The sequence below is a fragment of the Neovison vison genome, chromosome 2, assembly GCF_020171115.1.
Source record: "Neovison vison isolate M4711 chromosome 2, ASM_NN_V1, whole genome shotgun sequence".
Classification (NCBI taxonomy): domain Eukaryota; kingdom Metazoa; phylum Chordata; class Mammalia; order Carnivora; family Mustelidae; genus Neogale; species Neogale vison.
Window position 1 is genome coordinate 44,383,038 of NC_058092.1, and position 61,335 is coordinate 44,444,372.

General features: G+C 51.6%; 2 protein-coding genes across 5 annotated transcripts; one reads left to right on the forward strand and one right to left on the reverse strand.

Annotated features, from left to right (window-relative positions):
- Positions 1 to 6,954: 6,954 nt before the first annotated feature.
- On the reverse strand, positions 6,955 to 26,691 carry TTC22 (tetratricopeptide repeat domain 22). The gene is made up of 7 exons (XM_044238315.1): positions 26,125 to 26,691; positions 13,686 to 13,741; positions 13,373 to 13,488; positions 12,968 to 13,086; positions 11,516 to 11,677; positions 9,780 to 9,932; positions 6,955 to 9,237 (listed from the first exon to the last, which is right to left on the reverse strand). Exons 1-7 carry the CDS (start codon positions 26,689 to 26,691, stop codon positions 8,701 to 8,703), a joined length of 1,710 nt encoding a protein of 569 aa, XP_044094250.1. The 3' UTR covers positions 6,955 to 8,700.
- Positions 26,692 to 29,992: 3,301 nt separating this feature from the next.
- Positions 29,993 to 55,745, forward strand: LEXM (lymphocyte expansion molecule). 4 transcript variants are annotated; one of them, XM_044238316.1, is made up of 10 exons: positions 29,993 to 30,221; positions 32,553 to 32,640; positions 33,121 to 33,285; positions 33,409 to 33,531; positions 38,387 to 38,524; positions 38,705 to 38,860; positions 40,316 to 40,477; positions 41,498 to 41,623; positions 43,175 to 43,308; positions 54,589 to 55,745. In XM_044238316.1, the coding sequence occupies exons 1-10, from the start codon at positions 30,151 to 30,153 to the stop codon at positions 54,659 to 54,661; spliced, it is 1,236 nt and encodes a 411-aa protein (XP_044094251.1). In that variant the 5' UTR covers positions 29,993 to 30,150; the 3' UTR covers positions 54,662 to 55,745. The 4 variants fall into 4 exon arrangements, with proteins under 4 accessions (XP_044094251.1, XP_044094253.1, XP_044094254.1 ...); XM_044238318.1 differs by having other exon boundaries at positions 38,705 to 38,848; XM_044238319.1 differs by lacking the exon at positions 29,993 to 30,221 and adding an exon at positions 31,624 to 31,797.
- The last annotated feature ends 5,590 nt before the right edge of the window (positions 55,746 to 61,335 follow it).

Genomic DNA, 61,335 nt, shown 5'->3' on the forward strand with positions numbered 1-61,335 from the left:
ATTTATACACCATTTGCTCTGAGCCAGGGGCAATATTGAATGCTTTACACCGTATCTGATTAAATCTCATGATAGTCCCGTGAGGTATAAGTACCACTGTTATGTCCATGTTACAGATGAGGCAACCAAGGCTTGGAAAGATTGGTTAGTTTGTCCACGTTCAACACAACTAGTGAAAGGGGGAGAAAGGATCATTTCCAGGTCTTTTTGGCGTAAAACCTGATTTCCACACTCACAGCCTCCAGTGTCAGCTTATTTGTATCAGACATGCCTCGACTCCTAACCAGATTTGGAGGAGCGATCACCCAAACAGACCGTTTCTGTTCTGCTGGGGCCCCTCTGTCTGGGCACCTGCTCTTCAGGGCTTGGCTCAAGGGATGTTACGTTAGGGATGTAACATAACATTAGGGATGTTTCCTTGAAGCCCCCACCGGCCGGGACTCTCCCTCTCTTAAGACCCCCTCAAAATTGTGTCTGTTCCCTCTCTAAGGTTACTGCTGAGTGTGCACACACAGTGAGGCAAACAGACCTGAGTTCCAATCCTCACTTTGCTGCCTTCTTACCATGTCCCTGTGGGGGATACTCAACCTCCCTGAGGCTCACATGCCACAGCCTTCAAATTGCAGTGACAGCTTTCCCTAGGAGTCTGATGAAGATGTAAAGGACTCAGCACAGTGCCCGGTGCAGAGTCAGGGTTCAGGAGGGCTTGCTATTATTATTCTTATTATTGACGAGGAAGGTGCCCTGGCTGGCACAGTGCCAGACACACAACTAGGTCAGTAGCTAGGTCAGATACAAAAAATGCATCTCTTCCCCCCACACACCCCCAACTAGCCCATGAGCTCCCAAAGGGTGGAGGGACATGTCATGTCCATTTCTAGCCCTGCTGCAGTAAATCCGCTTACTATGTTGAAAGGTTTTTCTCTTTCCTGCACACAGTAAATCTCAATACCTATTTGCCAAATTCATGTCTTTCTAAATAATTCCATCAATTCATAGAAATGCCTTGTTAAACTTGCAACAAGAAATACCAGCAATTGTTAATCTGTCACCCAGTAAGTCCCTCTCGAGTACCTGCTCACAGTGACCTCTGGAGAGCACGGGCACACAGGCTCGAGACTGTGGCATAGTGTAATTGTCCTGGGACAGTGTGAACCATCATCACACGTCTGTGAGTGTGGCTGTGATTCCAGCAGGCTCTCTGGTCACTGTCATCTGGGAGGGTGAGGGAACTGAGTTCCTTCCAACAGCCCCCCCCCCACTTTCTTTTGGTGCACTGTTTGGGTTAGGGGTGAGTGGGATGAGTTGGAGTTTGTGCCTTCTGAAGCCGTTGGCTCAGAGCGAGGGAGACGGCGTCTGGATCTAAATACGCCTGTTTGTTTTCCAGTTCTGGAACTTACTGGCTGTGTGATCTGGATCAAAGGACTTGACCTTTCTGGTCTTTGAGTATAATAGAATGGGGTCAGTAAACTCTTTGAAATGTTATGAAAAGCAAGTTAACAACATTACAAAACAACTTTGTAAGCTGAAAGTCCCATATGAACACTAGTAACAAAAATATATTCAGGGGCGCCGGGGTGGCTCAGTCCGTTGAGTATCTGCCTTCGGCTCAGGTCATGGTCCCAGGGTCCTGGAATTGAGCCCTGAACCCCATGTCGGGCTCCCTGCTCAGCTGGGAGCCTGCTTCTCCCTCTGCCTCCCCCGCCCAACACCGCCTCCACTCCCTACTGACACTCACGCTCTTCCTCTCTCTCAGATAAATAAAATCTTAAAAAAAGAAATACATCCAGACCATTCTTTTGCAAGATTAAATGTGTAATGAGATGATGACTTTTAAGTAATTAAATGAGATTATGTATGTGAAGTGCTGCAAGGGTGTCTGGTACACAGCACTCAGTGTAGGATTAGCTATTGTTAATAGCTCAGTGTGGCTCGCCGCTGCTGTGAGCTCCTCCAGCCAGCAGCGTTTTCCCTCCACATCCACGCGGCTCCCTCCTTCCCCTCCTCTAGGTCTTTGGTCCAATGTCACCTTCACAGCCAGGACGTCCTGACACCCTCATTTACATCGCAATCCCCACCCCTGCCCCCATCACTCCTGATCCGCTCTTTCTCCCTGCTTTTTTTCTTTCACAGCATTGATCACCATTTTACACAGTAAATGCCTTACCTAGTTCTTTTATTTGCCTAGACCACTGGGCACCAAAATTTCTGTAAAGGCCCAGGCAGTAAATATTTTATGCTTTGAAGGCCCGATGGTCTCTGTCACAACTACTCAGCTCTGTTGTTTGAACATGAAAGCAGCCATAGAGACTTGCGAACAATGAGCATGGCAGTGTTCCAATAAAACTTTATTTATAAAAACAGGCCGCTGACTGAATCTGGCCTGTGGGCCATGGTTTGCCAGCCTTTCGCCTAGATAATTGCCTGACACATTGCAAATGCTTAAGAAATATTTGTCGAATGAATTAATTAGTGAATAAATGAATGAATGGAGGAGCACCAAACATCTGGTGCTGTGACTGGTACACATCTGGTTCTCAATAAGTGCACATCCCTTCCTATTTCATACTTAATACAACAAGATGGGACATGATGTGCTGCAGCAGAGGTGTGAAGAAAGTGCCCTGGGAATATTGCTGTGGTAAAGTCTTCCTCTTGGGACGAGGGAGGACTTTAAAGGTGTCTAAAGCCAGACTCCCCCAGAAGATGACTCGAGGCAAGAATGCTAGGTCAAGTAGATTATTTGGGAGGTGATCCCAGGAAGCACTGGTGGGGTGCGGAGAGTGCGGAGAGCAGAGGGCGCTGGATGTGAATCCAGGTTATGGCAACTGACTAGCAGTTTTCTGCTGTGGGCAGTGGGGCATCAGTCCCAACAGGACCACAGGGAGACTGTGGAATATGCTTCAGATTTATCCTGTCCTCCCACCCCAACCCAGCTTATGAGGCTGGGGGTTTTATCCCCGTTTCCACTCCTCACTGATTCAAGGTTTCTCCCTGAGGCTTCTAGCCCCGAGCTTCTAGCCAGGTGGAAAGCGGCAGATGCATGCTGTAGGGGGGTCTTAATGGGTGGGTACCTAGTGGGTGAGGGGAGCAGGAAACATGGGCAGGCACTGAGGTGTTGCTTGAGCTGGCCTTGCAAGATAAATGCACGCCAGCTGGTAAAAGGGTACTGTTTTCACGTCTTTGATGACCAGGCTAAGCCTAATCCTAACGGGAACACTTGTTAATAGCTGTTCCAGCAGACAGAGAGTGTCTTCTGTCCCGTTGCACCCAGAAGGAAAACTCTGTGGGAAGGACTCTGATTGGCCCAACTTGGGGGGAGGGCGGGATATGATGACTGGCAGCCCTCTGCACCTCTCCGAGTGGGGGAGGACCCCTAAGCAGCCCAGATAGGAGAGGAGAGATGTCCCCAGCAAGGCAGGGCACTGGGCAGACGAAACAATAGATCTCCACCACAGTAGGGGTGGTTCTGTTTGTTTCTTTTACTTCCTGGATTACAAATAAAACTTATAGAGGAGCTGCAGTTTAATGACACAATTTACACACCAAAATAGAACAAGCCCCGTCACAGAGCTATTGACTATTTTTGGAAACACAAACATGAAAAACACATTCAGATTTTTTAAGTGTTCAGTTTATAGAGCAACATATGTGATAGAGGAGAGAGTAGTCTAGACCCCAAATAGTTAAAGAACCATTTGTTAGTACTCTTCACCCTGCCTACATTCCAAGGAGTATGGAGGGACCTCAGGAAAGTCATCTCGCCTCCCGGAGCCTCAGTTTCCTCATCTGTAAAATGGAGACAGTGCTGATACACGGCTAATGGGCTTGTGGGGATTAAATGGGGCGAGGTGTGTGAGATGTGTGCCAGAATGGCCCATGACAAGTTCTCATTAAGTCGTTTCGATGGCGATGATGACAAGGACTTTCTTTGACTTGCAGGTGGAACTTCCCCAGCTCAGTCAAATTGTTCTTCTGTGGCCGCCTAGAGGCCGGGTGGAGCATTTCCACCTCTCCAGAGGAGTTTTTGCTCACCTCTGTGCCCTCCCCTCCTCCTCGAAACACTGGGGAGATGGGAAATGTGCCCTGAGTAGGTAGAACAGGGTGAGCCTGCCATGGCTCACCTATGGGCAGCCTGAGTAGGGAGGAGCGGGGGTAGGAAGGAGCTGGCTGTTCGGGTACATGCTCGGTCCATCAGCAAGCCTTGCCGCTGAATTGGCCCCACGGAGCCTAGCCCAAGACGGAGCGGGGAGGGTTTCTCCCTGGAAGCACGCCCGCAATGCTGGGGATCTGTTTCCATCTGCTCATTTTACTGCTGAGTTGTAAAGTGCTAAATGTCATTATCCTCCCCTTCCTTAAACAAGAAAAAAAGTTAACAGCCTGAGAAAAGGAGATATTTCACTTCATTTGGCATCTAGCCACCACCATCCACACAGGGTGCTCCCTTGGGGCCTGATTAAGGATGAGGAGGAGCCCAGTTCTGCTCAGCTTTCAGCTGCCAACACCCACTCTGTGCAGGCTCTCGGATGGGGGCCAGCAGTTGAGGGCTGGGTCACAGCTCACCCGCCCACTGGCAGAGTAGTCAGACCAAAGTGAGTTGTTCAAGTTCACCTTCCTTATTAGGGTATGTTCATTGTGGCCCTGAAGATGAATTTGATAGTGGCAGTAGTAATAAAAGAAAAGTTTTTTTCTTTTCCTTCCTTCCTTTTTCTTTCTAAAGATTTTGTTTATTTGAGAGAGACGGACAAGATACAGCAAGAGAGAGCATGATTGGTCGGGGCAGGGTGGAGAGAGGCATAGGGAGAAGCAGACTCCAGCTGAGCAGGGAGCCTGAAGTGGGACTCGATCCCTGGACCCCAGGATCATGACCTGAGCTGAAGGCAGATGCTTAACAGGCTGAGCCACCCAGGTGCCCCAGAAAAGAACATCTCAACTCAATAGCAGGACATACATCGCAGACTAAAGATCTGCTGAAAAATGGAATGATTCCCTCAATAGACAGTGAGTTGCCTGTCTTCCAGGGGCATGCACACGGTTTAAACACTCCTTCGAGAACGCTCACTGGTGAGAGGAGTTCTGATCTAGAAGGAGAGGCTGGAAGAAGTGATGGCTAATGTTCTTTCCAACATGAGATTCTAGAAACCCATCATTGAAAAATCTTATCTGTTTTCACGATCTTTAACGTGCTTTCCTCACGCAGGCTAAGCGGGAGTTTCCAGCTGCCTGATGTTGCCTGCTGGACCCAGAGGAAGGAGTGGGCAAGCAGCACCAGTGGGATTCATCTTCATTACTCCGATGATGGGGTCATTAAGGCTCTTAGTCTCCAACACTCCCCCTTAAGGATCTCCTGCCTCTTCAGCGATATGACAGATAGTTGTTCTCATGGCCACCTAGTGGACAGAGGTGTTCTGCAGGGCTCAAAGCTGTAGTCAAATCAAGATCAGCCTCCCGTTAGCTTCCTCCTGGGGGCTTCCACACCTGGCAGTGACTTGCTGATCAGGTGGAGCCAAGGGCCAGGGAATCCAACAGCCAGGGAAGTGGGGAAAGGCCACTAACACAGGATGAGTATGACTGGTGTGGTGGGGGATGGGCAGCCAGTGCTGCCAGCTAAAACCTTTGATAGCTTTCCATTTGTCTTCCAATGTCCCCAATGTGGCCCACAAGGCCACCTGCTCTGCCTGGCTGAGACTGTGAGCTCCCTGAAAGCAAGGGCCTATTTTGGTCTCCACTGTAGCCCCTGAGCTTGGCACTATTCTTGGCGTTTGGCCAGTGCCTGGTAAGTATTTGCTGAGTGAATGAAGAGAAAGCCTGTAGTCTTCCTGGATTTACCACAAGTAAACTTGGCGGAGGATACAGCGCTGAAAGGAGAGAGAGCACTGGCCAATGGGTCTGGGGCTGGGGTTCAAATGTGCATCTGTCATCAGTTTGTTGCTCTACCATGCCCAAGTCCTGCTCTCTTGCCTCGGTTTCCCTGTCGCAGAACTGGGGATTGGGAGAAGGTGGAGAGGAGGTGGAGAGACAGCTGAAGCTTTCTGGTTGAGCTCCAAGCCTCCCAGGTCTTTGAGCTGCAGACCTGGCCCCAATCTCAGCCCTTGTGCCCCTGGTGGTAATGGAGTCACCCATTTGGGACTGAGGTAGTCATATCACTGCTGTGAGTTTACTCAGCTCAACAAAAACCTGAGCGTATCTTGTGTGCCAAGCTCAGAGCAGGGCCATAGGGCTGAATTAGATGTGGTTCCTGCTGTAAAAATTCCAGAGCTGACTTATGACCCAGGGAGCGGAGAATAAATGTAACACAGCGGGTCGCAATGCCCTGAGAGCTCTCCTTGCATAGAAGAGAGCGAAAAATGACAGTTGGAAGGATTTGACAAGATTCCCTGGAGGAGACACTTTTGAGGCAAGCACTTGGGACAGAAATTACAGGAAAAAGAGCCAGCAGAGGAATAGCACATACAAAGGCACAGAGGTAAGGCCCTTTGGGCAGGGAGACCAGTACCCGGTGGGGAGGGAACAGGGGTAAAGTGTTGGGAGGAGTTGATCACAGGCCTACCTCTAGACCACAGATGATGGGTCTTCGAGGAAGGGCTTTGTCCCAGAAGGCAGAACACAACAACGGCAGGTCTGGTCCAAATCCTGGCCCTTCCCATATTTATCTGTGACCTTGTTCAGTGGCTCAGTGTCCTCATCCGGAAAGTTGAGGATAATAGTGCCTACTCTTCAGGGCTCATGAGGAATTTAGTGAGCTTACATGTATGAATTGCCTTGCACATAGGAGATGGTCCTGAAAATGGGGTTTCCTTTCTCTCTTTGTCTTTTGGCCAGTATGCAGATACCCCTGAAAGAAACTCTAGCGTGTGTATGTTGGTTAATTATACAGTTAGTTATGGATGAGAATGTCAGAAAGAGTTTACAGGAAAGGTTCAACAGGAGTAGGAGGCAATGGAGGGAGAAATACACAAACTGGCGGACAGGTAAAGTAAGGCAAAGCAGCACACTGGGGAGCCTGGGGACATAGACAAACTTCACCAGCTTCCCAATTTTGCCAGCAGACTGCCTTGAATTCAGTTTGTTTGGGGAAGTGTGAGGAGAAAGAGTTGCTTTTCTGGCCTAGGGAAGGGTAAAGGTCACAGTTGTGGGGTTTGAAGGACATGGGGGAGGAAGGGACAGGGCTGTGGAGTCAGCTGCGGCACTCTGCTGCAGTGGGGTAAGAGGAAGGAAGGAGAGAGAGGTCACCACCCACAGCAGTGAGCCATGGTGAGCCATGAGATGGAATTTGGGGGCTTTGGCGTGGTCTCACTGCCCAGATGTCATAGATTTCACTTTTGGTGTTAGAGCATTATCCTGATGGATATCACTGTGCCCCCACGAGTTGTGTGGGACACAAAAACCCTTAACATATAAACCCTTAATGCTTTAGCATTAATCAGTTTATTAGTATTTTTCCAAACCTGTAAAATGCTGACAGTAAGTCTGAAGTACAGGGGTGGGAGGCTGGGCGGTGGGACTTTGGGCAAGCCATCCCCTTCTAGGAGGCCTCAGTATTCTCATCTAATGGGATTGGAGTGCATGATCTCTAAGGACTTCACTTCTCAGTCTGTTCTCCATCTGTCACTGGAGACATGAGAAGCAATGCAGGGGTGCTGGCCTTTCCCTGGTAACGTCTGAGGGTCAGGGATAGGAGCAAAGCAATCGGTATTAACTCTCCAAAGAAAGGGAAAAAAATGAAAAATAAATCATAAACCATTATGGGGGTCCTGCCATCGCAGGTATGAACAACGAGCATTCCCAGAGTCTGGCAAGGTCTTCATCTGGAATTTTAGGTTAAAATGGCTCTTGTAGGTAGGGCGGCAAGAATCCAACTTGGTGTTTCTAAGATTTACTGACGATTAGAGCCTAAGTCTTTGACCATAAAGTTCCATATCGAGGACTCTATGACTACGAGTTCACGAGTGTAAAATTCCAAAACTTTCTTCACTCTTTTGTGGAAGGATCACGACCAGGTGCAGGTAGCACTTGCTGATAGGTGGGGAGGGGGCCCCTAGGTTCTCCTAAGAACGGAGAAATGAAGCAAAGATTCTACTGGATGGGCTTTAGGTCAGGGACTTTGGGGGCCTTTCAGACCCAGCTGGCCAAAGATGAGGACTGCTGGAAGACTGCTAGGCAGGTGGGCAAAAGGCCTGCGCGGCCACGTGTAGGCTGTCTTGCCCTTACCTGCTCACTGTTCAGCTTTCCCTCTGCTCTTGAATGGCTTTTCTGGCTGTGGGACCTGGAGACCCACTACAATCAATTTATGTAAAGGTGGCTTTTTATAAGGGTAGAATGTGGCTCACGGCAATCCCAAGACAGGATCTCAGGCCTCAAGGATGGCACAGCGGGACTAAAAAGCCGCCAAAACGGAGACAGTTACCTTCTGTATCTTGCATCCATCTAACTTTTTCTGGGTATTTGTACAATTCAGTGCTTCATATGGCAGCTTCTCAGTGGCCTCTCGCGTCTGCCCCAGCCTTACCTGGTCGCCTGAATCATGCCTTTGTAGCTCGGTGGGCATGCTACCCGACCCTCGCGTCTCAATCGCCGGGTCCCAACGTCCCAACTCCCGCAAGAGGATCTAATTGGCTCTGCTCACCAGCCAGCCTATGGCAGGGCAGGTCCGTTTTGAGCGCCCAGTCAGCTGTAGGTGGGGCGGGGCTTCGTCCCGCCTTAGAGGGAGAAGGTGCGGCGGCCCCGCGGCCCACTCCCGACGTCGCCGTCCTGCTCCATGGTCTCGAAGAGCAGCCGCACCAGCGCTGGCCGTCCCTGGGCCACCAAGGCCCGGGCCAGCCCGAGCACCTCGCCCGTGTGGCCGCGCCACACGCGCTGCAGCTCCTGGCGCAGGCGCGCCGCGGGGTACTTGCCCTGGGCGCGGCGCAGCCACGCGTCCACGTCGCGGCCCAGCTCGGCGTCGCTCAGCTGTGCCTGCCTCCACTGCGCCAGCAGCGCCTCGAGCAGGCAACCGAAACCCTCGGTGTGGCTGGAGCCCGCGTCGTCCAGCTCCACGGCACGCTTGAAGCAGGCCGCCGCGTTGGCCTCCTCGCCCTTGATGCGCAGGCACTTGCCGCGCAGCAGCTGCAGCTCGGGCAGCGTGGCGCCCAGCTCTGACTCTCCGGCCTTGGCCAGGAAGACCAGTGCCTGGTTCAGCGCCGCCTCGTCCACCGCCAGCAGCTCCTGCACAGCATCCACACCCATGTAGTAGTAGACCTGGGCGGGGAGTGGGGCGGGGAGCGGTGAGCCTTTCTTCCTGGGCATTCCGCCCGCATACTTGCTTTCAGAAAAAATTCCACTTGGACATTCCCACCCTCCCTCCAACAGTTGTCGACAAATGTTGGTCCCACCCTGGGAAAAGGAGAAGACATAGCGATTCCAGTGCCAGCCTCGCCACTCTTGGCGGTATAATCTTGAGCCAGGTACTCTCTATCAGGCCTCAGTCTTATCGCATGTAAAATTATGATATTGTCACCTCCTGGTAATCATTTCCTTGCGCCCAGAAGGCACTTTTGGATAAAGACTAATAGCCCTTACTTCCCGAGTGCTTTAGAAAGAGCCTGGCCCTGTTCTAAATGCTGTATGTGCATCTTCTCCTATAATCTGCACCACGGCTGTAGGAGGTGGGCAGGGTATTGGGTGGGGAGGGGTGGACAGCTATATTTCTCCCTGTGTCCTCAGTGCCCAGGCCTGCCTTGGTAGAGAGTAAATAGGTTTTTAGTAAGTCTTTGGGTACTCAAGCCAAGAGGCTGCCTTACCTGGCCGATGTCCAGGTAGGTGTTGAGGCTTGGGCACACCTTGACCACTTCCTCCAGGTCGGCCTTGGCACGGGACAGGTGGTCCCTGTCAGGCATGCCCCCGAGCCCCATCTTGGCTCGCTCCAGGTCGTGAAGGTAGGCTCTGAGGTGGATCTGCCATAGAGAGTTAGTTCAGGGTTGATGCTCCAAGCAAGGGCTTCTGCCCTCCCTTCTACCTTAAATGATGCCGGTCTTTTTCTCGACAGCAACTCAGGGAAGTTCTGTGGTGGAGAAGGCCCCTGAGACTGGGACCCCAGAGTCCTAGGTCCTAGCTCTGTGCCAGCTAATGACATCTTTTCTGGGCCTTAGTTTCCCTGTCTGTATAATGAGGGGACTGGATGAAGTTAAGAGCCCCTCATTCATTTAGCAAATATGTACTGAGTACCCATCCTATGCCAGGCCCAGTGCTAGATACTGGGCATGCAGTGGTGACAAGTGGCTATGCAAAAATAAACAGGGTGGTGGGCTAGAGGGGACTGGGGGAGGGGGCTATTCTAGATAGGATGGCAGCACCGATTTTGTGAGAGTCCACATAAGCAATTTGGAAGGAATGGAAGGTGGCCCCAACGTACAAGCATCAGATTATAAATGATTCCAGACTCTTACCATCATCCCCACCCCTGCTTTGGGGAGCATTAAAAAAAATCTAGAGGTTCAGAAGGGGAGGCATAAGAAGGAGGAAATAGGTAAAAAGGGTCATTGTTGCTGAAGGTCTTAATGCTCTATAGCCAACTGGGTGGGCTCTGGTTCCAAGAGAGTATCATAAGGTTGGGGAGGGGAGAGCTCTGGCTTTGGAGCCAGTTGGACTTGGCGGAATTCCAGCCCCTCTCTGCTCCCCTTAATAGCATATGCTGTTCAACCTCTGTGAGCCTTATTTTCCACATTTGAAAAATTAGAACGCTGCTCTCTTCCTTGGAGAGTGCCCATGATGACTGAGAGAACATACTCTAGCCAAGATCTAACCTATGCTAGGTGCTCAGTTCATGCCCTCATTCATTCCACAAATATTGATCGAGAGCCTGTTATGTGCTAGCACTGTTCCAGGCACCCAGGATGCAGTAGAGAGCAAAACGACAACATCCCCTGCCCCCACGGAGTATATATTTTAGTGTGGGAGTGAGAAAGACAATATGCATGGTAAATGAATAGTATATTGGGGAGTAATAAGCACTAAGAAGAAAAAGTAAACCAAGAAAAGAGGACATAAAATGTTGGTGAGAAGTTGACATTTTCGGTAAGATGGTGCTAGAAGCTTCCTTTCTTCAAGACCTCCAGGAATCGAGGAAGGAAGCCAATCAGGGAGAAGAGCATTCCAGCCAGAAGTCATGACCCATACCTTACAGTTCAGGGAATGGGGTTTTAGAGAAGTGACTTGTCCCCAGTCCCAGAGTAATAGCTTGAGGGGCCAGATTTCAACCAAGGTCAGTTAGCCTGTACAGAGTGCTGACCGAGTAGAGGCTGGACGTCATTGACCAGGTGGTTGTAGCACGGTGCCTGTGGCAGGTGGGAGCCTCCTTCATTCTTTCATTCAATAACCTTACAGAACACAAAACTTGTGTCTCGATGACTCCTAAGTTCCTTTCTGCCATGAAGGCTCACTCTGTGACCTTTGGGCTCTGGTAACATAGTCTTAACCCCTGGCCTGTGTTCTCTGATTCCTGGTGGCAGGGTGAGGCAGAGCCTGCAGGCTGACTCACCTTGGCCCTAGTGCAGTATGCCTGCCAGTTGAGCTCTGGATCCCGTAGGCTATCCAGAGCCATGTTGCAGGTTCCAATGGCCATATCCTGCTTTCCTAGGAAGTGGAAGATTTTGGCCAGGCGATTCAGGATGGTGGGGTGGTCCTTGGCTATCTCAATGGCCTAAGGAAGGGAGAAAGGGTAAGAGCAAACTATTTGGGTTATTTGCCTGACCTGTAGGTCTCCCATCTCTGGATAGGGCCATGTCACTGCAATGCTCTGATTCCCTAAATCCACCTGCCAGTAAGATTGGACATACTATGGAACCCAACACTTTAGAGGACAACTCATTGGCACTCAACTCCCAAGAGCCCGACTCCCATGCTCTCTGCCATGTTCATGTGTCCTGTCCAGTGAATCCCTGCATACCCCAGGCAAACCTCTCTTCCTCGGACACATCCAGTGTATGCTCCCCTGTTTCCCAGGGCTGTTGGAAGGAGGGTCAGAATCAGTCTTTTACCTCCCCCATACTTCTATAGCAGTGTTTCTATCGGGGCCGTAGCACCTCCTCTCCACTGTTACTGTCTGCTGCCTGTCCTATGTGTTTCTGCCTCCAGGATAGTGAACTCCTGCAGGGACTCATCTCTGTGCCAGAGCATGGGATAGGATCTTAAGGAGGGGTGAAGGCATCGTGTTTGTCAAATTAGACACAACTCTCAGAATCCTCATGAACCAGAGCTTCTATTCTGTTTTAAGATCTCTCATCAAGGACCTGCTCATTAATCTACCCACCAGCAAATATGAGGGATGGGCCCCATGCAGGGCACTGTGCTGAGTGCACAGGTCAATGGATATCACAGGGTGCCTGGCCTTCAGGAAAGACTTCAAAACGGAGCTAAGTGTGGGAACTACCACATAAGCAAGGTGCCCAAGAATGAGGCTTGAACAGCACTTTACAGTTTACAGTGAACTCTTTCAAGCACTACTTCCTCTGAGTCTCTCAATGACCTAGAAGGTAGACGACATCATTAACACATAATGAGGTGCAGAGATGGAAGTGACTTGCATAGGGTCCCATGGCCCGTGGGCAGTGCTGGCACAAGACCCCAACTCAGCCCATCTACTTTCCACTATGTTACTGGGGGTGGGGAGGGACAGTGAGAACCATGGCCCGAAAGGGAGAAGTCTGGGTATGTCTGAGACATGGTGAAGAGCTTAGAAGACGGCTGGAGAAGCAGGATCGGGGACTGGGTGTGGAGAGGGTCTGGTTCTTTAGCAAAGAGGAACGGTGACAAATATCACTGTTGTTTTAAATGAAGAGAGGAGGGAGAGCCAGGTCACGGACTTGGGGGAGGGCACGCAGTGGGGGATGGAGATGGGACACTACCCAGAGAAGCAGCGGGTTCCCTGAGCAGAGGCTGGGGAATCACGCTCCATCCCAGTTTGGAGAGTGGGTGTGGCCAGGGAACATACCTTGCCAAAGCAGTCCAGGGGGTCCGTTCCCGAGTACCCGCAGTCGTGGACACCCATGGGGGTGGTGGAGAAGGTGTCCTTCCTCTCCAGCAGCATCCCGAGGTAGCACCAGGCTAGAGCTGGGGGTGAAGTGTGGGAGAGGGTGTCTAGGAAGCAGCGGGGTGGAGAAAGGGAGGAGGCCTACAAAGAGGAAGGGTCTGTGGCATGAAATCACTGAGCAAGGTGCAAGGTGCCTGTGTTCGGTGGGAAGGTGCCTGCATTCTGTGAGATGAACGAATGAGTATATGGGACAGAGGGTGAGAGAGAGACAGGATGTCCCAAAAAGGAAGACGATGCTAGAGGTGGGGACAATGACAGTGACAGGCAAGGCTGATGACAGGTAAAGGGGGAGCCAGGAAGCCCTACCTTGGTGGTAGGGGTCCGAGGACTTGAGCACCTGCCGGAGCAGGGCCAGGGTGCGGTTGAAGGCGGGCAGCCTCTTCTGCTCCTCGCTGCCCAGTTCCAGGAAGATGCCGTCTAGTCTGTGGCCAAGAAGGGGATGTGGGTGGCTGGCACCCATCCCAGCTGTCCCCAGGGTGCTGTGAGCATTCCCCAGGCCAGTGGCATGGAGGGGAACTTGGGGAGCCCTTGCCACAGACATGGACTCAGCTACCTCTTCCCCGGATCCCAGGCCACACCTTACCCTCCCGCTGTTCAGTCCCTGGCTCCCCAGCCTGACCTGATGAAGAGCGTTGTCATGGTGAAGTACCAGCCCCTTTTCTCCTCCGTGGGGATCTAGGAAAGCAGAGCATGGCCCGTGGGGCTGTTACTGAGGCCCACAGGCCATTGTTCACAGATTCCCACACTTGTCCTGAACCCCAAGAAGCAGGAGGTTCGCCTCTGTTGTGGTCCTGGATCTGCCACTGGTGGCCGGGCAACCTGGGGCGAATCACCTCACTTCTCTGACTGTACAGGTTTTGATGAGATAATCCGTGTGAATGCCCTCTGTAAGGTGCCCATCACGAGGCAGGAGGGGAATACACTTCTGCCCTCCATCTTGCTTTCCAAGTTAGGCTCCCCTCTCCCTGGGTCCCTGACCTGTTCCCTGGGATCCCCCCCATTCCAGTGCCTGCCCATCACTGGTGACCTTCTCTCTCCCACACTGTCCACTGACTTCTCCCCCCTTTGGCGCCACCCCTCAGCTTCCTTCCTTCCCGAGAAAGCCCTTTTGGGCTTGTTGATGGAGTTCAGCTGCAGCCCAGGACCCCCCTGCACGGTTTTCCCACTGTTATTCTTGCCAACCTCGCCAGGCATTTAGACTGACTTGGGCACCAGATAAAATATTTATGCTGTTATTTATGGGAGTAGCTGCTGCTGCCTCGGGAAGGAATTTTAATGAAAACCAATAAAACCCCTAGTGCATATCGTCAGCTCTGTTTCAGGCTTTGGTCCCTCCCTCCACATTCGTCTCCTGGCATGGATCTCCAGGCTGGATTCTGCACTCACCGCCCCACCCCCCAACACCCACCATGGCCTCCTTAGCTCAGGATCTCATCATTCCTTCACCCCTACTCCCAGCACCTGGGTAAATGCATTCCAGCCAGTATTCCTGGGCATCTGTAGTGTGAGGCCCTGTGCTGAGTGCTATAAGGACACAGCACCGAATTGGACCTGCATCCTGGCCCAAATGGGGTCACAACTTAGCTAGGAAAACAGGTCCAGGCATAAATAATAGAGCTTGACTGGGTGACCGTCATGTGCAAGGATCCTGACACCCACCCTCTCAATCTCTCAACTACTTATTGGGTAGGTATCGTCTGCCTTTTACAGATGAACAGATTGAGGCTCAGAGGGGTTAAGGGACTTGCCTAAGGTCACACAGCACATAAGTGTCAGAGCTGGAACTTGAGCTCCCTTTGTAAGGGTCCAAAGCCCGATGCTCTGCTTACCACACCAGGTTTCCTGTAACACTAGTAAGAGGCCAAGTCTGAACAAGGCCATGAGAGAGATGTGGGAAGATGCACTAGGTTGGGGAAGCCACTCCCAGCCAAAAGACTCTAAGAAGGTCTTGCAGAGGAAGGTCCTGCTGTCAGGTGAGTCTTGAAGAGCAGTGGTATTTCAGAGGGTGGGGTGGGGGCCAAGGGCATTCCGGATGGAGGGCTTAGTGTGGAGACACGGGGGGCACCTGGTGAGCATGAAGCATGGAATGTGTGAGTGGGGCGTGGTGGGGAGCAAATGTCCGTAAGTTATGCCGCAGGTGGTCTGGGGAGGCTGTGGATGAGCTTGGAGGGAGAAGAGAGAAAGGGGGTCCTGTGAGTCCAGTCCCACTGGTCCAGTCCCACATGGTCAGAGGTGTGACTGACCATCGAGGCAGGGTCTTGACCCAGGGCTCAGGCCAGAGTCCCCAGAGGAGTCCCCGCTAAGCACATTTCTTAGCCACTATTCACCCAGTACCTTCTCTGTTTGGCCCAGGCTGGGCACAATGGGGACAGGAGAGGAAAGGCCGGTCCCACCTTTAGGAGCTCCCGGTCTGGGGCGAAAACCTGATCATATCACAGTGCGAGCGGAAGGAAAGCCAGGGGTTATGGGAGGAAGTACCCTGCACGATACAGGAGTGCCCACAGAGCTTCTAGAGGAGGGCTTGCTGGAGCAGGCTTCTCCAGGACAAAGAGGAACCGTCCAGGTGGACACCATGAGAGAAGAGAGCAGATGGAGGAATATCGTGTGCCTAAGCTCAGTTGGAGGAGAGGGAGCATGACGTGTTGTAAGGGGAGGGAAAATGAGCCAGGTGGGGGACATCAAGAGGGGACCCCGAGTGCCTGGCTCAGGCCCAGGGATTCTTATGCAGGGCAGTGGGAAGCCATAGAAAGGGCAGTGCCCAGATCCAGTGTGTTTTACATTCATACCACCTTGGATAGTCCTCCTGTCACATAGGTGGGAATACACACATGGGGCTTTGGCTGGGGACAGGGCTGTCCAGAGTGGAGGGCGGCAGTTGCCAACGGCATCCTCAAGGCTTCAGTGAGGAACATTTGCTATAGCAAAAGCCTAGGACGAGCTGCTGGGTAACCGTACCTGCTCTACCTACACGGCACCTGGGACATAGGAAGGGGGACTCAGAGTCATGGGGCCACTGCCGTGGGCCACACTGGCCAAAGACCGGGTCGTAATATCAGTGTGTGATCGTGTGAAGTGCCTCGGGCTTCCTGGCTGTCTAGAGGGATGATCTCGTGACCTCTGGCCACATGCCAGATTGGCTAAGCTGAGTCCTGGTGGGGAGAAACGGAACCTGCTGCCTCATTCAGCCTTCCGACAAGGAGGTATGGCCATGAGTGCGAGCAGAGGCTCAGGCGGCCGACAGACCTGGCCATGTGAGGCGGGTGACCCCAGACAGATGAGTTAACTCTCGGAGGCTGTGTCCTTATCTGCAAAGGGGATAATAATATGGAATTCGCAGGCATTGTGAGGGCAGTGTCCAGCCCAGAGTACATGCTCCTTAAGTGTCTGATCCCTTTCTCCTGGCTTAGGTTAGAGCTGAGCAGGCTTGGGGGAGTCCAGGAGGCTGCACTGTCCATTGGGCTCATTTCATAACCCTCTGGGGCAATGACCTCTCAGGATCCCAGAGGGGTCCTGGCTCACCCCGCTCTCCACCGTACCCCCCCACCTGCCCACTGTGCTACTACGGCCTCGGATTCCCTGTGGGGGTCCCATGCACCTTTCTCCCCTTCACAGACCCCGTGTTGGAGAGTCACGTGGTATCCTCAGGGATCTCCCTGTTCCTCTTGTTTGGCATGTAAGCCACAAGAAAGTAAGTTATGTGCCCAAATCACAGCTAGTACCAGAGAGAGCTGACGCCCCAATCATTCCTTCATCATCCTAACCCCAAGCTTTGTCCTCAGCACTGTTTCCTTGATCACTCTCATTCTCCCTCTGAGAACACCGAGACCACAGAGGTGAAAGCAACTTACCCAGTAACACGCTAGTTAGTATCAGGGCTAAAAACCCATTGGTATCCTTGAGTAATTCAAGAGGCTGGTTGTGATTTGCACTACGCGGGCAATACTACCACCTGGTGGCGATATGCCTGAATTGCAGGGGTAACTCCAATCTGGTTCCCTTCAACTTGAAGGCTAAGACAGATTTTCAGAAAAGTTGCTAGCTGAGCAAGCGCTCTGTGACAAATCCCAAACGTAGTCCCTCCTCAGATTCTGCCAAAGAGTGACATTTGCAAGAGGGCTTATGAGGTTGCAGATTCGGACTGGAGTGAGTGGCCCAAACAGATCTAGCCTGAGGCCTCTCCTGCCATGAGCTTTAATCCTCTAACCCCATGATGAAGCTGGTGGGCGCCATGCCCTCTGCCATAGGCTCCTGGCCGGAAAATGGGCTGTCTCTTTAAAAATCCTTCCGGTTGTAACTAAAGCAGCAGCTGAGGCTGTTACCAGGGGCAACCTGGCAAGCTACAGTGCGTTAAATTAAATTAAACAGGCCTCTGGTTCCCCTCTTCCCTCCTAGAGAAGGGAGGGGCTGTTCCACCTCTCTCCTAGAGAATAAAATTGTCCTGAAACCTCTTAGAGCTGCAAGGCTCTCACTTCCAGAGTTGATAGCTCCCAGAGGCAAGGTGGTGGAGGCAGCCTGGGAGGCCCGGAGAGGGCTTCTAACAGAGAAGGCGTGTTCCCCAAGGGGCTGCTGGGTGTGGGCTCTGGGCAGCACACCACCCTTTCTCTTGTTGGGTCCTTCATAAGCCTGCGAACTGGGGGTTCCGGGGTCTGGAGAGGGAGCCTGCCCAGGCTGCAGGCTGGAAGGGGTCTCACATTAGGTCACCACTCCATGGCAGATCGGGGGGAGGGAGCTGGGCAAGGCCCAGGCACCAGCGCTGACCCTCAAGTGAAGTCCTCAAACCCTGGGACTCACTGAGTAAGGTGTAGCCCTCAGGCAAGGGGTTCTCAGGACATTTCCCTGCTCCCCTGGTCGGGGCCGCGTTGTTATCTCCCTCACATGAGAGAGCGGGAAGGCTTGAAGAGGCAGAGGCTTGCCCACTTAATCTGACACTTCAGGCCAGGTTTCTCTGACTTCGAGTTTGTGTTCTTCCCACAACATCCAGCTGCAAGGGTTTGCACAGCGTTTACCCTTTACAGAGTGGATGCACACAGATGCCATTTGGTCCTCAGACCATCCTGTGTGGAATGTAAAGTTACTCTCTTAGCACAGATGGGAAAACTGAGATGTGACCATGTCAGGGCCTGTGTAAGCCCAGACTGAAACCTGGAAATTGGCTCTTTTCAAGAATTTCAGGAGAAGATCTTTTAGTATACCAATGAGCAATGAATTTTTATGCATCTGTACAGGCTATAGAGAGACCTTGCTGGAAAATAATTGCCTTGCAATTTGAATGTTGCTCCTGATGATGTTGTACCCTCCATTTCTGATTCCTGAGAGTGGAACAGTTCTCCTTCGGGAGAGGGAGGATTTGAAGGAGCAAAGAGCATGAACTCTCCATTGGGCGTTAGCACATCCGGGGAATGGATCCTCCCAGCAGCCTGAGAAGGTGAAATGTACCTGCCTCCTTTCCTGGGTGAGGAAACAGCCCAATAAAAAAAAAAAAAAAAAAAAGCCACCACCCCGCCTCGTAGCCCTGGGTGGGAGTGCCAGGATTCAAGTTCACATCTGCTTCCCTCCAACGCCCCTGTTCTTTCCACCTCATCACGCTGACCCTGTGAGGGCTGAGGCTGCAGAAATCAAAGTCACGAGGTGGCAGGCCTCGGGAGTGTGTTCTTCCTGCACGACTGGAATGTCCTCCGTGATGACAGGCAGCAGCCTCCTGGCTCTGCACACAGAGCCCCGCCCCCACCCCACCTGTGGGACATGCACCAGAAAGGGCAGGATTTTCCCTCCCCTCACCCAGCTCCTGTCACAGGGGTTGCGGAGATAAACAGGGATGGGATTGCCCATTCCTGCCTCTGCCTCCCCCAGGGCTCCTGGAAAGGCCCCCAGCCCAGTCTGGGCCTCAGTTTCTGCATCCACAAATGGGATGATCCCACTTCGCCCTCCTGTGTCACAGGCAGGTTGGTGGGGGCGGTCAAGGTGACTGCTGGGAGGAGTTTGAAGGGGCGGCGCTGTGCCATGGTAGTAAGCCACTCTGCCTCCCTGTCCTGGCTTCTCTGGAGGGTCTTCATGGAATTTAAGATTTGAGCAGACTGACCACAGCTTCCCATTCTCACTGCCCTTCTGATCCTAGGTCTGTCATGTCACCGAGGAGAGTCATCTTTCCCTGCTCTGGTTGCCTAGACTTGCAGAACTGTATGGTGCCACTTCTCTACCCCACTATCCTTAGGGAAGAGGGACCCTTTCTAGCCCTGGGTCCAAACCCAGCCCTGGAACCAGTAGAGATGGGTGGGTCAGAAGAAGTCTCTTGCCTTCTGTAGTAATAACAGTGATGCCCGAATGTTCTCAGTTCCTCTGTGCTGTGTGTGCCCTTAATATTCTTTCCTCCTATAAAAGAAATGGCTGGGCCAGGTGAGGCTAAAGGCAGGCTGGACTCTGGGATCCTACATCAATGAGGAGGGGAAACCCAGTTCTCAAAGTTGCTAGGTACAGAGGGAGAGAAGCCAGCCTCAAACTCAGAAATGTGAGAGGTTCCAAGGGCTCAGAAGGCTGGAGCCAGAGCTCAGGAAAACTGTCCCCCAGCCGGGGCTTTAAGTCCAAGAGACCTGAGTTCAGTTCCTGCCAACCCCTCCTGGCTGTGTGCCCTTGGGCAAGTCACTACTCCTCTCTAGCCTCAGTTTGCTCATCAGTAGAATGGGCTGATACTGGTTCTGGTTTCCCAGCATTTCTGAGAGGACCCGATGAGGTCATCTATGAAAAGCACATGAGTGCACAGTACCCAGTTCACTGTCTAGGGTTATCCATCTCTTTTTTCTCACTGAACCCAATCAAATCACTCAGATTTGTGGGGCACCGTGCGTGTGTCTCTTTGCAAGCACTATGGGAGGTAAAACCCTGCCGCGATCTCCAACTCTTCAGACCTCAAGATACTGTCCTCCATGTTCCCCAAGCTGTGGTTTCCCAGGAGGTTCATTTCTTCCCCCACTTCTCTGCTTCTCAAAGTCCTTCCTGTCCCTGAGTCACTCTGGCCGCCACCTTAGCCCAGTGCTCTCACTTGACAGGGGAGGAAACAGAGACCGGGGCGGTGGGACTTGCCCACTAACCCACAGTGAGTTGGGGCAGGGCTGGGGCAGGAACCCCATCCTGGCCCCCGACTTGGGAGTGGGGTCCTCCCCAGTGCCATTGTTTCCTTCCCAAGCCTGGCTGGGGGCTAGGCGAGGGAGACCACAGGAAGGGCTGGAGGAAACAGAGTGGGATCTCTCTGGGAAGGAGAGACCTGGGGCTCCCTTGCATCCTGGCTCCTGGCAGCCCCATCGGGGGATGAGGATAGGAGGCCCGTGACCATCGATGTCTCCCCCAAGCCCGTCAGGCAGGCAGGCACCACTGTCTCCATTTCACAGACACGGACACGCAGAAAGGCTAGGCAGCTGGCCCAGGGCACCCTGGACATTGCCAGCAGAGCAGGGATCCCCTCCAGGTTGTGGACTCCCACGCAGACCCCCTGACCACACTCACATCAGTGCATCTGCCCAGCACTGTGCACACTGCGCCCCCCCACCCCCAGGCCCTGGGGGGTCTCATGGCAGCTGTGGTGCTGGAGGAGATGGGGAGAGGGAGGAAAGGAAGGCTGAGGGAGGGGGGGGCCACGTGGGAGGCCGAAACGCTGTAAGGAGGGTAGTTCTTTACTCCTGGCCCTGGAGCTGCCCTTCCCCGTGGCTGCAGCGGTGCAGAGGATGTGTCTGTGTGTGTGTGTGTATGCTCGCGTGCATGCGCGTGCATACCCAAGTGTGCGCAGGGGGCCCTGGGGCTTCTGACCAATGGTGCCCTCGATGCCCTCTCTGAGCCTATCATGTCCTTGGTGTGATGGCAAATCACACTTCTCAATGGGCAGTGTGTCTGTGAGTCTGAACAATGATCAAATGCACTAATGAATATAAAATTCTAAACTCTGGGCCTGGCACCCCTTGTGCTATCCCCCCACACCATAAGCAGGGGGACAGGCCTGAGGGAGTGCACGCGTACATGGGCAGGTGTGTGTCAAGTCACCGGTATCGGCAAAGGGGAGACAATCAAATATACCGGAGCTAGCTTGGGACAAGGGTATTTTTTAGAGAAACAGAGGTTCAAGTTACCTTATTTTAAAAAAAAAAAATAGGGATTTGAAGACTCAAAGTCCAGTGACTCAGTGAAATGGAATTTAGTAACAGTTACAAAGACTCCTTGGATGTCCCACCCTATGCTGGACACTGGATGGTGGGGGGCTAGAGAGAGGCCCAGGGCACAGGGAGAAGGCTGGGCCTTGACACAGCCTTCCACGTTCTCTCAGTCCTCAGGGCCACCCAGTGAGATGGACGTTAGAATCCCATTTTGCCGATAAGGAAACAGAGCTTCTGGGAAGTAAAATGACTTACCTGTACTACCGTGATGGAGAAAAAATTTTAACCCAGTCTGTCTACCTCCAAAACTCCTAACACCCCCACCACCACCACTTTGAGATTTGTCACCAGGAAACCCCCCCATGACTCTTTGCGTGTGCAAGCCCGCACTTGCGGGAAGGGGGTGATGGCAGGACGACAGAAATGACAGGTAAGAGCAACCTGCCTTCTCACATTGTTGTGACTTGAAGAAAAACAGGACGGAGTGAAGAGCCAAGAACAGGAGTAACAAACACCCCCTTACACACACGCGTGCACATGCATACACGCTGGGCTTATTTTTGGGTTACGGGCGGAATTATTAACTGTACAAGGTTTTCTCTGGTCATTTCAGTTCGCAGACGAGTCCTGGTTCTCTAGTCCTTCTTCAGCTTTGAGTACCAGGGGCTCCTCCTTGCCTGAGACAGTCCCAGCCCCAGGCAGATAGAAAAATCTCTCCTAGCGACAGCGCAGGATGGGGCCAGACCACGAGTTGCCCACCCCTGGCTGTGCCCCCACGGGTCAGACCCTCTCAGCAGGAGTCCCACACCTCCTTCCCTGGCCCCCTTCCTTCCCACCCTCTCCCTCCCACACATAGCAACCCACCTCCTGTTGCCCGAAGCTTCTTCTGCCCTAGATCTCCAGGACACGGTCTGTGCACAAAATCCCTCACCACCCACCAGCCGTCTACACTTAGTGTGCCGCCCCCCCTTCTCTGACCTCCACAGAGACAGCAAAGGCTTTGTTGTCAGAAAGGGTGTGGTGGATTCCACTGCCACTTACTAGCTCTGTGACCCTGGGCCAGTTACTGAGCCCAACTATGCCTCAGTTCCCGCTTCTGTGACACAGGATCAGAAGGTTCTTGTGGGGACTGAGATGGAGTCTGGAAGACATGCACAGAAGACGTTCACAGGTATTATGGTGTGTGAAGGTGTGTGCTGTGTGAAGGAAGGCTTCAAGGCAGAGGTGACATCTGAGCGGAGTTTTGAGGGATGGAGTCTATTTTCCAGGCAGGGAGGTACGAGAGAGCATAGCATGTTGGGAGGAGCAGAGGTGGTTTCTGTTTCCTGGGAGGTCAGACGCAGCTGAAGAAGAGGGCGGGAAGCAGATTTCAGAGACCGAGTCAGCAGTTCCTGGGCCAGCTTGGGCTCTTCCACGGGAAGCTTCTAGCTGCCCTCTTCCTTAGCCATTCAGCCTTCACTAACACCAGCTCTGCAGGTCCTTGCCCCAGGACCTTCACACACACCACGCCCCTGCTGGGAGTGCCCTCACCTCGTTCCTGCCAGTACACTCCGGCTTCTTCCGGAAGCCTCTGTCACTCACTTGTGCTGAAAGGAAGTGTTCCTTCTCTGAAACTCAGTCATTGTCATTCTACCTACGGAACTTGGACTGCAAACTCCAATATCTGGAGCGCTCACGCAAGGGTAAATAAAAGAACAAATGTTTGCTCCTCCCTTTGTCCATGAGATTCTTAACGACAAGGCCTGGCACACAGTAGGTGTCCCATAAATGTAAAGGTGCCGAGCACCTGCCTCTCAGACATGCCCAGGATTTGCCAGCTTATGGGCACTTTCATCCCGTGATTTGATCGAAGGCAGAGATCACTATGGTTAACGTTCATGAAGCAGACGCCAAGACCAGAGACGAAAAGTGACTTGTCCAAAGCCACACTGCAAAAGCGTGAGAGCTGGATGATTGAGCCCAAGCCTCCTGCTCTAACGACAATGGAATCATCATTTTTATCCCAACGTGGCCATTTCTTGAGCATCTACTCTGTGCCAGGTGCTTTGCAGTCATGATCTCTTCCAAGTCTCAGATGAAAAATTGGAGCTCCAAATCCCCAACTTTCTCCTCTGACGCAGGCACTGACCAAGGTTGCGTTGACCAGAGACCTGAGGACAGAGCATGGAGCTCGGTGCTGGGCCACTGCCCACCTGAAGCAGTCAGTTCCCTCCCTGAAGCCCTGGGCAGCGCTCTGCTTGACATTCCATCCTCTGGGGGTTGCTCATGGTGAGGGTAAGCCGGTGGGGAGGCCGGGGTGGGGGGTGGCCCCCACCATGGCTAGGCTGACCGGTGTTAGGGAGAGAGATGCTGGACCCTGTCTGATCCCTAAGCCTAAACCTCTGCCTCCATGCTCACCTCCTCCAGGAAGCCTTCCCCCAGCCTTCCTGAGAGCAGGAAGGGGCTTTGTGGACCATCCAGTTCCCCCTCTCTCTGCCCCCATTTCACATAGGGGGAAACCACAGCCCAGAAGGGAAGGCCTGGGAGGCCTCCTGGCTCCTAGCTTAGGGCCCTTTATGCCCTCTTCTGTGGCTGGGACCGCAGTCAGTACACACTACACTGTCCGTGCCTCCTGCTGATGGCAGCAGGTATTCAGGGCCTCAGGCTCAGGCTTTTAAACAAAGCCTGGGTCCCTATGGGCTCCACGGGATGGTCATAGCTAAACCCCCCTCCCTGAGGCAGAGAAGACTCCCTGGGCCTGCCCAGGAGCGGCGGGCGTCATGTCCTATTTGCTGGCTCTGTTCACACTCTTTTCCTAGTGCTTTCCAAATGTCAGCGCTTTATTATGAAGCCTACCAACTAAGAATGCCCTCCTCTGATGGAGGAGGGAGCCCAGGACATGGGGACCATTATTATCCCAATTTTACAGGGAGGGAAATAGAAGCTCCCTGATGCTGAGGATGGGCTGGAGGGGAGAGAGCGTGGGGGAGTTGGGATTTGATCTGGAGTGTCTGACCCGCAGTCTCCCGTTTTAACCTCTACCCTGTGCTGCTCTCTTGAACTCAAGTCAGTGCCCTCCACCCAGCATCCCCTGAGGCCTGCACTCCACATTTCCTCTCTGAAGCTGGAAGGGGTTTTGGGTGGAAAAGGCTCCAAGGGAGTGTGCAGCAGTTTTGTGAATGGGGTCCTGTGTGAAGGCTTGTTGTTATCTATTTATCGCCAATCTAAGCCATTATAAAACATCGAGGTTATCAGCTAAACCCTGCCTTCACGGAAAAGTCATGGTATTTCTCTGAACCGTGGTTTCCTTTTCTGTAACAGGAGGAAAACACCCTCCGTCATCCAATGCAGTTAACCTTTGAGATGGCTCCCAGGGATCTCCATCTGGTGTTCGTGTCCTTGGATGATCTGTCCATTTCGGTGAGGGGAGTGTTAAAGTCCCCTACTTGGTGTTCGTGTCCTTGTGTAGTGCCATCTCTTTGAGTGTGAGCTAGAACTAGTGACTGACTCCCTTCTAGGGAACAGACCATAGCAAAAGTGATAGGATGTCCACAGGGCAAGGACCTCAGGGGGGCTTCTGGCCAACAGCCAGTGAGGAACTGAAATCCTGCCAACAGCCACACGAGGGAACTTGGAAGCACGTGTTCCCCGCAACTGAGCAAGCCTTCAGATGAGAACACAGACCAGAGGCACCCAGCTCAGCCATGCCTGGATTCTTGGTCCACAAAAACTACAAGGCAATAAATGTTTTTTGTTTTAAGCCGGTAAGTTTTGGAGGGTATCTGTTATGCAGCTATAGGTAACCAATACACCTGGAGTTTTTCTACTCAGTGCAAGGCCCTATTCTGCCCATACAAGTATTCAAGATATATTTATTGAGCACCACTGTGTGCCAGACACTGTGCCTGGTATAGGGTTTGCAGTGATTAAACCAGACATGTTATCCCCGCTCTCAAAGACCTCAAGGCTGAACTAAGGACATAGATTTGTGAACGGACAGGGTAAGCAGTGCTGTGGGAGCCCAGGGCAGGCACCTGACCCCCCCTGCAGAAGTTAGGGGAGGCTTCCTGGAGGAGGGGATGCCTGAGACAAACCCAAGACTGGGGAGAACCTTCCGGTCGAAGATGGAGCAGAAGGGCATCATAGAAGGAGGCCAAGGGAGTGGCAAGGTGAGCTGTAAGGAGACTTGCCCACTGAGGGGACACAGGGAAGAAGGCTGTGGCAAAGCATGGCTGGAAGGGAGTGCATGGGAGAGAGAAAGCAGAGCGGAAGAGCATGGAGGGTCTCAGGTGCCCACTGGAGAGCCTCGGACTTATCTGCCAGGCAGTGGGGAGCGGCCAGGGGTGGAAGCAGCTAACATGGCCGGTAAGACTGAGCAAGGTGAAGAAAAGGCAGAAGGGTCAGGCAGGAGGGCAGGGACTCATGCAGGATGATGGCAACTACACCAGTCAGGCAGGAAAGGATGAGGCTGAGCTGGCAGAGGGAGGTTGGGGAGGCGTGGCTAGATCTTAGAGATATGAGCAGGCCCAATGGACAGGGATTTGGGGTCTAAGCAAATGGGGAAGGTGGGGTAAGGGGAAGAGAGAGGAGCTAAGAATGCTACCCAAGTTGTGTTGTGGGGTTGGGTGTGTCATTTACTTGGGTGGTGTGCGCAGGCGCATGGGCATGTGTTTGCTGGGAGAATCAGGACGAGAAGGATGAGTTGGCCAACTCAGATTTTGCAGCGTTGCCAGAAAAGAAACTTAGGCAGACTGTCCCGCTAGGAAGCAGGTCTCCGCCCTAGCAGAGAAAAGCTACAGGCCGGTCTGGGAGAGGCGCCCTGGCAGGGCATTCCGGAAGCCAAAGGGCCAGGGTTTGGGGACAGTCTGGGTTGTGGGCACATCCCTGAAGACGCTGGGGGCCACGACACCAGCCCTCCCGACCTGGGGACGGGTCACCCACCTGCTGCGCGTAGCCCAGCGCCTTGTCGTACAGCGCGATGCCGGCGGCCAGCACCTGCGCTCGCTCCTCCGGGCTGGTGCAGCCCACGTCGAAGCCGTGTGCATAGCCCTGCTCTGCCAGACAGCGCGCCGCACGGAGCTGGGGGTCCCCAGCCGCCTCGCGCTCCGCCGCCAGGCCCATGAGGTCCGCCAGACGCCCGGCGCACGCCTCCTCCTCTTCCTCCTGGCCCAGCCGCCCGTACACGTGCGCCAGGTTGGCCCAAGCGTTGAGGTTGCCCGGGTCCTCGCGGGCCACCTCGAGGAAGCGCTCGCGGGCCTCGCCCAGTTCGTCGAGGTAGAAGGCAAAGGCGCCTAGGAGGTGGCGCACGGCGGGGCGCTGCGGGGCGGCCGCCAGCTCGAGCTCTTGCTGCAAGCCATCCCGCTGCAGCTTCAGGTCCCGGGCGCGGAGCGAGGCCGGCGAGCGCGGCTCGAAGTTCAGCTGCATCTCTAGGTGGAAGTGGCCCGGCAGGTAGTCCAGGTCGTCGATGAGGGCGTCCAGGTCCTCGGCCGTGGCCTCCGGCTCCGCCATGGCAGCCTCCTGCTCTCCGGGCTTCGCCCCAGCCCCGGAGGCTGCGAGGGTGCAGTGGCTGAGGCTCCCCTGGGGGATCCCGGAGCGGAAGGCAAGGGGCAGCGCGAGCGCGCGAAGGCCCAGGGTCCCGCAGCCTCCGGGTCCCGGGGCGCCTCCCTCTGGTGGGAGGGTTTGAGCGTTGCGCCCTGGGAGCGCCCTGTGGGCGTGTCGGGCTTTCGCTGCTCAGCGGCTCTTAGACACCTGCATTGCACAACCAGGTGTGCCCGAAATACAGGTGCATTGTCAAGTGCAGGGCGCTCAAACCGTGGTGCATAGCGAAAGGCCTGTTTTTACTCTCTCTGCTCAGCTGATGCGGAATCAGGCTTCGGAGGAAAGGACTTGCCCAGGTCACAGAACTCGGGCTGTGCCCAAGCAGCCCGGAACCCAGCTGGCTGAATCCCAGGCAGGCCCTTTCATCCGTGGGCGCTTCTCCACGATCTCTGCGTGTGCTCGCTAGTGACTGGGAGGGTGGGGACTGGCCCTTCCAACTGACTGCGGAAACCCCCTCACTCTTGCTGCTTCTCCTGTCCTCTCCGAAGTTCCGGGGCTCCCCTTCCTCCAAAGGGAGCCTGCCACTTCTCCTTAGGCCTCCTTAGGCCATGATTTATCAGGCTGCCCCACTTAGGATTGCCCTGACTCCTCTCTGCTCTGCTGCTGGCCACCGTGGGGAAAGACTCTGGGGCTCCATGTGCTTGTTCTAATCCTTTTCTTCATCCCTAATAACCTGTGACCTTCATAATTGTGCATCACTTCATAATTTCACACTTCATGCTTTCCTCATCTGTGACATGAGGGTCACATTCTCTCCCCCCAGGGGTAGGGTAGATATCTGGGGGTAAACCTGGTAAATGTCACTCTGTGTAACTATCAGCTCCCGCTCCTCCGCCTTGGTTCCTTCTCCATCCTGTATAGCACCTGTGGTCCTGCCAGTCTCCGAGGACTGATACTGGTTCCCTCCCTCTAGAAGTCAAGGCTGTGCTCCCTGCTGCAAGGCTGCTCATTCTCCAGGGCTAGGGCTGTGTAGCAAGTCCAAGCTTCTGAGACCCACCCCTCATTCCACCTGGGCAGGGCTCCGGACACCCTGTCCCTCCATCTTCTTGACAAATAGGCCAGCGTTTTCAAAAGTGGAAATAGAGCCAATTAGTAAACCTGGGGAAAAAATGGACTCGAGCAACAAAAAGGTAAATTAAAACTACCATTCTGGTGTTATGTGTAATTTTACAATATAAAATTTAATACTTTTTAATAAAAATTACTGTTATAAATTCCTGGTGATTGTGAGGTGACATTTGGGCTCTGACCTTCTTGGGGGCATCAGAGACAGATTCCCAGAGTGCTTGGGTTTTTTTCCCCCTTCTTTTTATTGCAGCAACATGTTCTTAACACAAAACTGACCACTGGAACCATTTTTAAGTGTACAGTCACTTGCATTAAGAATATTCCCATTGCTGGGGTGCCTGGGTGGCTCATTTGGTTAAGCCTCTGCCTTTGGCTCAGGTCATGATCCTGGGGTTCTGGGTTGTAGCCCCATATCAGGCTCCCCACTCAACAGGGAACCTGCTTCTCTCTCTCCCTCTGCCCCTCCTCCTTGCTTACATGCTCTCTCTCTCAAATTAATAAAATCTTTTTTTAAAAAAAGAATATTTCCACGTGGTACAGCCATCACCACCATCCGTCTCCAGAACTATTGCATCTCCCCCAAAGTGAAACTCTGTACCCCTTAAACAGTAATCTCCCATTCCTTTCTTCCCCAAGCCACTGGTAACCACAGTTCCACTTTCTGAATTTGAATTTCTCTCTGAATTTGAATACTTTAATGACCTCACATAAATAGAATAATATAATATTTGTCCGTTTGTGCCTGGCTTACTTCACTTAGCCTAATGTCCTCAAGGTTCATCATGTTGTAGCCTGTGTCAGAACGTCCTTCCTTTTCAAAGGGGAGTAATAGTTCATCGTACGTATGTGTATGCATTCAGTGGACATTCGGGTTGTTTGCACCTTGGCTCTAGGGAATAATGCTGGCATGGACAAAGGGGATACAAGTATCTGTTTGAGTCCCTGCTTTCAGTTCTTTTTGAAGATACACCCAGAAGTGGAATTGCTTGCTCAGATCAATCCTATGTTTATTGATTAATTTATTTATTTGTGAACTGCTATACTGTTTTCCATAAGAGCTCCATTATTTGACACTCCCGCCAATAGTGCACAAAGGTCCCAAGGTCTCTGCATCTTTGACAATACCTGTTATTTTCTGTTTCATGTTGCGTTTTGTAATGGCCCTCCTCAGGGGTGGGTTTGACTTCCGATCTGCCTCTGAGAAGGTGAGTAGGAGCTGGATGGCAAGTGTAGGTTGCAGGTGAATTTCAGAGGCAGGCAGGGCCACAGGGAAAGGCTGGAGGCTTGCGGTGCAGGGAGTGACTCAGGGCACCCATATGGCTGAAATGTACAGAGCGTGGGCCAGAGACGGAGGGGATGAAGACTGAAGGCAGAGGGGACAGCATCATCATGGAGGCCTGAACCCCAAGAATCTTGACCTGATTCCGCTGACATAACAGCTGGTCCTCAGCCTGGGTGGGTGGAACATCTTGCAGCCGGAGAGCTCCCAAGCCCAGCGGAGGAGTCCCATATCCGCCGTGGGACCCTATACCTCACTAGACTGACCAGAGCAAGTTACTGTCTCTCTCTGAGCCTTGGTTTCTTCTTCTGTGTAATGGCATGGGAGGGGCTTTCAAGAAGGAATGAGTTGGTTGCTAGGATTAGTGTGTTGCTATGATGGGGAGGCTTTGGGCTGACGTGGGTGGGCAGCTGGGCGGCTGCCTTGTGGCAGAGCTGACTCACCCCTGCCTGTGCCTGCTCTGGCCTGTCTGGCAGCCAGGATTCCCCACCCGACAGACCTTGGCCTATATTCCATGGTCACTCCTCCATGAGTCCTGGAGCCAAAGGGTTCAGGCCAGGAGCAAAGCTGCAATGCAGCCTCAGGAAGGTTCTGGCCCCACTGACGACACTTGGACAGATGAGGGGTTGGTCACAGGGCCTCTCCTGTGCACAGGACATCCTAGTGGACACAACCCCACTTCATGGATACCTCCAGGGAGCTCCTCTGCGAGGCAGCGGTCACTGCCCAAGTCACAGACAAGGAACTTGAACTCTGACCAATGTCACGTGCCCAAAGCCACCAGTTGGAAGGCAGCAAGAGCCAGGATTCAGATGTAACTCTCTTTGAGTATTTCTGCATGACTGGGAAGTTACTCTAGATGAATTCCTTTATTGTGCACTCATCGTTCAACAAATATTTACTGGGCTTTTACTGCGTGCCAGGTACAGTACCAGGAAGGGAGTGAGATAGAGTTTCTGCTTCTGGACCTTTGCTAGGGCCTCTTCAAAGGGCTGGGGATGGCCTCTCATTGAGATTCTGCTATGTGCCAGGAGTGTACTCAATCCTGCTCGAAGTCTGGAGGGAAACAGAGATTATTAGCTTCCTTTTACAGGTAAGAAAGTGGGGAATCGGAAAAGGAAATGAATTGCCCACATCTGCTCAGTTGGGAAGGGGTGGAGCCTGTGCTTAGATGACCACGGGTGTGTGTGTCCCCAGGCCTGGCACCTCTGACCGCCAGCTCAGTGGTGCGGGGTGGGTACTGTGCCAGACATGGCCATGTGCCTGCCTGACCTGGGGCCTGAGAATCCGGTCCACAGCTATGCCAGGCATCTGGACTTCTAGTTCAGTGCTATACTGGGATGTCAGAAGGGTACGGGGTGGACCCTGAAAGGAGACATACTGTCCCGGGAGCCCAGCTCCACCATGGACTGGATGTAGGACCCCAGGCAAGTCCTGCTTTTCTCTGGCTTCTGCCCTGTCGTCATCAAATGGAGTGTGGCTCTGTGCTGTGCCTCAGTCTTAGACCACTGGGAGGATCAAATGTAATCATGAGCGATGATAAGAGATGTAGCATGACCAAGGGGCACTGATCAAGGGATAAAGGAGGAAAGGGAGCTGACCATACCCTGCTGGTGGACTCAATTCCTTTCTTTTCTTTTCTTCTTTCTTTCTTCTTTTTTTTTCTTTGTTTGTTTATTTATTTGAGAGAGAGAGAGATCCTGAGAGGTGGGAAGGTCAGAGGGAGAAGCAGGTTCCCCAATGAGTAGGGAGCAACATGTGGGACTCCATCCTGGATCTCCAGGATCATGACCTGAGCTGAAGGCAGCGGCTTAACTGACTGAGCCACCCCGGCGCCCCTCAACTCCTTTCTTTACTAGCACTTCACACACACACTTAAGGATGAGTTTGGAATTCTCCTCCTCCAGGAAGCCTTCCCTGACCTACCCACCTACGGGCTGGGTCTGAGGACTCCTTCTCTCATAGGGAAGGTGTGGTTACTGGTTCCCCCAGTAGATTCTCAGGGCCAGGATTACGCATCTTACACAGCATCTGCCCAGGGTGGGTGTCTGGGGGTCTGTGGGGGACAGATGAGCCCGGTCTCCATCCCTGCAAGCCTTCCCTCCCTCTCTGCAGCCCTCCATACTCTGGCTCTCCTTGTTGGTTCCCACTTTCTCTACCTTCCCTCTCCGAAGTGGAGAAGGAATGCGGATGCCCTCTTCGCCCAAGCCGAGCCCTCTCTGCGGCCCCCGGCGCCCCCATGAGCGTCCGTTAACAGTACGAGGCATTTCGGAGCCTCGCTCTAATAGGCTCCGCGGCCTGCCGGGATAAAGCAAGACATCGGAAAGGGTTCCTCCACAAATGACTCTAAATTCCGACCAAATGGCATCCATATGAACCATCAGGAAAGCATTAAAGCTGCAGGGCTCAGAGAAGGATCTCAGTCAAGGTGGCGCGGAAAATGTGCAGAGCGGAAGCTGAACGGCAGGGGGCGCAGACGCGCACAGAATCTCTGGCGAATCACAGGTCACAAGGCGGGGTTGCCGCGGCAGCAGTGGCCGCTGGCCCCAGCCCTAAGTTACCTCGCCGGGAGTCCCAGTTGAAGACCTCACTTGGCGGGGGATAGGGGGGACGCGGGCCATGGGCAGCAAATGGTTTAGCGGAGCACCCTTCGGGGTGCAGAGCCACAGGTGAGAGCTCCCCCCGGAGGCGCGGCTGGAGTCTGGGGGAGGAGGGAGAGACGGGAGGGGGCCTGGCAGTGAGGAACGGGGCCCCGTCTTTCCAGGTCACACCGGCTGCCCTTCTGGGCCCGGGGCTCATTCACCATCCTTAAGTGCTTTGAAAGCGTTTGGAGAACACCTCCTGTGGGCCTTGCGCAGAAAGGCCGGCAGCCCAGCGTGGGGGGGGGTGCTGTCACTCCGCCCAAGAGAAGTGGGCAGGGTTTCAGTGCAGGGGTTCCCCCCACTCCCCACATTTACACCATCTACGTGTATCACCTACTCTGTGCGGGGCACAGTTCTAGCACTTGCGGACATAACAGCGAGCATACGCCAAAAACCGTACTCTGGGGTTGGCAGTTCTCGTCGGGAGGGGTGGTTGGAGTAGATAATAAACCAAAAGGAAAAAGATATAAAATGTTGGGTAGTGATAGGGCTAAGGAGAGGAAGCAAGTTGGGAGGAGAAGCTGGGAGGTGCTGGCAGGTGGTGGTTGGAAGGAGAAGATGACTTTTGAATAAAGGCCCCCAGCAAAGGGGAGGGGACCAGGCAAGGGTGGTGTCCAGGGGGAGAGAAGCAGGAAGGACAGAGACCCTGGGGTCCCAGCAGCCCTGCTCTTGCTCCAGCAGCCAGGTCCTCTGGGAATCCAACACGGCCACCCCCCAGAACTGTCCACACGGGGTCTGGGGGCCAGGCCTTGGGCTCTCACTGGGCCTCTGTCCCTCCCTAGGTTTGATGTCTCTGCAGTTTACCCCAGCCAGAAGAAATTCAGCACCTTCACAGAGGCCCCATACTCCAGGCTTCATTCTTTGGACCTGGTAAGTTTGTGTAGCTTCCCTACAGCCCTTTCTCCCCCATGCCCCCCTCCAGTGCCTTGCCATTGGGGAAGAGCTGAGTTGTGTCACTGTTGTACCTTAACACCTCTCCAAGCCCCCAGTTGGGAGCATAGAATGTGGCTCAGAGTCGGGGCCTTAGATGTGCTGATAAGCGCAGGACTGGGATGAGGACCACGTGGGTTGGGACCACAGAGCCCCGGGGGGCATTTCCTCTTTGGCAAGAACTGGCTGCAGGCTATACCAATGATACTACCCTTCCCCACTATAGGGGAGTATAAGGGGATCAACGACAGGGGGTGTTGTGATGGTCCTGTGAGGGCCATGCCCTTCGATGCTAGGTTGGGGACTAGGGGTAGGGGCTGCAGTGGGCTCGGCCTGTCCACCCCCAGCTCCGGGTGGCCTCTAGGGGGAGGAAGTTGCTCTGTGGACAGATTCTGTGGATGTGACTGTGCACTGACTCAGTCCCACATAGGACCTGGGACCTACAGCTCCAAGGAGACCTGCTTTAGCAAGAAGAAGCTCAGAAGGGAGGTGGGCACAGGCTGGGCCCGGGCCCAGGAAGCTGTCCGGCTGACCCAGCTGCCCCACTTCCAGTACCAGACCATCATGAAAGAGAAGCAGCTGCAGGTGACTCCTCCTAGGCCCTGCAGGGCTCCTCCCTTGGGGAATGCCACCACCCTCCAGACTCCTTCCTGGGAGGACCTTCCCAAGCTGAAGGTTCTCACCCTTTGCTTTCTTCTCTTGGGGCAGAAAGAGAAGCTGGGGCCAGGCTCCTACAACCTCAAAGACTTCCTGGAAGAGCTGAAGGAGAAGCCCTGCAGCACCCGGGGGCTGCTCAGCTCGGGGGAGGTTCGCTTCCGAGGATTCATTGGGGTAGGTGTTCTCAGTACTGGGGAGGGTCCCCCCCCCTCCACCATGCTCCTTTCCATCTGCAGAGCATGCAGCCTGGCTGGTGCTGGACACACCCCTCCTCGTGCCATGTCCTCCCCAGGCTCGGCCAAGCTCTCCTCTGGGTCTCCCAACCCGCCCCCACCCCACCTCCTGCTTTCCAGTATCACAACCTTGAGTCCAAGAGCCGTCATATATTTCCATGCCTGTCCCTCACTGGCCCAGGAGCTTCCAGCCGGCAGGGACGGGTCTGGTTCATCTCTGAGTCCCAAGCACAGAGTCAAAACATCTATATTTTAGGTGCTCGACAAACTCATCCACCTGTATGTCCATCTGTCTAGCCAGCAAATAATGTCTGAGCACCCACTAATTGCCACGCACTCTTCTCGGGCTTGGGGACTGAGCAGTGAGGAAGACGAGCCCCCCCCCCCCACACCATGGAACTGGGGCCCTAGTGGAAGGCACAGTGGTACAGAGAAGCAAATCAGGACCCTGAGGAAAAATGAGACCAGGAAGGGATACAGAGTGGGGGAGGTGCAATTTATAGGGTGGTCAGAGAAGACCTCTGGAAGGAGGTGACATTTGAGCAAAACCTGCAGGACAGGAGCGCTGGAAATTCGCGATAGCTGCAGGAGAGCATTCGAGGCAGCAGGAACAGCAGGTGTAGACCGGGAGTTGAACCAGCGGGCAGGAGGCCAGTGCGGCTGAAGGAGGGGCAAGAGCGGAAGGAGGAGAGACAGCAGAGGAGTGAGGGCCAGAGCGCGGGACCTCGCAGCAAGGCAGGGCTTGGGGATTGATTCTGAGCGCTGTGGCAAGACAGAGGAGGGTTTGGACAAGGGAAGGGCCTCATTTACATTTTCAGAGGAGCCCCGTGCTCCTGGGGGTGGGGCTCGGAGGCATCCAGATGGGGGAGGTAATGGTGGTAAGGGGTGGAGCAGCATCCGTGTGGGTGGGGGCGATCATCACATATGGGGAGAACAGAGTGGGGTCCTGGGCATGAGGGAGAAGGCAGAAGTCACACCCTCCCAGAGCAGAGTGCGCTCTGAGGTTTACTAAGTGCCCTCCTCCCCTGCCCTGGTGCTCTCTGCACTGGATGCTCTTGGTCTCCTTCCAGCTCCGCAAATGGGCCAGGCTCTTTCAACTGGGGCTTTCCTCCTGCCATTCTCTCCACCAGAAGTGTTCTTCCTCTCCCTCTCCCTTGGTCAACCTCCCCTGCTGCCCCTCACTCAACCCTCAGCTGTCAGCTCCAAGGTGACTTCCTCCAGGAAGCCTCCCTGACCCCCACTAGGTGACAGATAGCTCCTTTCCTAGGAGTCCTGTTCATGGTTGTGTCTAGTGTTTCTGCTCCCCTGGACATCAGCCCCCGAGGGTGGATGACATCTGCCTGGTTGGCTCACTGCGGGACTCTCAGGTCTTAGCTGTGCCTAGCACTCAGTGGGCACATAGTAGGTATTTGTAGACTGAATGAGTGCAGGCCTGTTTGCTAAGTACAAGGTGTCCCAAAACATTCTCAGTGTTTGCAAACCTTCCAGGTGAGGCCCAGGAGGCTCAGAGAGGATAGATAAGCCTTTTGCCTTAGGCAAGCAGGAAATACCCATCCCCAAAGCCAGGCCCTTTCTCTCTGCCTTACCTTGGTGAAGCCTGGAAACTATAGCTCTTTGTATCTTAGGCACAGAGGCTGTTCACGGCTGCCCTGAGGCATTTCAAACTGAGTCATTACCTTCAAGTCTAAAGTAGTAACAATTGACGAGGTATGCCACGTGCAGGTGCTATCCTGAGCACCTGAGTGTACCAATTAGCCTAATCCTCACAACACCTCTGTGAGGTCAACCCTGTCATTATCTCCGATTTACAGATGAGAAAAAGAGCCCAGAGAGCTAAAGTAACCATCCAAGGTCACAGAGCTCTGAGTGGTACAAGCAGGATTTGGATCCAAGGGCGACCGCACATAAGCAGTGTACTTGACACCTAGGTGGGTTCACTGGGATTTTGTTCCTTGGTGGCCCCTGGATGACAGTCTTGGCCAGAGCCCTGCCCAGATGGTGACAGAGAAATAAGCCTGATGCTTCCTACCTGTGTCTCCAGCCTAACCCCGGGGCATCTGTGAGTGTTGGGTGAGTGAGGGTGAAATGTCCCACTGCCCGGCCCTCGCTTCCAGCTGGTTCTTCTCCTACTTTGTCACCCTATCTGCTTCTGCAGTAACCTCCCCCAGGCCCTACGGGATTTTTCTGAGCCACTCTCCTGGGCTCAGGGCTGGACAGCAAGCTCAAGGGGGTGGCCCTGCTCTGGTAGGGGCAGAAGGCAATCCCTTTGGAAGCTCATGTCCAAGGCCCATTTTCTGTCTTCTTGCTGTGAGACCTGGACTGGGAGCCTGATGGCCTCCTCTGGGTTACAGCTGTCTGCTGTCCAGAATGCTGACCCCTCCATGGGTCCAGCTGAAGAAAAAAAAAAAAAAATGAAAAAAGCTGTGCCAAATCCTACATTCCCATATACCTCCTCCAGAATTAATCACTCCTGCCTGGGTCCCCAAAGTGCTGACAACCAAACATTCCAGTCAAAATCGTGGACTTTCAGGGTGCCTGGGTGGCCCAGCTGGTTAAGCGTCTGCCTTCGGCTCAGGTCATGATCCTAGGGTGTTGGGATGAACCCCACATCGGGCTCCCTGCTCAGTGGGGAGCCTACTTCTCCCTCTGCCTCTCCCCCTGCTTGTGTTCTATCTTTCTTTCTCTCTCTGTCAAATACATAATAAAATATTAAAAAGAAAAAGAAAAAGAAAAAGAAAATCATGGACTTTCACATCAGCTCAGGCGTGTTACTCCACCTTGAAACCTGAAGGGTTGAAGGAGAGATGAGCCCCGGGCTCTGGGCTGGGCACTGTCCATGGACTCCAAGCACAGCAGTCACTCTCTGTTGTAACTGCTGCTGCTGCTTCTTCTTTTTTAAGATGTTATTTATTCATCTGAGAGAGAAAGAGCACAGAAGCAGGGAAGAGGGGTATAAGCAGAGGGAGAAGCTGACTTCCCACCCAACAACGCAGGACTCAGTCCCTTGGATCATGACCTGAGACAAAGGCAGATGACTGAGCTATCCGTATTGTAACAGGCTCTTCTAAGGTCACCTCGAAGGTGCCCCCGGGCTCATGGCCCTCCCGCCCCTGGAGTTTACACAGGGCCTTGGGAATCAGCTCAGGAAGAGATTGGATTTTACAGCTGGAAGCTTAGCCACTGCTCCTTTCTGGGGGTAGGACCTTGGACTTGAGGTCGGACTCTCTGAACTGTTTCTCCATCTGTTAATTGCGGATGGTGCTGATTTGCTCTCATTGGGTCACCTCCAGGACCAACGTGCTGAGGCTTCTGAGGCACCTCACACACCACGCAAGGACCCAGCTTCCTCCCTGGCTGGAAGGAAGCACACCTGCAAACCCCGGGCCCTGGAAGGAGGCAACGCGTCGTCCTGTCCTCTGAGGGCAAACAGATCCCCAGCAGGGCTTCCTGCCTCCTCCATCCTGTCCTATGGGGCTGCTTCCCCAGGCTGGTTCCGGTGGGCAGTGGGCCGGGCTGAGCCATCTGTGGGGCGGCAGCGACCTCGTGTGGCGGAGAGAAGCAGCGCAGCAGCAAACGTTCCAGGTCTCTCTCCAAGGACCACCTCCCCACACCAACCCACCCACCCATCTGCACTGCAGGGCGCCTCCCCTCACCCCACCTACAGAAACCATACTTCCTACCCTGGCAGTGGAAGCTCCAAATACTCACTCCAGCCGCAATTCTCCGTCTCTCCTTTCCCCTCAAACTCTCCTCCTGACCCCCAAGACAGGCATCCCACCCTGACTTAGGTTTTGGTGCCCAGTATGGGCTGAGCGCTGTGCAGGAGATTTTATAGACATCATTTAAAATTTCCTCCTCATTGTCCTGGAAGAAAAACATTACTATCTCCATGTTACAATGGTGGACCCTGAAGCTTAGAAGGACGAAGGGGTGTGTCCAAGGTCACTCAGCTGTGGAGCAGCAGAACCAGGATTCAAACCCAGGACCCCAGACCCTTCCAGGCCACGGCATCGTTCATAGCACAGTGAGAACCCCATTCATGCAAATGCAGGGCTATAAAATGGGTGTAACAGATGGCATTTCTAAGGCCACCGAAGCCGGCGACTGTCTGGGGTGATAGGGAAGGAAGGCTTCATTCCCAGGAGAGATGACATTTGAGCTGGGTTTGCAGAATTAGACTTTTCTTTTCTTTTCTTTTTTTAAGATTTATTTATCTGAGAGAGGGAGAGCGAGCCGGCACACACGCCTGTGAGTGGGATGGGGGGCACAGAGGGAGTGGGAGAGGGGAAGCAGACTCCCCGCTGAGCGAGGAGTCCCACCCTGGGGCTCAATCTCCTAGCAGAGGGAGATCATGACCTGAGCCAAAGCCAAGAGTTGGACGCTCAACTGACTGAGATGCCCAGGTGCTCCAGAATTAGAATTTTCTGAGGCCAAGAAGGCAGGGAGGGCATTTTGGGGGGTGGTAACAGCACAAGCGAACACAGGCAAGGAGGTTGGCAGAATGGTATTTGGCGAGCCACAAGGAGCCCATCTGGCAGGAGTGTGTGATGGAGGAAGGCAGCGGCATGAGACGAGTTGACCAGGCCAGTGGGGCCCCCGGGGAGAGCCTGAACTTGGGACTGAAGGTTCGAGCAGTGGTGGAACTGTTGAGACCGAGCACGCTGTGTGCTGGGGTGTGGTTAACACACAGAGGCCCTGAACATCCCGTTCCCCTCCCAGGGGCTTCCCTTCCTCAGACATACTCCGCATGAGCAGAGGGACGGATGACCTTTCTGTCCCTCCCTCCCCCCTGACAGAACTACTATCCAGGCCCCGGAAATTATGGGGTGAAGGGTAACCCATACACAAAGCTGGAGGAGAAGTCCTGCGGCCGCTCTCACTCTGAGGCCCAGCCGTGCCGGACAACCCACAGGATACCCCCCATGGCTCAACAGGTACCCGCCCCCCCCCCACCTGGCCTGGCCTGGCCTGCCTTTCTGCACAGTCCTGGACCAGAGAGGGCACAGAGAGGACTCCCAGGGCAGATGGGGAAACTGAGCCCCCGTGGAGGAGGGGGCGGGAAGGGCCTGCTTCAGTGGTTCTCCTGGGGGACTGCCATCTGTGCTCTGTTCTAGGGGAGTGGTCTGGCACCAGGCACCTACTCTTTCAAAAGTGGCATTGAGGCATACTTGGCAAAATCTGTGGGCACCCGAGGCTTCTACGACATATTCTCCGGTGACCGCAGCAAGCCGCAGCCTTACGGGCATTTCTCGGTGCAGGTGTGTACCCAGGTGAGGCGTGGAGCAGGTGTTCCCCGCCGGTGTGGCCAGCTTCACTCGCCACACTGGGAGCACCACCAGCCTGTGCGCTCCCCACCCTCGCGGCCCCCGTGCACCGGGGCACCCTGTGTTGGGTGAGGAAGTGGGGTGTCCGCGCCTCTGGGAAGGAGAAGAGCTAGGGTCTGAATGCCAGCACGTCTGTCTGGCTTACCTGCACGGACCGCAGGGGAGGCACAGAGGGTCACAGTGCCAGGGCTGGATGCCACAGGGCCCCCGACGGCACAGGTGTGGGTGCCTGGCTATTTTGGAAGCACTTTCCAGACGTCACAGGCCCAGCTCCCAGAAGTGCTGTTAACGAGCCAGAGACCTGGAGGGCCGGGAGGGCCGGGAAACTGAGGTCGGATTTTAACTCGAAGCCCACCTTTCCCGTCCCCGTCACGCTGGTCGTGTGATCCTTGGCATGGCGTTTTGCTTTCTTCCCGTTCGTGGCGACTGGAGTTCAGTCTCTGTCCCCCAGCCCGCTCATTTTGTCTCCACTCGCTGTGCGAGTTTAGGGGCAGGTCAGAGTCACGGGCGTGACCGCCGCTGTGGCACTTCAAGTGGAAAAGGGGACACGATCATGAGTAAACACCTCACAGAGCGTCGGCAGGTGGTGACGAGGGGTTGCTGGTGGTGAAACATTACGCTTCGGACTGATAGGTGACTTGCCACAGAATAAGCCCTCCACACCCACCTCCTCGCCAGAGCCTCCCGCATGCCCCCACGACCAGCTACCGACGTGGTCCCCTCCAGCACAGCAGGGGTCGTGGGAGAGAATATGTTTTATTATCTAAAGAATAATAAACTTTAATTTTTGGAGCATTTTTAGGTGCACAGCCTACTTGAGCAGCAAACCCAGACACCCAAGGAGGTGTCCCCTCCCTGCCTGGCCTCCCACACTGGCCACATCCCGCCCCAGGGTGACAGATGGGGTACGATATACTGACATTATTATCACCCGAAGCCCATAGTCCTCCTGAGGAGTCAGTCTGAGGATTGTGTCTTCTACAGGTTTGGAGAAAAGTGTCCATCATGGTAGTGTCCTACAGAGTAGATCACAGCCCGAAAAACCTGCTGTGTTACCCCATCATGCTGGTTTTTAGATATTTGGAACACTGCTCCTGCTGAGAACAAGATACCGGCCGTAATGCCATTGAAATGAGCACAAAAGTGAAGAAATGTGCAAATAGATGCTGGTTACGTTGTCCGGGGTGCACGGACATGGAGGCTGTGAGTCTCACTTGGCCCCTGGCCAGGGCTGCATCTCTGCCCCACCCCCAGCTTGGGGACATGGGGAGGCAGGATGGGCAGTGATGCCTCCGTGTGTGGCCACTTGCTTTTCTCTGCTGCTGAGGGTCCAGAGAGAGGGCTCGGATTTTCCTGGCCTAACAGACACCTTTTTTTTTTTTTTTTCTTTCTGTTTCCCAGAAAAGAAAGCCCAGGGAACTGATGAATTTTACGAGCTTCGTGGAAGAACTTAACTCACCTCACAATAAGAAGCGTGGGGTTTTTTCGAAAATTTCTCGCAACCCGGAAACCCCTACAGAAAGGATTTACTGGGCCACCCTTAGCCAATGCCCCCGAAAACTAGTCAGTGTCTCCCCCCGCATGACCTTACTTCCTTCTTCTCTTGGGAGGGGGCTCTCCTGCGGGTCCAGCATGGGATGGGGCTGGCTATTTCAGGGGAAGGGTTAGGCTTGGGTATCAGACCCATGTTGTTTCCAGTCCTGGTCTTGCCTGTCTTGTCACTCTGAGTAAGTCCCTCCCACTCTCTGAGGCTCAGTTTACTCTCTTGTCCTCTGAGCATACCCAGGTGGGTTGAGAGAGGTGAAGGCCTAGAGCTGGCAGCGTCGGGCTTGGAACCCCCCAAGTGCCCCTGGAAAGAAGCTGAGGGAACATGGGGCAGGGCAGTGTGTGAATAAGGGGTCTACCCTGACAGGGGACTGCCCCCCTGCTCCCTCCAAGGGGATGGGGCACTCCTCTCTGGTGGTGGGGTGGCTGGTGACCTGGATAGGCCCTCCAGGCAGGACCTGCCCCCCAGGGAGAACTGCTCAGGGCTTGGGAAGGAGTAGGGCCTGGAGGAATGAAAAAGGGTGCCACCATTTCCTGAATGCCTGCTCTGGGCCAGGCATCTTCTAGCACCCCAAAGTAGGAGTTAGCATTTGCATTTCACAAAAGGAAACTGAGGCCCCAGAGATGGGGAGGGATTTGCCCAGGCTCCCCCAGCAAGTATGAGAAGAAGCCAGCTCCTCTAGCTCCAAATCTGTGTGGATTTCACTTCCCAGGCTGGAAACACCTCTGGGGCCCTCCCAGGCCTGTGGGTCCTTGGGAACCCTGAAAGAGGGGTCAGGCTGAGGGCGGGGTTAGAATGGGTGGCATGGGCTATGAGGGCTCCACAGGGCTCCAGTGGACATCCTCCACAGGGCATCCTCACAGAGGATGAGTGAGTTGGAAGGTGGTTGGGTAAACCCCTCCCACCCCTGTTTTTGGCTCAAGGCCCAGGGCTGCCAGGTCAGCATGAGGTCAGCTGCCCAGACCCCTCACCTGCCCCGGCCCCAGGCTGACACCGCCAGACCCCTCCAGCTTTCTGCCCCCATTCCTTACCCCTAGGCCACGTCTGGTCCTGGTTCATGGCTTCCTCCAAAGACAGAATGTAAACGGGTCAGCCAGCCACCGTTCCTGTTCTCTTCCAAGCGGATGGGCATAAAGGCCTGCCAGATGGTTTTGGGAAGCTGGGTGAGTGGGTCTGGAGTGGGAGTTACATGGTGATGGGCAGGGAACTCCCTCCTGTCTCTACAGGCAGCCCCAAGCCCTCCTTGCTTTTAGGAACAGAGGCTCTATGTGAGCCCAAACCCACTTCTTTCTCCCGAAGGGACGAACACCGATTCCCACTGTCTTACTTCTCTAAGGCAACGGTTTCCAGACGTGAGTGGGTATTAGCATCCCCTTGGAGGGCTTGTTAAAACTCAGATTGCTGGGTGTCCCGCCAGAGAGTCTAACTTGGTAGCCTGTAGTAGAGCCTGGGTGTCTGCATTTCTAACACGTTCCCAGCTGCTGCTGCTGCCGCCGCTGCTCCCGGGATCACACTTTGAGAACCGTTGCCCTAAGGGACGTCACCCCACAGCCATCCCGTTCTCTGATTTTCTCAGGGAACTGCTCCCTCCGTTCTCTTTGTATTTGTCTCGGGGCCTCTGGGGCAGTTAGCCCCCTTCTCATGCTTGGTGAAGCAAGGTCCCCTTCGGTCGCCGACCCCCTCCCCAGAGGCAGCCGTCCCCACGTGTGCGATGTAACCTTTCGTTAGTGTTCTTGTAAAACAGCTAAGCTCTCGGGTTGCGTGTGCGTGCCTTCTTCATTTACACAAATGGCACTGGGCATCGAGCTCATTCTGTTTCTTACTCCTGCCCTTCAGTCTTTAAGTGCTTCTTTAATTGCGTTCTAATAGTCACACAGAGAGGGGCGTGAATCCTAAGTGAACGGCTCCATGAACGGCCACAGAACGGACTCACCTGTCTCTGTCCATGATGCTTCCACCACCTCCCCTCGCACCCCTACACCCCTACACCCTCCTTCCCATGATGCTCCCGCTGCCTCCCCTTGCACTCCAACTCCACCCCACCTGCTCACCCCGCTGGAGTGCTGGCTTGGCCGCCTCTGTGCCCACACCCTGTCGCCCTGCCTGATTCTCAGGAGGACCCGATAGTCAGCTCTCTGCAAGCTTCTGTTTTCTCACCCCAAGCCGGCACCTCCTGCAGAGGAGAGGGTCTTTGCTTGGGGACCCAAGAAAAGGTATTTAGATAAGAGCCAGATGCTGCTACCGTGGGGTTGGCCACTCCAGAGTGGGAGGGGTAAGGTGAGATCCACGTTTGGGGGCAGAAGACACGCCACCGGGACCTTGCTGCCAACTAGACTGGCCTGTCCCCTGTGGGCAGCACCTCAGACCCTGTCTGGCTCCTGTCATCTCCCAGGCCACTGTTGGCACAGTGGCTCCGCAGGTGCTGGGGTTCCTGGCCCACCATTGTCCCGCCCTTCCTGGTAACTTTGGGCAGGTGGCTTCTCTCTGAAAGTCTCTGTTGGCGCCTCTTGATTATATCAGCGACTGTTCCCAAGTGAGGTCACATGCTGAGATACGAGGGGTTAGGACTTCTGCACATCTCTTTGGAAGACACAGTTCAAGCCCTAACAGGTGGAATAGGGAGCAGTGTGGTGGTGGAGGGGAGGGACTGAGTTCAAGTCTCCAGGCCAGGCCTTGGGCTTGCTAATGTCCTGCCATCCTCTCCCTCCGTGCAGAACCCTGTCGGTGTGGGTCGCTACCTCAACATCTGGCTGGCAGAGACCAAGGACCATCGACAGCGATATCGATCCCTATTCCTGGATGGATCCAAGCGCTACCCCTCAGACCCAGCCAGGGACAGGCTCCTACAGTGAGTGCTCCTGGAGCTCTGGCAGAGGGGCAAGGGCTTACTCTGGGGCGGGCTGGGGTTCCCCTCTTCTCTCCCTCCCACCAGCTTGTGCTTGCTTCCCATGGGAACACAACTATATGGCCCCTGGGGCCAGCCCGACAGCGAGGCAGTGGAGAGGGTTCAGACTGCCGCCTGCGCTGCCTACTGGCTGTGTGAGGTGGGGCGCATCCATTGACCTCTCTGAGCCTCCTTTCCTTCAACTGTGATGAGCAGAGGACTGTGGGGCCCCCAAATGAGAGGCTCTGTCTAGAGCTCCTGCTAAGGAAAAGAGGCTCAATGCTAACTCCTCCACCCACAACCCCCACCGTCTCAGTGCAGCCTTGGCTGGCTTCCCCATGCAGAATCTCAGTTTCTTGGTGTTCGTGATGGGGTTGCTAAAACTGGTTTCAGGGAGCTGTTGTGAAGCCTAAGGAGAAAAGGTGCCTGAGATGCCATGGCTAAGTACAAAGCAGCTTGTAAATGCGAGCTGCTCCATATTTTATTGACCCAAGAGGCCATCAGGTTCAATGTAATCTCCATTTCAGAATGTTCAAGTATGAATAAACATGCACTCTAGATCATTCTGCTGTTGGAAAATCCATGAGGGCATGAGGACTGGATTGCTTGGGGAAAGCCCAGCTTTTAACCGCTTATTTTTAGCAATAGTGCTGTTGTGTGTTTGTTCTTGATTTATACCCTTGTTTTGCGCAGGGGGTGGGGGAGCTTTTTAAGAAAAAGATTTTCCTACCTGTACAACTGATTAACAGTTTGCTTGGAAACTGTTAGGTGTTAGGTTGGAAATATTTTTCCTCCAGAATTTTGAAGACTTTGTTCCATTGCCTTTGAGAATTCAAGCGTGGTGAAAATTCCTTTGCCATTCTGGTTTTCTGTCCTTTGAATGCGTCTTCCTCTCTAGAAGCTTTTAGGATCTTCTCTTTGTCCTTTGTGTGCTGAAATTTAGTCTTAAATAATCCTAATGTGAGTTTGTTTTCACCTACAGTTGTGGGTACTTAGTGGGTTCCTTCCATCTGGGACAATTTTCTGGGAAAATCACTTGCATTTGTGTCTTTGGTGATTTCCTCCCCTCTGCTTTGTCTCCCTTCTTTTAGATGAAGGTTAATTATCCTGGTTTGATGTTTTAGCTTTCTTATCTTTTTTTTTTTTCTCTTATTTCCCATCTCTGCCTTTTCCATCCTACTCTTTGGTAAATTTCCCTTGTCCTTATCTTCGAACCCTGCTATTGCCTTTTGAAATTTTGGCTTCATATTTTATAGTCTGCAAGAGCTCTTGAATGTTGTAGATTGCTTTCTTTTCTTTTCTCTTTTCTCTTCCTAGCCCTCCAGAGCATTGTCTTATATGCCATATGTTCTTTTATCTGAAGATAACAATGACAATTTCCCTTCAGTTTACTTTTGTCCCCCACATGGCCTGTGGTTCTTCCAAGTTCCTTATTTCTTTGACCTGTGTTGTTCATGTTGAAGAGGACTAACCAGGAGAGCACTGTTGAAGAGCACTAACCAGGGCTGTGAGTCTGGTGGGGCTTGTCGGTTGGTGGCTTCACCTGGAGTGAGTAGATGACGGGGGTCTGATCCTTCTTTTGGAAGACCCTCCATGTCGGTGTTCCTAGGTGCTTTCTGTGGGACAGTTCAGCTTCTCTAGAAAAGGATCCTACATCCTGGGGTGGGTAAATGTGGTTGCTGGTATTTAAGGGAGGAGGCAGGGGGATCTGAAGCAGGATATAGATTTCTACCTACTTCCTCTATTCTGATGACAGTGCCTGTCTGCCTAGCTTCCACTGTGCCCAGCCTCCCTCTCTGGAGTCACTATGCATACCAAACCTCCAGTCTTCTCCTGGGTGGGCGAGGAATGTTGTATGTGTGTGTCTAACTTTCCCTCTGTTTTCAGCCATTGGTCTTGCATCTGCATTTTGGTGCCTCCGATTCCTGGGTCTCTGGGGTTTGTGGTAGGAACTGGCAGGTTTCTCACTGGCTCCCCCTCTTGTAAGCAGCTTGCTCCATTTTCCAAAAAAACATGTCACACTCCTGGTCCCCTGATATTGGTCTCCTTTTCTCATTTGTCTATCTTTAAAACACTCCTTTCTAGTCCTTTCAGGAGACTGAAGAAGGAGCAGAGAGAGTAGAGATAAATGCATGTATTCATCTGCCTTGTTTACTTGAAAATCAAATGGAACACTATGAGTGTACAAAAGCACTTTCGTCCTCTTTGTAGCCAATGTGGTTGGGTCTATTTTATGGGTGTTCAACCAGGACCAGAGAGGAAAATATCTTGCCCAAGGTCACACAGCTGGTGAACTATAGAGTGGGTACTCGTATCTTATCTTTCTTTTCAGGGCAGGGTCCTTCCCATCACACATGCCCACGTGAAGATTTGGGGGTTCCTGCAGGGCCCCTCCTCCCTGGCCACCCTGTCAGCGAAGCTCCAGTCTGTATACTGTTTGTTCAGCAAGCGCCTGCAGGGAAGCGAAGGAGGCCCCATCCCCATTAGACCCTCAGCTTTCTTCCCTGAACATCTGCCTTCCCCGTGGGTCTGAACTTCCCTTTCACCACTGTGATCATATCCAGGACTCAGTCTTGTGAGGTTATAGGACTTCCTTTGTAACCTGGTTTAGAATTCTGTCTGCTGCTTAGCTGTGTGACCTAGAACACGTTATGTGGAGACAGACTTTGCTCTGAAAAATGAGAGTGAATGAAACAACCCACTTCATAGAGTCTGCTTTGAGGACAGAAGGAGATGATGCTTGAAAAGGTGCTCTGCCTGGGGATTCTGGTTGGCAGGTGTGTGGCAAGTCCTAGCTTCCTTGTCCCTTAGCAGCTGCTATGACTGGGCAGAATTCTATGTTTTAGTTATATAAGGGTTGAGTTCTTTAGAGAGCCTTAGAGCGCACATCAACCAGAAGAAACAACAGCAATTTAACTCACCCTCTGCTGTCAAAGAAAGAAAGGTATTAAGAAGGAAATTTGACAGGGATGGGGGAGATATGGGAGGGCATTTGGGTCCTGAAGGAAGTTGGGGGCTTTTAAAGATGAGGCCAAACTACTAAATATGATAGTAAAATGCTAAAGGCTTCTCATGAAGTCAAGAACGAAACAGGGATGCTTGTGTCACCAGCATTGTTCAACACTGGTGTGGAGGTTCCAGCAAATGCAGTAAGACAAGAAAAACAAATAGGAAATAAAACTCTTAAGGAAGAGCAAATCATCACAATTTATAATGTGCTTACCTAAAACAATCCAGGAGGGCTCATTTTAAAACTGTAAAGGTGAATAATTTCCTCTGATACTGTGGCCATAACTAATAGAAAACATAATTGAGAAAAAGGGAAGGATCTCATTCTTCGTAGCAGCACCATTGATAAATTGCATTGGGATAAACTTAATAAGGTGTAGTTAAGGTATACATGAAGAAAAATATAAACCTTTGCTAAAAGATGTCAGAAAAGGCTTGAATAACTGGAAGGAATACCATGTTCATGGATGGAAAGATTTGATATTGGAAAAAATAGTAATTCTCCCACTGATGTACTTATTTAATGTTATTTTAGCATATTTCAAGGGTCTAGTAGATGGAACTTGATACATTTATTATAAACTTTATCTGAAAGATGAAATACATATGAATATTAAAAATAGAAGTATAATGAACCTATTAAAATATATTTCCATATGCATAGACAACACGCTCTGGAGAACTAGACCCCAAACTTTGCTCATGGTTACCTCTGGAGTGTTACTAGGTTCTTTTGCATTCTACTTTGTTTGTTTTATTTCTGAGATGTTTGGATTTTTCAGGAAAAACATATAACATTTTTATAATCAGAAAAAAATAAGGCAAATAGAGGACAAGTGCTCTTGAGACAGATTACACACATTGTATGTTCTCCATTTAGACCCAACTCCAGCTGAGAGTCACCCTTTGTTTTTCAGATCTCAGTTTTCCCATCTGTAAAATGGGAACAATTTATACCTGACAGGGACATAGTCAAAGCCTATGAATGTTACTGAAGGGAAGTCAACCAGCAGATCCCTGTGGGTGTCTAATTGTCAGGCTGGTACATGATTTGTCTTGGGGCTCTGGTTTGACATTGTCCCGGTAACCCTGACCCACTTGGGCTCTTTCCTGGGTCAGGAGAACTGTGTTACAAGGCATAGTAGGTAGGTCATAGGTGGGAAAATGATTCCCTGATAAGCTCTTTCACGGATTCATTTGAAAAGCCTGCTCTGTGCTTGGTTCCATCCTGGGTATGTCTGAGCTGCTGATTGTTTTCAGGTGACTAGAAATGTTCTCTCATTCACTCACTGACTTTTTCATTCTCTGATTTCATATTTTAATTTCTAATTGCTCTTTTTTGTTTTCTGAATGTTTTAGTAACGTCATTCTCTTATTTCATGGATACAGTGCTCATACTTTCAAGATATTGTTGATTAAGACAAGTTTGCCTGACTATTGTCTCCTTTTACTAAATGCTTTTTTTCCCTACCTGTATATTTGTTTTGGCCTCAATATTCCATATCAGAGGTTTTTCTCAAATGTCTGGTATTTCTTGCCTGTGCATTCACATCTAACTAAAAATCCAACTGAAAGCTCTGGTTGATTATGGACTGCACATAGGATGATCAAACTCAGTGTTTTCACTGTTTTCAATGTCAGTTTTGTGAGATGTTTTGTCTTTTACTTTGGTGGAAGAAAACTCTTCTGGAGGTCTTGGCTACCAGAGCTCTAAGTGGAGAAGAGCCTAGAGGTCATATTTAGGGATTGAACTTCCATTTTTTTCCATTTTAAATATGGTACCCATGAGATCACCTGTGCCTGGTGTCATCCTGTACAAAAAACCTCTCTGTCTCCAAAGAATAAATTCTCCAATCTTCATTCATGGAAAGCACTCATCTGGCTGCAGAGAGTGGGGAGAGAAACTAGTACTCCACAGACTCCCTATGAGTAGCTTGGGTTTGGTTCTGCTTTCTCTCTTACTTCCAGAGGTACCTGGTGCTGCCGATTCATCAACCTCTGGAGTGAGAGAATTCCTAAATTTATCTTCTATTGGCTTAGAGTTTAGCTTTCCTGGGTCTGCTAGCTTAGTTATCGTTCTTCCATCAGTTTTTTAACTTCCAGTTTTTTTTTTAATCACCTGTTTCTTCTATTGTTTTTGTCCCTGGGAGTATATACTTTAAAAGTTTTTATTCCTTTACTCTTGTTTTAGTGGGATTTCACAAGGGAGATAAGTTAATGTATGCATTCAGCTCACTTAAAGAGTGGTAGAATTTCTGAGTTTCAAAGATAAAATAAAAGTCTTTTAAAAAAAAGTTTTGTATCACCTCTAAAAAGACAAATAACCTACAATTTAAAGAAAAGACAATCAGACATGTTTTGGGCTTCTCTTCTGACACATGGATAGAATACACTGTGTATGGAGTTCTCTATATAAGCAAACTGTCATTCATGTGTAAGGCAAATAGAGATGCACAAGGATTTAGGAAATATACTGAATGTGTCCCCCCCCACTCTCTCCGCCTGCCTCTCTGCCTACTTGTGATATTTCTGTCAAATCTTTTTTAAAAATAAAAAAAGGAATTACACACCCTTTAGAAATTAATTATAATTAAAACCCTATATCCAGTTGGAGCAAAATTTAAACTTTAATTGCTTGTGATATTGAACAAGAAAGATTGAAAGCAAAAGAAGCAAAAGAAGTCATTTGACTCTAGAAGTTTAAAAAAAAATCAAAACACATAAAAATAAAGCCGGAGTCAAGAATGAGCGAGAAGGAAGGGAGACGGGGAGAATGGAGGCATTCTCACTGGATCCTCACCAAGTCGAGTGCTGACTTGCTCTTGTTGACCCCTACCTGTGGCCCCTGCATGCTGGTTGTGATGACATGCGCCCTTTGGGGGAGACTCATGCAAAGTCCATGGGCTGTGAAGCCATAGAAGACAAAGGGTCAATGTCAGTGCCATCTTCCCTGCTGTATGCATGAGTTAGTGAGGCTTGGAGAGGAAGTGACTGCCATGGATAGGCAGGGAAGAAGCAGTGCCCCGACTCTGACCCTGGGCTTCAGCCTCTCCTCCTGGGCCCAGTTTTTGAAGGAGGCCACCGATGGCAGAACACCTCCTCAAACACTTTGCTGTCTCCAGTCCAGGCGAGGAAGGCTGTGTGCGGAAGAGTTGCGAAATCTCTTCCTGGGATGTGAAGTGACAGCTAATCCGTGTCACCTCTCACCCTCTGACCCTCACCTGCTTCCTCCTGCCCAACCATAGGGTTCTGGGCTTCCAGCTGAGCAGCCTGGGATTTAATTCCTGCGTGGGAAGGACAGCCTTTTGGTTTTCATTCTTTAGAGCTGTGTTTGCAATAGGTGTTTCATAAATGTGCTTGATTGACCAATGACCACTGTTTCCATCTGACCACCTTTCTGGCGCTTACAGCCAGGCCTTTTTTTAAAAGAAAAACAGATTTTTGGTTTTAATGTTCCTTTCTTTCTTAAAATATCTTATTTATTTATTAGAGAGAGTGCATGTGAGTGTGGAAGGGGCAGAAGGAGAGGGAGACAGAATCCCCAGCAAACTCCCCATTGAGGGCGGAACCCAACGCAGGGCTTGATCCCACAACCCTGAGATTCTGACCTGTTCCAAAACGAAGAGTCAGATGCTCAACTGACGGAGCCACCCAGGTGTCCTTCTTTTTTTTTTTTCCTCTGTAAGTAAGCTCTAAACCCAACACGGGGCTTGAATACCAGCTGAGCCAGCCAGGACCCCAGCCACCAGGTCTTTTTATTCTGTCTGGCCCACCCTCTTGCTGTGTGGACAAGAGAACTCTGAGCTCTAGCCAGGCCATGCTTTGCACCACTTTCCATGGGTTGGCCACGGTGACCTGTCCTTAGGACATCCTTTTGTTCGTTCCTGTCTGGAAAACCCCTATTCATCCTCTACAACTCTGCTTAAGTACAAAGCCTTTCCTGATTTGTCTGGTTAGTGACTATCCTCAATCTCCTGTGATCCCCAGGTTGAGGGGCTTTTCCCCATTATGCTGTAATTACTTACTCTCATGCTGTGGTCCCTACCGGATATATAGCTTCCAGATTCAGCTTCTTGATTCTGGGGCTCTGGTGTCTCACTGGCCTGCACAGAAGGTGCTCAAGGAATATTTGTAAAAGGGGGAGTCGGGGCATTAACTGGGGAGATGGTCCGGAGTCTGGATGACTCCATGAAAGGAACATGTGGGAAATTTCCAGTTTGATTTGGCAGAAGATTATTTTTCCTTTTAAGCTTTTTTGCCTGACATTTTTTTTTATCATGAAAAATTTCAAACATACAGAAAAAAATGTAAAGGATTTTTACCATGTATATCTACATACCTACCACTTAGATTATATCACTAACCTTTTGCTCTTCTTGCTTTATGACCTCTCTTTCTGCCTATCCGTCCTTCTGTCCATCTGTCAGTCCCCTTATAATTTGATAACGTGTCAAGTAGATGGCAGACATCAATACATTTCCTCCTAAATACTTCAGCATGCATACTACCTTTTTAGGATTTTAAACTAAAGCCATAGTCCTTGCTCAGAAATCTGAAGTTGAAATCCTAAATATCCATTCTTTGTAATAATAATAATGATAATTATTCTTGGAGCATGTTTATGACATACAAAGTGATTTCATAGGCATTTGCTACATACGATGACTTTAAAAGGGGGATCTCACTCTTGATGTTTTCCAGTTGAGATGACTGAAATTTGGAGCGAGAGTTCCTAAAAAGTCGCTGCCAGTCAATGGCATTCATGCACGCCGTCCTCAGAGCCTCACTGCGCAGTTGCTGCATGCCAGCCCCATCCTGACTGCTGGGACGGGGTAGAAGAGAACCAGGCAGCAGCTCTGCCCCACAATGATGCCCAGCTTCATGCAGAAGACACTCAGCCCTTCCCATAGTGATAGGGCAGTTGAGAGGGAGGATTGGGGCAAGTGGACCCAGGACTTCCGTCTCCAAACCCAGATACTTCCCTTGCTCTTTCCCCATGGTCTTCTGGAGGATGAGATGAGGAGGGAAGCCTCTTCTGACCCAGAAAGGCTAAGCCAGAGAATGCCTTTACAGTCTCCCTTTCCTCATCCCATCTTCCCCCCAACAGGTCAGTTTCTTTTGATTTCCTGGGCCTTTGTATACTGGAAGAGGAAACCCTTAGGAAGCTCAGCACGGACTCCCCTCCCTCCACAATTCCACTACACATTTACTGTGGAAGTATGGTGACTGCTGTAGACACAACATGGCACAAAGGAAATATGGGGTCTTAAGCTCCAAAGGAAGGCAGAGAAGAGAGGAGGTCATATTTTTACCCTTCCTTCTTTCCTTCCTTCCTTCCATCCTCCCTTATTTTTGGTAGAAGTGGGTAGGGATAGAGGCTTTAGCTTACTTCCAGGCTGATGGGCAAGGAAGAAGCAGGTGCTTTAGTTGCAAGGTAGTGGAACCCACCTCTTGTTCAGGCCGGAGGGGCAGTTTCCCAAGTGCAGAAAAAGGTTGACCTTGGATGAAGGCAGGAGGTGGGAAAGGCATAGAGGTTGATGAGCCGGTTAAAAGTAAGCCAACAATTTCTAGGGGGCAGGGGTTTTTGCTCAGAAAGTCCTAGGCAAATGGGGCAGAGGGGAGGAATTGTTTTAGAATCAGGGCCATGACAGAGGGCTCGGCAAGATGCTGTGTGAGCATGGTGTGCAGAGAGAGGAGCCACAGTCTGCATGGGAAGATGGTGCAGAGATGGCGGGGTCCCAGACTGCTGGCCTGGGCATGGACAGATGACAAGCCTGGCCAGCTGGGGGTGGCTGAGCAGCGGGAGGGTGGGGCACAGCAGAGGGTATGGCAAGAGATGGAGTGAGATGAATAGGCACAGCAGGATTGCGGCATCCTAATGCAGGAGTTTGCAAAGAGATACCTGTGATTCAAGCAGCCCACAAGCTGTCCTCAGAGTGCTTTCCACACAGAAGGAGGTCTTTGGAAAGGGCCACTGGAAAGATGTAATACTGGGGTGGGACTTGGCTTTGCCTCTTTGTGTCTGAGATGAAGGGACCTTAAGGGGTGATGATACTTTGTGGTAGACCCTTAAAAAAATGGGCTCTGGGTCAGGGGAGGAGATGGGTCTGTTGGTTGGCTGGGGCTGGCTGGTCTGGGATGGTCTTGGATGGGACAACTAGATGCTCTTCCACAGGGACTTACCTCTCAGCAGTCTAGCCCGGGCTTGTTCTCGCTGAAGAGGCAGAGTTTTGAGAGAGGACGTGTTCAAGGCCTGTGGCAGCCTAGGCTCAGAGTGGCACATCCTGACTTCTTCCATATTCTGTTGGCCTAGGCCAGCTGTAAGTCCAGCCCAGATTCAAGGGCAAGGGGAAGCTGACTCTGCCTCTGGTTGGGGAAACTGCCGAGTCACAATGCAAAGGGCTACGATGCATGGAGAAGTGGAGACTGGGATCCCTTTCGCCTTCTGTCTACGCCAGGAGCCGAACAGGATTGCATCTCCAGCCCAGCTGGTCCCGGCCATGTTCTTTCCAGGAGGGCTCACTTTTTCCAGGGAGGAGAGCATGTTTAGGACAGAGAGAAGAGCCAGAGCAAAGGACAGGGAGCAAAAAAGCTCAGGACGTCCGGAAAAGATGAGATGGTTCATTTTGGATGATGCATGGAGTGTGTACAGGCAGAACAGCCGAGAAGAGGGCAGATGGGACTGGCTAGGTCAGTCCTCAGGGACTTGGAATGCACAGCTACGCTGCTTGGACTTTATCCTGCCTGCAAAGAGCCACAGGAGGATTTCTTTAAAAGTCAGATTTACAAGAGTACAACTGCATACAGTAAAATTCACCCTTTATAGGAATATAATTCCGTGGGTTTTGACAAATGCCTGTGATCATGTAATGACCAAGGTGGGCGAGATGTAGAATATTACCGTCGCCCCGATGGGCTTCCTTGTGCCGTTCGTAGTCAGTCTCCTCCCCCACCCCCAGCCTCTGGCAACTACTACCAGGACTTCTTTCCTGGAGTTTTGCCTTTTCCAGAATGTTGTGTAAGTGGAATCATGCCATAGGTACACACTTGTGTATCTTTTCTTTTGTTTTACGTGGCGCTCTTGGGGTTCACCCGGGTAGTTGCGTGTAGCAGTAGTTCCCTTTGAATGCAGAGTTGTGTTCCACTGTATGGACGTACCGCAGGTTTTTTTTTTTTTTAATACATTTCCAAGGTGAGGGCCATCTGGATTATTTCTAGTTTGGGCCATTTTGAATGAAACTGCTCCAAACAGCCACATGCCGGTCTTTGTGTAGACACCTGCTTTGGGTTTTTTTTGGCAAATATCTACCATAGTGTGTCAAGGTCAGGTGGTATGTGTAACTTTATAAGAAACTGATAAACTGTTTCCCCAAGCGGCTGTACTGTTCTGTAGCCCTGTCAGCCGTGTGTGTGGGTTCTCTTTGCTTTATACCCTTGTCAGTTTACATGGAAGTCAGACAATAATCAAACACACAAATGTGTATCACGCAATGGCTGCTAGATGCAGTCAGAAACACAAAGCAAAGGGTTCTTGAAATGCCATCTTCCAGATGGCTCTTGGGATGGAACCAGAGTCTCCAGGGGTTCCCTTTGGAGGAAAGAATCGGAACAGTGCAAAGGACACTAGACTGAGGTTAGGGGCTCTGGGCTGGAATTCTGGCCCTGATTCCGGCCACCATGGTAACCTCAGGCCAGTTCTTGCCTCTCTCAGACCCTCAGTCTCCCTCTCAGGGTGAGCTAGACGATTTTTTTTTTTTTAAGATTTTATTTATTTATTTGACAGAGAGAAAGCACAAGCATGGGGAGAGGCAGGCAGAGGGAGAGGGAGAGGGATAAGCAGGTCTCTGCTGAGTTGGGAGCCGGATGTGGGGCTCGATCCCAAGACCCTGGGATCATGACCTGAGCTAAAGGCAGATGCTTAACCTACTGAGCCACCCAGGTGCCCCTAGATGATCTTTCAAGTGCTAGGATTTTGTACTTGAAGTTCTTATAAACCAAATTAGAGGCTCTGATGAACCAAAGTAGATGCAAAGGAAAGGAATCTCCTTTTTAGAACCAGGCTGTTTTGTTGCCGGAGGTCAGCCATTTTGTCCTCTTACCCATAGAAGATCCCTTGGGAAGCACAGCCAGCAGGTACCTGTTCCTCGCACCCCCCAACCCCGAGTGCCTCTCCAGGGATGAGGCCTCAGTCCTTCCAAGGGACCAGTTTCATTTTCTCTTTCTGTCTTTTTAAAGGGAAAGGATTACACCTTTTACTAAGGGGAAGTGCCCTCCAACAGTGGATTACAATTCAGATCCTACTCCTTAAAGCTGCATATGAAGGACAGCCTGTGGTGACCAGAGGGCCCGAAGGCCTGAAGACAAATTTGGGATGGGAGGTAGAAGTGGGAATTAGGAGGGTGGGGAAGGTCTTAGAGAAAGGGCCCATGGGAATGCCTGGGAGAGGGGAGGGATACGGTGGGATCACTTTGCTGGAGACATCCACCTGGAGGTCATGATGTCTGCTAGGACAGCTGGGGCCACATATCTTTTGATAAGGAAGATCAACTATCTTTAGAATTCAGATTCGCCAGTGGCACAAACATGGGAGCAGATGGACTAATGGAACTTCTTCTATTCTACAGCCAAATTGCTTGACTCCCTGATCATTAAAATCCAAAAAGAGGCAGAAAAGTGTAACATATGTCAGAAGACAGCTGTAGGCCCCATCTCCATCCAGGATGCTTCTGGAAACCCAGCAGGGCCTAACACTATTATGAGCAGGTTGCTGGCCCTCAGGCCATGTGCAGCCATTGGAAGCAATCAGTTTCATCTTTGGAGTTGGGGCTTGTGGGCACACAGGTCTAGCCCAAAAAGATGGCTCTGTGGGGTTGGTCACAATGTCCCGAGCTACTTCTTTCACTGTTTTTTGTTGGTAAGAGATTGTGTAAGGTGGGAGGATTGTGTTGTCCGTAGACATAAAGGAGGGTGGGACACTACAGCCTTAGCCCCAAAACTCCAATAATGGTGAAAAATACTCTTCAGAGCGTGCGTGCCTTATGAAAAGCGTTACTTTCTCACTCATGTCAAAATGACTGTTTTAGAGGAAGTAAAACTGTCTTTATTGTCAGACATGTCGCCTATGTGAAAAAAAGTCCTGTGAATCCTCAAAAAAGCTGATAAGCCAAAACAGGTCCAAACTAGATCTAATAAATCAGCTTAGCAAATTTTCAGGAAATAAGATCAAAATATCAAAATCAAATGTTTCTATATATTAGTGATAATAAAAATTGAAAATCTAAAATACCACTTATGATAGCAAAACTAGGAAATATTTAGGTGTAAATTTTTTTAATTAAAGATTTTTATTTATTTATTTGGCAGACAGAGATCACAAGTAGACAGAGAGGCAGGCAGAGAGAGAGGGGGAAGCAGGCTCCCTGCTGAGCAGAGAGCCCGATGCAGGGCCCGATCCCAGGACCCTGAAATCATGACCCGAGCAGAAGGCAGAGGCTTAACCCACTGAGCCACCCAGGTGCCCCAGCCAGTAATTGTTTTTAAGTCGACAAACTGATCCTAAAACACAAGGAAATATAAAAGACATAAAATAGCCAAAACAGGAACAAAGCTGGAGGAATAGCATCACTTTATTCCACAGCATGAAACTGATGTCAAGAGCCGCAGATTAGAGGAAGAGAATAGAAAAGGTAGAAACAGACCCACAGAAAATCAGAACCTGATTTTCAACAAAGGTTCAGTGGAAAAAGAATAATCCTTCAACAGATAAGTGCTAGAATGATTGAACATTAGGATGCAAAAAAATGAACTGTGACCAAATGACTCAAATCATACAAAAATTAACTCAAAATGAGCCATAACCCAAAACATAAAACCTAAATTAAGAAAGCTTAGGAGGAAAATCTTTGGACTTTGGATCAGGCAGAAATTTCTTAGATACCAATATAACTATTTGCTATATTCTATAGATCATACTTCGGTATGGTATGAACAAATCATTAAATTCTTTTTTATTTTTCGTTAAATTCTTAAATTGGACTTAATTACATTGGAAAAGTCCTGTTTTTTTCAAAGACACTATTAAAAGAATGGAAAGACAAGCCATAGGCTGGGAGGAAATATTTGCAAATCATAGATCTGATAAAGGACTTATCTCCAGGCTACATATATTAGTCATTAAGGAAATGCAAATTAAAACCACAATGAGATACCACTACCCGCCTATTAAAAAAGCTAAAATAAAAAAGACTGACCCAAAAAAAAAAAAAAAAAAAAAGAAAAGACTGACCATGCCCTGTGTTGGTGAGGATGTGGAGAACCTGGAACTCTCATACGTTGCTGGTGGAAAATGTAAAGTGATCCAACTACTTTGGAAAAGAGTTCGGCAAAAAACTAACTGCACACCTGCCACCTAATCCAGTCCCTCCTCTCCTGGGTATTTACCCCAGAGAAACGAGCGTGTAAATCCATACAAAGACTGAAATGTGCGTTGGTGGTATAGTGGTGAGCATAGCTGCCTTCCAAAGACTGAAATGTTCCCAACAACTTTATTTGTTTTGGCCGCAAACTAGAAAGAGCTCAAATGTCCAACAACAGGAGAACGAATGAACAACGGTGATGTGTCCACGCAAATTTCGAGCCTGACCAAATTCTACAGTGGAACTATATGCCTTTGACCAGATTAGAGTTTGGAAGAAAATAATTAACAATGAAGTGCAATACAGAATCCTAGATGGGATTCTGGAAAGAAAAGGAACATTTGTGTAAAAACGGGTGAGATCCAAATAAGGTCTGTGGTTTAGTTAATAACAGGGTGCTGATGTTAGTTTCTTGGTTTTGAATATTCTGCTGTGGTTATGTGGAAAACGCTAATGTCGGTGGGAGATGGGTGAGGGGGGCACAGGAACTCTATTTGGTCATTGCAACTTTTCCGTAAGTCTAAAATTAATTCAAAATTTTAAAAAAGTGAAGAAAAATATACATAATAAAACCTTTTTAAAAGATTGCTTTACCTTTGGGGTACCTGGGTGGCTCAGTGTGTTAAGCATCCGACTCCTGATTTCAGCTCAGGTCTTAATCTCTGGGTCGTGGAATTGAGCCCCATGTCAGGCTCTGCATTGGGTGTGGAACCTGCTTAAGATTTTCTCTCTTCCCATCTCCTTCTGCCCCTCTCCATCCCCTGCCTGCAGGCATCCACACATGTGCACTCTCTCTCTCTCTCAAAAAAAAAAAAAAGAAAAGAAAGAAAAAGATTGCTTAACCTTATAGAATAAATACATTTTTTCAAATACATTTGTGAGCTGTCCCATTACTGACAATCACTGTCAGCATAGAGCAGGTTAGCAATTTTGGAATGCTTGCCTTTTGGGAAGAGAAACCTGTGTGACTTTAAATGAGGCAATTCCTTTAAGTCCTTTGTCTTGAGATACACATGCCCTCCTCTGAGTTACAAAAGTCACGCATGCTAAGAAGGGGCACCCAGCCATAACGTAGTGGAAGGTTCTCTGGCTGCCATGGAAGGCTTCCTTTCTAGGGAAGGTTGGAAGTGCCACAGGAATGAACGCCCCCCAGGACCTGTCCTCAGTCTGACCAGTGGCATTGGCAAACTCGCTCCTTGCAGGACAGAACTCTGACGTGTATGTTTTACTCTGGCTTTGAGAGTTTCTCCCACACGATTTAATTCCCGCGGCCCACAGTGGTAACCCAGTGACAGCGCACACTTTCTTGGCTGTCCCCTTTTCTCCACCTACTGTTTTGTTTTCTTCTCCACCCAAATGAACAGCTTGAGCTCCAGTCCTCGTCTCAGGGTCTGCTTCTGACCCAGACCCACGCAAGCACTAACTAAGGTATTTTTCCAGCATCCCACTGTGTCACCTTGCCAGACCACTGGCTTGGGCATCTCACTTCGGAGACTACTGCTTTCCTCCTGTCTGTCCAGCTCCTTATACACCTGCAAGACAGCCCCGTCCAGCCCAGGGCGGCCATGCCTGCAGAAGGGTCCTAGGGATGACTCCCAGCTGAAATCCGGTTTCCCTGTGACCTTTGCCCTTTTGTCTGGGCAGGGCTCTAAGAGACAGAGAGTTGAGGTTTGTTCACTGAGCTCTACTGACCTCTGGGGAAGGGGGACAGGAGGTCGGGGCTCTTAGCTTTGCCCTTCTTGAACCAAAGTGCAAACCCTGTTTGCTATATGTCAGACTAAAAACTTGGGAGAAAGAGAGGTCCACAGCAGGGGAAAGGTTTGCCCACCTTCAATTCCAGTTCCAACTCTTGCAGCAGTCTCCAAGAGACTGGGGTAAGCCCTTTGACACGTACATCTTATAAAAGTCACCTCAGGACCTGACATCTCTCTGGTTGCTTAGGAGGGTAGCAGTTTCTTCCAGTTGAATATGAAGTCCCAGCAACTGGCCCTGAGCAAGGCAAAAACTGCCTTTCCTAAGCCATGTCACCAGACCTGGGACTCCAGCCCCATCCTGCAACCTGGATCTCAGGTGACATAACAATGAGTGGGCATCTCCCGTGGGCAGTCTCGTTGCAGCTAGGTAGCTGGTCATCTAACACCCCTGCAGGATCAAGCCCAGCTGGCTTTTTGCAAGAGAAAACAGGCTCAGAGAAGGGACGAGTTTCCCCAGGTTGCACAGCATGTTCGCTTTAGCTAGCAGAGTTCATAGGAGGAGGCTTTTCTTGGCTTTGTTAGGCTCTCTGTAACCGAGGGTGATGGTTTGGACCATCAGGAATCCTATCCAGTGCCTTGTACCTCGAGTTCACAATGACCCCAGGCACAGCAGCCAGGCCAGATGAGAGGGGAAGCCTCTCATGTTCAGAGCTCACATCCTGAATCCTTGTGATAACGGGCTCCTCACTGCCTGCCCTGGGCCTCAGCGAGCCTGGCCCTTGCTGTTGGCCCTGCCATGGTCCTTTGGCCCTAAAGGGTTTCACCTTCTCTAACTTGACCCTTGGCACTCCATCCCTGAACCCACTAGGAGCCCACCCAGAGTTGCCTCATTGGGACATAAAGATGCTCCTATCACCCAGGAAATTCCAAGGGATTTAGGAGCTCAGAGTCAGGAATCAAGGTCAAAGGCCAAATATTAGAATCAAAGTTGTTCCTGGTGCTCTTATCACTTAGGAGATTACAAAGGATTTTTTTCAGGAGCCCTGTGCCAAGAACTAGGGATAGAGACCATTATATGTTTGTTTTTTTTTTAAGATTTTGTTTATTTGACAGAGATCACAAGTAGGCAGAGAGAGAGGGAAGCAGGCTCCCTGCTGAGCAGAGAGCCCGATGCAGGACTCGATCCCAGGACCCTGAGATCATGACCCGAGCTGAAGGCAGTGGCTTAACCCACTGAGCCACCCAGGGGCCCATCATATGTTTTTTTCTATTACCTTTCAGTGTCCCACTAAGAAACTCATTCCCTGGGACTGCTCCCTAGGGAACCTCGTGGGGGAGGAGAGGTGAAGGACAGAGCGGGATTCAGCTATTTCGGGGTCCGTAGGGTCAACGATCTTCACACTACCTGTCTTCAGCTGTTCAAGCTGCTAGAACAACTTACCATAGACTGGGTGAATTAAACTATTTACATGTCACAGTCCTGGAGCCGGGCAAGTTTAAGATCAAGGTGCGGGTGGATCCTGTGTCTGGTAGGAGCCCTCCTCCTGGTTTGGGGACGGACATCTTCTATCCTCACAAGGCAACAATCAAAGAGAGGCCTACATCTCAGAGTCTCTTCTTCTGAGGACACTGATCCCATCACGGGGAGTCCACTCTCATGACCTGCTTACTTCCAGAAGGCCCCACCTGCCAATACCATGACATTAGGGCTTCCGCACACACGCCTCTAGCACCACCGAAATGCCCCTCCCTAGATCCCTAGAACTTCACAGAGCCTCACTGCTCTTTCTCAGAGCCCAGGCAGGCCCCTGAATGATCCGAGTAGTCAAGCAAGATGAAACCTGTAGACCATTTAATCATCAGGACAGAATTAGGAAAACTAGTTTAAAAATCAATCTACATTTCCCTTGCATAGTGTGAGTTTTCACACTACTAAGTCAAGTGTGGAAAACCAATGGTCACTACTCTGGCGTGAATGTGTGTGTGTGGACACCGTGTGTGTGGGCCACGGGTCTGTTTAGGCAAGAGGGGCTCTGGTGGAGGGAGAGGCCCTGAGTCAGAGCCCAACGCTCCGTGCCTCCCTTCTCAGCAGATCATGCCGTGAACCCTGACCTCCCGCTACAGGTGAGGCCCAGCCGTGGGGGCTCATTGCACCATGCCCAGAGCTGGAGCCACTGTCTCAGCTGGGGCTGGCTAAGGCTCATTCCAGACTTCTGTGCTTCGAGGTGAGATACAGCTCTGTGCCCTTGTTGAATTCCATAACAGCATCCACGTGACCTTCAGGCGAATCACTTGACCTTCCTAGAGCTTCGCTTTGTCGCTTGTAAAATGGGGGTGTAAGCCAACCTGCTTCTGGTAGAGGATGAAGATTCGATACGAGATGGTGTGTCGTGTGATATGTAAGGCTTAAGATACTAATTTTATTTCAAGGAACGTTAAAGGTTTTTTCCCCTTTCAAGGAGAGTTCACAAAAATCCCAATTTGTGAGCCCGAACGACCAGAAGGGTCCTGAAGTGTTCTTCTAAACTTAGGGTGGGACTCTCATGTCACACGTATTTTAGGAAAATGTCTGTCGTGTGTATCCACGTGTACGAACCTTAGTTCTTCTATCTCGGCTTTTAGGCCTGACAACCAACTCGGGTGACTTTAGGAGTCCTAGCAAACACTCCCCAGCAGTAGTCACTCCGCTACAAAGCTCGTATTTCTTGCTCCTGGAACAGACCGGGCTGGGGGTCAGGTGATGAGCAGCTTTACTCCTTCCAACGAGTGACCCTACCAAAGCCTATGGCCCGGTTGTCACCGGCATCCAGCTGAGGGCAAGTGCCCAAACCTCATGTGGGAGGTCTTTCCCAATTCTGTTCACGTCTCCTGAA

Excerpts from the sequence above, each read along its gene's own strand:
- LEXM (XM_044238316.1), top strand. The coding sequence starts at position 30,151 with ATGTGCCAGGAGTGTACTCAATCCTGCTCGAAGTCTGGAGGGAAACAG. Across the intron at positions 30,222-32,552 it reads TTATTAGCTTCCTTTTACAG|GTTTGATGTCTCTGCAGTTT; the intron begins GTAAGAAAGTGG and ends GTCCCTCCCTAG. Across the intron at positions 43,309-54,588 it reads GCCAGGGACAGGCTCCTACA|GGAAAGGATTACACCTTTTA; the intron begins GTGAGTGCTCCT and ends GTCTTTTTAAAG.
- TTC22 (XM_044238315.1), bottom strand. The coding sequence starts at position 26,691 with ATGGCGGAGCCGGAGGCCACGGCCGAGGACCTGGACGCCCTCATCGAC. Across the intron at positions 13,087-13,372 it reads CTCGGACCCCTACCACCAAG|CTCTAGCCTGGTGCTACCTC; the intron begins GTAGGGCTTCCT and ends CTTCACCCCCAG. Across the intron at positions 9,238-9,779 it reads CCTACCTGGACATCGGCCAG|GTCTACTACTACATGGGTGT; the intron begins GTAAGGCAGCCT and ends CTCCCCGCCCAG.